Source organism: Dromaius novaehollandiae, unplaced genomic scaffold (assembly GCF_036370855.1).
Source record: "Dromaius novaehollandiae isolate bDroNov1 unplaced genomic scaffold, bDroNov1.hap1 HAP1_SCAFFOLD_156, whole genome shotgun sequence".
Lineage (NCBI taxonomy): Eukaryota > Metazoa > Chordata > Aves > Casuariiformes > Dromaiidae > Dromaius > Dromaius novaehollandiae.
The window spans coordinates 1-66,027 of record NW_026991487.1 but is presented as its reverse complement, the minus strand read 5'-3'; the positions used below and the strand labels follow the sequence as shown (position 1 = coordinate 66,027).

The 66,027-nt window shown below is 71.6% G+C and overlaps 4 protein-coding genes and 1 non-coding gene across 7 annotated transcripts; 4 read left to right on the top strand and 1 right to left on the bottom strand.

The window, feature by feature from the left end:
- The first annotated feature begins 260 nt into the window (after positions 1-260).
- LOC135326777 (cytohesin-2) lies at positions 261-7,450 on the top strand. Its single transcript, XM_064504543.1, has 7 exons — positions 261-376; positions 672-820; positions 1,883-1,994; positions 4,210-4,286; positions 4,877-4,948; positions 6,339-6,493; positions 7,028-7,450. Exons 1-7 carry the CDS (start codon positions 316-318, stop codon positions 7,113-7,115), a joined length of 714 nt encoding a protein of 237 aa, XP_064360613.1. The 5' UTR covers positions 261-315; the 3' UTR covers positions 7,116-7,450.
- Positions 7,451-17,789: 10,339 nt separating this feature from the next.
- LOC135326778 (serine/threonine-protein kinase LMTK3-like) lies at positions 17,790-36,910 on the bottom strand. The gene is made up of 17 exons (XM_064504544.1): positions 36,808-36,910; positions 34,925-35,058; positions 33,918-34,068; positions 32,270-32,346; positions 32,068-32,186; positions 31,859-31,946; positions 30,609-30,757; positions 29,813-29,897; positions 28,976-29,097; positions 27,626-27,775; positions 23,966-26,850; positions 22,378-23,387; positions 21,800-21,974; positions 20,345-20,766; positions 19,291-19,378; positions 18,701-18,847; positions 17,790-18,151 (listed from the first exon to the last, which is right to left on the bottom strand). Exons 1-17 carry the CDS (start codon positions 36,908-36,910, stop codon positions 18,135-18,137), a joined length of 5,922 nt encoding a protein of 1,973 aa, XP_064360614.1. The 3' UTR covers positions 17,790-18,134.
- Positions 36,911-38,731: 1,821 nt separating this feature from the next.
- RPS9 (ribosomal protein S9) lies at positions 38,732-43,932 on the top strand. Of its 3 annotated transcripts, XM_064504541.1 has the most exons (6): positions 38,732-38,827; positions 39,859-39,972; positions 40,056-40,178; positions 40,254-40,440; positions 42,459-42,662; positions 43,871-43,932. In XM_064504541.1, exons 2-5 carry the CDS (start codon positions 39,876-39,878, stop codon positions 42,634-42,636), a joined length of 585 nt encoding a protein of 194 aa, XP_064360611.1. In that variant the 5' UTR covers positions 38,732-38,827; positions 39,859-39,875; the 3' UTR covers positions 42,637-42,662; positions 43,871-43,932. The 3 variants fall into 3 exon arrangements, with proteins under 3 accessions (XP_064360611.1, XP_064360610.1, XP_064360609.1); XM_064504540.1 differs by lacking the exon at positions 43,871-43,932 and having other exon boundaries at positions 42,223-42,533; XM_064504539.1 differs by lacking the exons at positions 42,459-42,662; positions 43,871-43,932 and adding an exon at positions 41,987-42,297.
- On the top strand, positions 43,691-43,785 carry LOC135326779 (small nucleolar RNA SNORD88). The gene has a single exon (XR_010387030.1). It is a non-coding gene; the product is annotated as a small nucleolar RNA SNORD88 (small nucleolar RNA).
- A 482-nt stretch (positions 43,933-44,414) lies between the features above and the next one.
- Positions 44,415-65,414, top strand: POLD1 (DNA polymerase delta 1, catalytic subunit; the record flags this gene model as incomplete). Its single annotated transcript, XM_064504542.1, has 20 exons — positions 44,415-44,480; positions 45,349-45,524; positions 46,142-46,255; positions 47,503-47,574; positions 47,654-47,872; positions 48,607-48,732; positions 49,330-49,498; positions 50,200-50,462; positions 51,490-51,656; positions 52,258-52,362; positions 53,527-53,667; positions 55,748-55,858; positions 57,819-58,010; positions 58,978-59,066; positions 59,155-59,271; positions 59,671-59,784; positions 60,912-61,059; positions 62,174-62,269; positions 63,244-63,381; positions 65,239-65,414. Coding segments are annotated over exons 2-20 (2,732 nt in total), but the record flags the coding sequence as incomplete, so codon positions are not given.
- Between the last annotated feature and the right edge of the window lie 613 nt (positions 65,415-66,027).

The following is a 66,027-nucleotide window of genomic DNA, read 5'->3' as shown; positions in this document are numbered from 1 at the left end:
GCCCTGGGGGGCCTTGGAGGGGTGATTTAGGGGTGTGGGGGGGTCCTGGGGGTGCAGGGCGTCCTTGGGGGGGTCCTGGGGGGTCACTTAGGGGTCTGGGGGACCCTTGGAGACACTTGGGGGGTCGCGGGGGGGGCAATTTGGTGGGACTCAGAGGAGCTTTAGGGGTTTGGGGGGTGAGAACGCTTTGGGGGGTGCTGGGGGGGTTCCAGGGGGTCTGGGGGGGTTTTGGGGTTCCCCGTGACCCCCCCGTCCCCCCCCAGGCAGTTCCTGTGGAGCTTCCGGCTGCCGGGGGAGGCGCAGAAGATCGACCGCATGATGGAGGCCTTCGCCCAGCGCTACTGCCTGTGCAACCCGGGCGTCTTCCAGTGCACCGGTGCGCCCGGACGCCGGGGCCCCTCGGGGGGGGGGGGGGCTGGGGGGAGCCCCGGACGCCTGGGCCCTGGGTGGGGGCAGCCCCGGACGCCTGGGCCCCTCGCGGGGGGGGGGGCTGGGGGGAGCCCCGGACGCCTGGGCCCTGGGTGGGGGCAGCCCCGGACGCCTGGGCCCCCGGGGAGCAGGGCTGGGGGGGAGCCCCGGACGCCTGGGCCCCTCGCGGGGGGTGTTTGGGGGAGGCCGCCGGGTGACGGGGTGACGGTGACGGTGCCGTGGCGGTGTGCGTGCCCCGGCAGACACCTGCTACGTGCTGTCCTTCGCCGTCATCATGCTCAACACCAGCCTGCACAACCCCAACGTGCGCGACAAGCCCTCGGCCGAGCGCTTCGTCGCCATGAACCGCGGCATCAACGACGGCGGCGACCTGCCCGAGGAGCTGCTGCGCGTGAGGGCGGGGCTTCCGGGGGGCGGGGCTTCCGGGGGCGGGGCTTCCGGGGGGCGGGGCTATGGGGGGGAAGGGGCAGAGCGGCGGCATCAACGACGGCGGCGACCTGCCCGAGGAGCTGCTGCGCGTGAGGGCGGGGCCTAAGGGGGCGGGGCTTCCGGGGGCGGGGCCTAAGGGGGCGGGGCTATGGGGGGGAGGGGGCAGAGCAGCGGCATCAACGACGGCGGCGACCTGCCCGAGGAGCTGCTGCGCGTGAGGGCGGGGCTTCCGGGGGGCGGGGCCTAAGGGGGCGGGGCTTCCGGGGGCGGGGCATCGAGGGGCGGGGCTATGGGGGGGAGGGGGGCAGAGCGGCGGCATCAATGACTGCAGCGACCTGCCTGAGGAGCTGCTGCGTGTGAGGGCGGGGCCTAAGGGGGCGGGGCTTCCGGGGGCGGGGCCTCGAGGGGGTGGGGCTTTGGGGGCGGGGCCTAGAGAGGAGGCGGGGCACAGCCTTCCCCTTGGGGCTGCAGCGGGAGGGGTGTTGGGGGCGGAGCCTGGCAGGGAGTGTGGGCGGGGCCTGGGCTTGTGGGCGGGGCCTGGGCGAGCAGGGGGCGTGGCTATGGTAAGAGCATGGTTTGGGCAGTGGGTGGAGCTAATGCACTGTGTGGGTGGGGCTAATGCACAGTGTGGGCGGGGCTTGGGCAAAGGCCCAGGGTGGGCTGCACCAATGGGCGCCTGCGGGCGTGGCCAGGCGTTGTGGGCGTGGCCAGGCGCTGTGGGCAGGGCTAATGGCTCTGCAAGGGAAGGGGGGGGCGTGTGTGTGGGTCCCCCCCACTGTGGGCCGGCCCGATGGCTTGGCAGTGGGCGGGGCTTGTCCCCCCCTCTGTGGGCGTGGCCAGATGCCGGGGGCGTGGCCAAGTGTGGTGGGCGTGGCCAGGCGCGGTGGGCGGGGCTAATGGCTCAGCACAGCCGGGGGATGCAGGAGTGGCGGCAGCCCCGTGTGGGCGGTGCCGGGGGGCGGAGAGGGGGCGTGGCCTGGCCGGAAGGGGCGTGGCCTGCGCTGACCCCGCCCCCTCGGCGCAGAACCTGTACGAGAGCATCCGCAGCGAGCCCTTCAAGATCCCCGAGGACGACGGCAACGACCTGACGCACACCTTCTTCAACCCCGACCGCGAGGGCTGGCTGCTCAAGCTGGGTGAGCCACGCCCCCCCATGGGGCCACGCCCCCCCGGGTGGCCACGCCCCCCCCCCGGGTGGCCACACCCCCCAACCCCAGGCCTGAACATGCCCCCTCCCCAACCACTGTGCTGCCCCTGCCCTACTGTGCTGGCCACGCCCCCATTTGGCCACGCCCCCAGGAGGCCACGCCCCCAGGAGGCCACGCCCCCAGGAGGCCACGCCCCCCTGGGATGGCCCCACCTAGCCCCAGGCCTAAACATCCCCCACCGACCATTGCGCTGCCCCTGCCCTAGTGGGTTGGCCCCGCCCCCTAAGATCAGGCCACACCCCCTAAAGATCAGGCCACGCCCCCTGGCTCAGACCCCGCCCTCCCCACTGGCCTGGCCCCGCCCCTCCCGGGCTGACCCCACCCCCCCGTCCGGCCCCCCCCACACCCCCCAGACTGGCCCCGCCCCCCTGCTCAGCTTGGCCCCGCCCTCCCCAGGCTGGCCCCGCCCCCTGCTCAGCTTGGCCCCGCCCCCTGGCTGGCCCCGCCCCCCTGCTCTGCCCCCCCCCCCGCCCCTTTCAGGCTGCTCTTTTCCTGCTTTTCTCTGTGTCCTTCTGCGGCCCGGACGCCTGGGCCCCTTGTCTGTCCCCCTCCCCCTGGGCGTCCCGGACGCCTGGGCCCCTTCCCGGACGCCTGGGCCCCCTCTTTGCCCCCCCCAGGGTGGCCGTGAGGCTCGAGGGGGGGTCGGGAGAGCCGGGCTTTAGCCCCCAGTGCCCCCCCGGGCTTCCCAGTGCCTCCTCCAGGGCTCCCAGTGGCTCCCCTGGGCCTCCCAGTTCCCCCCAGGGACTCCCAGTCTCTCCCAGTGCCTCCCAGTGCCCCCCAGTGCCTCCCAGTGCCTCCTTGGGCCTTCCCAGTGCTTCCCAGTGCCCCCCAGTGCCCCTAAAGTCCCCCCAGGTGCTGCCCGTGTCCCCCTGGGCCTTCCCAGTGCCTCCCAGTGCTCTCCCAATGCTTCCCAGTGTGGCCCTGGACCTTCCCAGTACCTCCCAGTGCCCCCCTGGGCCTTCCCAGTGCCCCCCTAGGTGCTCCCAGTGCCACCCCAGTCTACTCCAGCCCCTCCCAGTGCCCCCCAGCCCCTCCCAGTGTCCCCCCAGGCACTCCCAGTTCTTCCCAGTGCCCCCCAGTGCCCCCGGGACGCCCCCCCCCCGCCATGTCGCGACTGACGTTTCCTCTCTCTTTTCCTCCTTCTCTCTCCGTCTCTCTCTGTCCCCGTGTCCCCCCCCCCGTGTCCCCCCCCGTGTCCCCCCCCCGTGTCCCCCCCGTGTCCCCCCCTCGCTGCCGACGCGCCCGGCCCGGCCCCAGGAGGTAGGTACCGGGGGGGGGGCAGCGCCGGACCCCCCCTCCCCGCCCGGGACCCCCCGGGGACCCCCCAAACCGGGGCCGGGGGGGGGCCGCCAGCCGCCCTTGTGTCCCCCCCACCCCCAAAACGCCAGCCTGCTCTGGGGTGCCCCCCCCCAGGCCCCCAAAGACCCCCAGGACCCCCCAGGATGGACCTGGGACCCCCCCAAGAGCCCCCAGGACCCCCGCAGCCCCCCCAGGACCCCCCAGGATGTCTCTAGACCCCCCCAGGACCCCCCTGGATCCCCCCAGGACCCCCAGGATGCCTCTAGACCCCCCCAGGCCCCCCCAGGACCCACCGAGGTCCCCTTAGGAGCCCCCCAAGGATGCTTCAGCACCCCCCACCATGCCCCAGGACCCCCCCGGCCCATCCTGGAGCCCCCCAGGACCCCCCAGGCCCATCTTGGAGCCCCCCGGGATGCCCCATAACCCCCCAGACCCATCCTAGAGCCCCCCAGGACCCCCCCCGGACCCGCTGAGATCCTCGTAGGACCCCCCAGGATGCCCCCAGGACCCCCCAGGCCCATCCTGGAGCCCCCCAGGATGCTCTAGGACCCCCCCAGGATACTCCAGGACCCCCCAGGCCCATCCTGGAGCCCCCCAGGAACCCCCAGGCCCATCCCAGAGCCCCCCAGGATGCTCTAGGACCCCCCCAGGATACTCCAGGACCCCCCAGGCCCATCCTGGAGCCCCCCAGGACCCCCAGGCCCATCCCGGAGCCCCCCAGGATGCTCTAGGACCCCCCCAGGATGCCCCAGGACCCCCCAAGATCCCCCTAGGACCCCCCCAGGATGCCCCAGACCCCCCCAGGACCCCCGGGCCCCACCTGAGCGGCGGCGCCTCTCCCCAGGCGGGCGGGTGAAGACGTGGAAGCGGCGCTGGTTCATCCTCACCGACAACTGTCTCTACTACTTCGAGTACACCACGGTGAGCCCCCCCGGCCCCCCCGGCCCCCAAAATGCCCCCGGGGACCCCAAAATACCCACTGGGGGCCCCGATATACCCCTTGGGGACCCCAAAATACCCTCTGGGGACCCCAAAATGCCCCTGGGGGACCCTAGAATATCTCCTGGGACCCCAAAATATGCACTGGGGGCCCCAAAACAGCTCCTGGGGACTCCAAAAGGCCCCCCGGGACCCCAAAATACCCGCTGGGGGCCCCGAAATACCCCTTGGGGACCCCAAAATACCCCCCAGGAACCCCAAAATGCCCTTGGGACCCCAAAATGCCCCCGGGGGACCCCAAAACACCTTCTGGGGACCCCAAAATGCCCCTGGGGACCCCAAAATACTCCCCAGTGACCCCAAAATACCCCCTGGGACCCCAAAATACCCCCTGGGGGCCCCCAAATACCCCCTGGACACCGCTGAAACCCCCCCAGGGACCCCGTCTTGTCCCCTGGGACCCCCCTGACCCCCTGTGTCCCCCCCCTTGGGGATCCCCCTGGGACCCCCCGATGCCACTTTCCCCCCCCGGCACCCCCCCTGACCCGTGTCCCCCCCCCCGGCGGTGGCAGGACAAGGAGCCGCGGGGCATCATCCCGCTGGAGAACCTGAGCATCCGCGAGGTGGAGGATCCCCGCAAGCCGGTGAGACCCCCCGGCCCCCCCGTGGCCCCCCCGTGTCCCCCCTGTGTCCCCCGTGTCCCCAATGTCCCCCCATGTCCCTCCATGTCCCTCCATGTCCCTCCATGTCCCTCCATGTCCCCCATGTCCCCCCATGTCCCTCCATGTCCCCCCATGTCCCTCATGTCCCCCATGTCCCCCATGTCCCCCCATGTCCCCCCATGTCCCCCCATGTCCCTCCATGTCCCTCCATGTCCCCCCATGTCCCTCATGTCCCCCATGTCCCCCATGTCCCCCCATGTCCCCCCATGTCCCTCCATGTCCCTCCATGTCCCCCCATGTCCCCCCATGTCCCCCCATGTCCCTCCATGTCCCCCCATGTCCCCCATGTCCCCCATGTCCCCCCATGTCCCTCCATGTCCCCCCATGTCCCCCCATGTCCCTCCATGTCCCCCCATGTCCCCCATGTCCCTCCATGTCCCCCATGTCCCCCCATGTCCCCCATGTCCCTCCATGTCCCCCATGTCCCCCATGTCCCTCCATGTCCCTCCATGTCCCCCATGTCCCCCCATGTCCCCCATGTCCCTCCATGTCCCCCCATGTCCCTCCATGTCCCTCATGTCCCCCATGTCCCCCATGTCCCCCCATGTCCCCCCATGTCCTCCATGTCCTCCATGTCCCCCATGTCCCCCCATGTCCCCCCATGTCCCCCCATGTCCCCCCCATGTCCCCCATGTCCCTCCATGTCCCTCCATGTCCCCCATGTCCCTCCATGTCCCCCATGTCCCCCCATGTCCCTCCATGTCCCCCCATGTCCCCCATGTCCCCCATGTCCCTCCATGTCCCCCATGTCCCCCATGTCCCCCATGTCCCTCCATGTCCCTCCATGTCCCCCATGTCCCCCATGTCCCCCCATGTCCCTCCATGTCCCTCCATGTCCCCCATGTCCCCCATGTCCCCCATGTCCCTCCATGTCCCCCATGTCCCCCCATGTCCCTCCATGTCCCTCCATGTCCCCCATGTCCCCCATGTCCCCCCATGTCCCCCATGTCCCTCCATGTCCCTCCATGTCCCCCATGTCCCCCATGTCCCTCCATGTCCCTCCATGTCCCCCATGTCCCTCCATTTCCCTCCATGTCCCTCCATGTCCCTCCATGTCCCTCCATGTCCCCCCATGTCCCCCCATGTCCCTCCATGTCCCTCCATGTCCCTCCATGTCCCTCCATGTCCCCCATGTCCCCCATGTCCCTCCATGTCCCTCCATGTCCCCCATGTCCCTCCATGTCCCCCATGTCCCCCCCGTCCCCCCATGTCCCCCCATGTCCCCCCATGTCCCTCCATGTCCCTCCATGTCCCCCATGTCCCCCCCGTCCCCGTGCCCCCCCCGGGGCTGACGCCGCCGCCGCCGCCGCAGCACTGCTTCGAGCTCTACATCCCCAACAACAAGGGGCAGCTCATCAAGGCCTGCAAGACCGAGGCCGACGGGCGGGTGGTGGAGGGCAACCACGCCGTGTACCGCATCTCCGCGCCCACCCGCGACGAGAAGGACGAGTGGATCAAGTCCATCGAGTGAGCCAAGGGGCCCAGGCGTCCGGGAGAGGGCCCAGGCGTCCGGGAGGGGCCCAGGCATCCGGGAGGGGGCCCAGGCGTCCGGGAGAGGGCCCAGGCATCCGGGAGGGGGGCCCAGGCATCCGGGAGGGGGGCCCAGGCGTCTGGGAGGGGGGCCCAGGCGTCCGGGAGAGGGCCCAGGCGTCCAGGTAGGGGCCCAGGCGTCCAGGTTCAGGCATCCAGGTACCCCAAAACACCCCCCCCCCGATATAGCCCAGGGGGCCCAGGCGTCCGGGCACATCTAGCTGGGGAGGGGGCCCAGGTGTCCAGGGGGCCCAGGACACCCCTGTTTCAGGCACAGCTGGGGCCCAGGCGTCCGGGGCGTGTGGCGTGGCTGGGGCCCAGGCGTCCGGGGCTGCCCCCGCACGTGGCTCAAGAGGGGCCCAGGCGTCCGGGGCTGCCCCCACGCGCGGCACAGCCGGGGCCCAGGCGTCCGGGGCGTGTGGCGTGGCCGGGGCCCAGGCGTCCGGGCTGACGGCCGCCCCCCCCCCGCAGGGCGGCGGTGAGCGTCGACCCCTTCTACGAGATGTTGGCCGCCCGCAAGAAGCGCATTTCCGTCAAGAAGAAACAGGAGCAGCCGTGAGGGGGGGGGCCGGGCCCCCCCGGGCCCCCCCGCGCGCGCACGGACACGCCCGGCACACGCGTGTGCGCGCACGGACACGCCCGGCGCACGGACCCGGCACACGCGTGTGCGGCCGCCGCGCTGCTCTGCTGGGCAGAAGCAGGCGGGGGGGGCGCACACGCGTGTTGCACGCGTGTCACACGCGTGTGCCCCCCACACACACACACACACACTACCGGGGTCCCCCCCAGTTTGCCCCAGTCCGGCCCAGTCTGGGGCGGCTCCGGGGGGCCCCCCCGTCCTCCCCCCCCCCCGTTATTTATGGCTCCGGCCCCCATTAAAGGTGTTGAATCCGGGGGGGCCCTGGACGCTCTGTGGGGGGGCGCCCGGACGCCTGGGCCCCTCCCGGGGTGGGGGAGGGGGGCGCGGAGGCGGGGCTGTGGCTCGGCAGGTTTTTATTGCGCGTTTTGGGGTGAAAACAGCATCTAAAGGGGGCTGGGGGGGGGGCCCAGGCGTCCGGGGTGGACTCTGCATGATGGGCCCAGGCGTCCGGGCGGGCCCAGGCGTCCGGGCAGGCAGGGCACTGACGGCACCGCACAGCTCCAGTGTGTCCGGGGCCCAGGCGTCCGGGGCGGCTCCATGTGGCGGGGCCCAGGCGTCCGGGCACCATTGCGTAGGCGGGGCCCAGGCGTCCGGGGGGGCCCAGGCGTCCGGGCACCCTTGCGTAGGCGGTCCCAAGTGTCCGGGAGGGCCCAGGCGTCCGGGCGGGCCCAGGCGTCCGGGGGGGCCCAGGCGTCCGGGGCTCAGGGGCAGGCGCCGGAGGGCAGGAGGGTGGCGGCGCCGCGCAGCTCCAGGGCGGCGGGGGCCCAGGGCAGCAGGTCCCCGGACGCCTGGGCCCCGCAGGCGGCCATCGCCCGGACCTCGGCCGGCTCCAGCGCCCGGCTCCAGAGCTGCAGGTCGGCGACGTCGCCCACGAAGGGCGGCGCGTCCTGCGCGGGGACACGGGGACGCTGGCACCAGGGACGCGGGGACGCGGGACCCCCCCGGGCACTGGGACACGGGGACGTGGGGCCAGGACGCCCCAGGTGGCACCAGGACACGGGGACACGGGACCTCCGTGGGGCCAGGACACGGGGACGTGGGGCCAGGACGCCCCAGGTGGCACCGGGACACGGGGACACGGGACCTCTGTGACGCCAGGACACGGGGACGTGGGGCCAGGACGCCCCAGGTGGCACCAGGACACGGGGACACGGGACCTCTGTGACACCAGGACACGGGGACGTGGGGCCAGGACGCCCCAGGTGGCACCAGGACATGGGGACACGGGACCTCTGTGACACCAGGACACGGGGACGTGGGGCCAGGACACCATGGGTGGCACCAGGACACGGGGACACGGGACCTCTGTGACACCAGGACATGGGGACGTGGGGCCAGGACGCCCCAGGTGGCACCGGGACACGGGGACACAGGACCTCTGTGACACCAGGACACGGGGACGTGGGGCCAGGACGCCCCAGGTGGCACCGGGACACGGGGACACAGGACCTCTGTGACGCCAGGACACGGGGACGTGGGGCCAGGACGCCCCAGGTGGCACCAGGACATGGGGACACGGGACCTCTGTGACACCAGGACACGGGGACGTGGGGCCAGGACGCCCCAGGTGGCACCAGGACACGGGGACACGGGACCTCTGTGACACCAGGACACGGGGACGTGGGGCCAGGACGCCCCAGGTGGCACCAGGACACGGGGACACGGGACCTCTGTGACACCAGGACACGGGGACGTGGGGCCAGGACACCATGGGTGGCACCAGGACACGGGGACACGGGACCTCTGTGACACCAGGACACGGGGACGTGGGGCCAGGACGCCCCAGGTGGCACCAGGACATGGGGACACGGGACCTCTGTGACACCAGGACACGGGGACGTGGGGCCAGGACGCCCCAGGTGGCACCAGGACATGGGGACACGGGACCTCTGTGACACCAGGACACGGGGACGTGGGGCCAGGACACCATGGGTGGCACCAGGACACGGGGACACGGGACCTCTGTGACACCAGGACACGGGGACGTGGGGCCAGGACACCATGGGTGGCACCAGGACACGGGGACACGGGACCTCTGTGACACCAGGACACGGGGACGTGGGGCCAGGACGCCCCAGGTGGCACCGGGACACGGGGACACAGGACCTCTGTGACACCAGGACACGGGGACGTGGGGCCAGGACGCCCCAGGTGGCACCGGGACACGGGGACACAGGACCTCTGTGACGCCAGGACACGGGGACGTGGGGCCAGGACGCCCCAGGTGGCACCAGGACACGGGGACACGGGACCTCTGTGACACCAGGACATGGGGACGTGGGGCCAGGACGGCCCAGGTGGCACCAGGACACAGGGACACGGGACCTCTGTGACACCAGGACATGGGGACGTGGGGCCAGGACGCCCCAGGTGGCACCAGGACACGGGGACACGGCCCCAGGACCCCCCCCCGCGCGTCCCCTACCTGGGGGTGGCCGAGGACGAGGACGCCGGTGGGCGGCAGCGGGTGGCCGGGCGCCAGCCCCTGTCCCCGTCCCCGCGGGGCCCCGTCCTGGAAGCTCTGCCAGGCCCCGCCGGCGGCCGCCCAGGTGACGCAGACGTGGTGCCACCGCCCGGGGGGCAGCGACAGCCCCAGCGGCACCGTCTGGGGACACCGGGACGTCACCGGGGGCCCCCCTGCCCCATAGACCCCCATTGAGCCCCATGGACCCGCCCCAGTGCCATTACCTGCCACGGGTGGCGTCAGGGACGTCAACAGGGACGTCACCATGGGGACCCACCATAGACCCTCCTGCCCCATTGACCCCCATAGACCCCCGTTGACCCCCATAGACCCCCGTTGACCCCTATTGACCCCCGTTGACCTCCATAGACCTCCGTTGACCCCCACAGACCTCCATTGACCTCCCTTGACCCCCGTTGACCTCCATTGACCTCCATTGACCCCCATTGACCTCCATGACCGCCATTGACCCCCGTTGACCTCCACTGATCCCCATTGATCCCCATTGACCCCCATAGACCTCCATTGACCCCCATTGACCTCCATTGACCCCATTGACCTCCATTGACCCCCATTGACCTCCATTGACCCCCGTTGACCACCATTGATCCCCGTTGACCTCCATTGACCCCCATATCCCCCCCCACGTCCCGTACCTCCCCATACCGCCCTGCCCCACAGCCCCCCGTGGCCCTCACCTGGCCGTGGAGCAGCAGCTCGGCGCGGTGGCCGCCCCGTCCCCGCAGGGCCAGCGCCGGGGGTCGCCCCGGGGGGCCGTAGGCGAAGGGGGTGCCCAGGGCGGGGGCCAGGGCCGGGCGCAGGCGGAGGCAGGCTGAGAGCGCCCGCAGCGCCCGCCGCCCCGGGGGCCCGGCCCGGCCGCTCGCCTGCCCCCCGGCCGCCCCGAACCGCAGCCGCTGCCCGCCCAGGGGGGCCCCCGGGCCTGCGGCACCGTTAGCGCGGGGGGGTCCCAGCTGCTGGGACGCCCCGGCCGCCCGGAGTCCCCTCCCTGGGTGGCTCCACCCCTCCGTCCCTGGGTGTCCCCGTCCCTCCATCCTTGTGTGTCCCCGTCCCTCCGTCCTTGGGTGTCTCCATCCCTCCATCCATGGACACCACCACCCCTCCGTCCCTGGGTGTCCCCATCTCTCCATCCTTGGGTGTCTCCATCCCTCCGTCCTTGGGTACCACCATCCCTCCATCCTCGGGTACCACCATCCCTCCATCCCTGGGTATCTCCATCTCTGGGTGTCTCCATCCCTCCGTCCTTGGGTGTCCCCATCCCTCCATCCTTGGACACCACCATCCCTCCATCCCTGTGTGTCCCCATCCCTCTGTCCTTGGGTACCACCATCCCTCCATCCTCGGGTGTCTCCATCCCTCCATCCCTGGGTATCTCCATCCCTGGGTGTCTCCCTCCCTCCATCCTTGGGTGTCTCCATCCCTCTGTCCTTGGGTACCACCATCCCTCCATCCCTGGGTGTCCCCATCCCTCCATCCCTGGGTGTCCCCATCCCTCCATTCTTGGGTACCACCATCCCGCCATCCCCGGGTGTCTGCATCCCTCCATCCTCGGGTGTCCCCACCCCTCCATCCCTGTCCCTCTCTGTCCCCCGGCTCCGCACCGTTGTCCCCACCTTCGTGGTGGCCGCCGTCCTCCTGGTCGCCCTGGCGACGGCTGCGGTCCCAGCGGTTGTCCTGGAGGTTGCTATGGAGGTCGCCGTGGTCGCCGTCCTTGCCGTGGTCACCGCGGTGACCGGGGAGGACGTGGAGGTTGCCGCGGTGGCTGTAGAGGTTGCTGTAGTCGCCATGCTTGCCGTGGTCGCCATGGTGACTGTAGAGGTTGTCATGGTCACCCTGCTTGCCGTGGTCGCCATGGTGACTGTAGATGCTCCCATGGTCACCGTGCTTGCCATGGTCGCCATGGTGACCGTAGAGGTTGTCATGGTCACCCTGCTTGCCATGGTCACCGTGGTGACCGTAGATGCTGCCATGGTCACTGTGCTTGTCATGGTTGCCATGGTGACCATGGGGGTTGCTGTGGTCACTGTGCTTGCCATGGTCACCATGGTGACTGTGGAGGTTGCCATGGTCACTGTGCTTGTCATGGTTGCCATGGTGACCATGGGGGTTGCCGTGGTCACCGTGGTGACCGTAGAGGCCGCCATGGTCACTGTGCTTGTCATGGTCACCATGGTGACTGTAGAGGTTGTCATGGTCACCCTGCTTGCCGTGGTCACCGTGGTGACCGTAGAGGCCGCCATGGTCACCGTGCTTGTCATGGTCGCCATGGTGGCCATGGTGGTCGCCGTGGTGACCGTGGAGCTTGTTGTGGTCGCTGTGCTTGCCGTGGTCACCGTGGTGGTCACCGTGGCCATCATGGTGGCTGCCATGGTGGTCATCGTGGTGGTTGCCATGGTTGCTGTGGTAGTTGTCATGGTGACCGTGGAGCTTGTTGTGGTCGCCGTGCTTGCCGTGGTCACCGTGACGGTCGCTGTGGTGGTCGCCATGGTGACCACGGAGCTTGCTGTGGTCACCGTGCTTGCGGTCACCGTGGTCGCCGTGGTCGCCATGGAGGTCGCCGTGGTCGTCGCCGGAGGGGTGACCGTAGTGGTGGCCGTGGTCACCGTGGGGGTGGCCGTGGTCCCCGTGGGGGTGGCCATAGTGGTGGCCGTGGTCCCCGCGGTGGTTGCCGTGGTGATGGCCGTGGTCGCCGTGATGGTCGCCGTGGTGATGGTCGCCGTGATGGTCGCCGTGGTGATGGCCGTGGCTGTCCCCGTGGTGGCCCTGGCTGTCCCCGTGGTGGCCGGGGCGCCGGGGGGGCATCTCTAGGGCGCCCAGCTGCTTCCCCAGGGCCTCGCGCAGCCCCACAGCCCCCGAGCCGTTGCCGCTGAGCTGGGGGGCAGCGTCACCGCCGGCCCCACGGCCCCCCGCCGGCCCCATAACCCCCCCGGCCTGCCCCATAGTCCCACTGTTCTGCCCCATAACCCCCCTGTCCTGCCCCATAGCCCCTCAGTGTGCTCCATAACCTCCCTATCCTGCCCCATAACCCCCCTGTCCTGCCCCATAACCATCCCATCCTGCCCCATAGCCCCTGAATGTGCCCCATAACCCCCATTCTGCCCCATAACCCCCTGTCCTGCCCCATAACCCCTCAATGTGCCCCATAACCCCCCATCCTGCCCCATAACCACCCCATTCTGCCCCATAACCCCTCAATGTGCCCCATAACCCCCTGTCCTGCCCCATAACCACCCCATTCTGCCCCATAGCCCCTCAATGTGCCCCATAACCCCCCTGTCCTGCCCCATAACCCCTCAATGTGCCCCATAACCCCCATCCTGCCCCATAACCACCCCATTCTGCCCCATAACCCCTCAGTGTGCCCCATAACCCCTCATCCTGCCCCATAACCCCCTGTTCTGCCCCATAGCCCCCCCCATCCTGCCCCCACCCTGCCCCATGGCCCCCCCCGCCCCCCCCCGGGTATTTATAGCCGCCGCCGGAGCTGCCCCCGTTAATCCCCCCCCCCCCGGGGCTAATTAGCGCCGCCGCTAACGAAGGCCTCGACCGGCCTCGCCGGGGGGGGGGCTCCGAGGGGCCCAGGCGTCCGGGCAACCCCCCCCCCCCACCCAGGGCCCAGGCATCCGAGGTGCCCCCCCCAAAGGGGCCCAGGCGTCCGGGATCCCCGCCCCCCGCCCCCCCCCCCAAGGGGCCCAGGCGTCCGCCCCCCCCACCCCCCCCCGGCTCAAGGGCACCAGCAGATGGTGCCCAAAGAGGATCATGGGGCTAAAGCTGCAGCCGGGGGGGGGCCGGACGCCTGGGCCCTCTCTGTGTGCAACCCCTCCCCCCCCCCCACCAGGGACCCAGGCGTCCGGGGCGCAGGGAGGGGGGAGCACGGGGGGGGCACAGAGGGGACATGAGGGATGCGGGGGGGGGGGGCGTTGCACGAGGGGGTGTTGCACGAGGGGGTGTTACACGAAGGGGTGTTGCACGAGGGGGTGTTGCACGAGGACACTGTGCACGACGGGGTGTTGCATGAGGGATTGGTGCACGAGGGACCGTTGCACGAGGGTGTTTTGCACAAGGGAGATCATTGCACGAGGGACCGTTGCACGAGGGATTGGTGCACGAGGGAGCCTTGCACTAGGGAGCCTTGCACGAGGGATTCTTGCACGAGGGATTGGTGCACGAGGGACTGTTGCACGAGGGCTTGGTGCACGAGGGGCCATTGCACAAGGGAGATCATTGCATGAGGAAGCTGTGCACGAGGGATTCTTGCACGAGGGAGGTCATTGCACGAGGGATTCTTGCACCAGGGAGATCCTTGCACGACGGATTGGTGCACGAGGGGCCATTGCACAAGGAAGCCTTGCACGAGGGACCGTTGCACGAGGGATTCTTGCACGAGGGGCCATTGCACAAGGGAGATCATTGCACGAGGAAGCTGTGCACAAGGGATTGGTGCACGAGGGAGCCTTGCACAAGGGATTGGTGCACGAGGGAGACCATTGCACGAGGGATTCTTGCACCAGGGAGATCCTTGCACGAGGGATTGGTGCATGAGGGAGACCATTGCACGAGGGATTCTTGCACGAGGGACCATTGCACGAGGGAGATCATTGCACAAGGGACCATTGCACGAGGGATTCTTGCACGAGGGAGACCATTGCACGAGGGATTCTTGCACGCGGGCCCCTCGCGCGCGGCCGGTCCTACCTGCAGCTGCTGCAGGCGCTGCTGGAAGGCGTCGAGGGCGCGCTGGGCCGGGCCGGGGGGGGCGGCGGGGGGGGTCCCGGCCTGGCAGCGGGCCAGCTTGGCGGCCAGCTCGCGGGCGGCCTGGCGTTGCCGGCCCAGGGCCTCGCGCAGCCGCCGCACGGCCTCGTGCGACGCGTCCTCGTGCGACGCGTCCTCGTGCGACGCGTCCTCGTGCAACACGGCGTCCTCGTGCGACGCCCCGCCGCAGCCCGGCCCCGGCGGCAGCGGGCTGCACACGAAGCGCGGCAGCCCCCGCTCGGCCCCCGCCGCCCCCAGCACCGCCCCCAGCACCGCCCAGGCCAGCCCCGCCGGCCCCATGGCCCCCCCCCGCCTTGCACACGCGCGTGCGACGCGCTCCTAACGCCCTCCCCTCGCACGCGGGCGGTGCGCGGAGCTCCCTCCCCTTGCACGCGGGCGATGCGCCTTTCTAGCCTTGCACGCACTCGTGCAATGCACTTAGCTTCCTATCCTTGCACACGCATGTGCAATGAACCCTCCCAGCCTTGCACACGTGCAATGCACCCCCCTGGCCTTGCACACGCTTGTGCAATGCAACTAAGTCCCTCCCCTTGCACGCGGGCGATGCGCGGAGCTCCCTCCCCTCGCACGTGTGCGATGCGCCTTTCTACCCTTGCACACGCTTGTGCAATGCACGTAGCTTCCTATCCTTGCACACGCATGTGCAATGCACCCCCCCGGCCTTGCACACGTGCAATGCACCCCCCTGGCCTTGCACACGCTTGTGCAATGCAACTAAGTCCCTCCCCTTGCACGCGGGCGATGCATGGAGCTCCCTCCCCTTGCACGCGGGCGATGCGCCTTTCTACCCTTGCACACGCTTGTGCAATGCACGTAGCTTCCTATCCTTGCACACGCATGTGCAATGAACCCTCCCAGCCTTGCACACGTGCAATGCACCCCCCTGGCCTTGCACACGTGCGTGTGATGCTCCTAACGCCCTCCCCTTGCACGCGGGCGATGCATGGAGCTCCCTCCCCTCGCACGCGGGCGATGCGCCTTTCTACCCTTGCACACGCTTGTGCAATGCACGTAGCTTCCTATCCTTGCATGCGCACGTGCAATGCACCTAATATTCTGCCCTTGCACGTGCAATGCGCCCTCCTGGCCTTGCACACGCGTGTGCAAGGCAGGGACCCCCCCTCCCGCGTGGGCTAACGCGGCCCCCGCTTCCCTCCCGCCTCGCACGCACTCGTGCGACGCACCGACACGCGTGTGCGATGCCGGCCCCGCGTGAGCCCTCCCGGTGCACACGCGTGTGCAACGCGGCCCGCCCCCCCCGCGCGCGCGTGTTCTCCCCCCCCCCGTACCTGCGCGGCCCCCCCCGCGCGTGCGGCACACGCGTGTGCGAGGCGCCGGCTCCCACTCCCGCCGCCGCCCCAGGCTGCTGCGCACTGGGAGGGCCCAGGCGTCCGGGCGCTGCTGCCGCTGCGGGGGGGGCGGGGGGGGGATTATGGCGGGGGGGCCCGGACGCCTGGGCCCCTCCCGGCGGCGGCAGCGGGGTCACGGCAACGGCGCATGGGGACGCGCCCCCCCCCCCCCAGCTGCCCCATGGGACCCCCAACTGCCCCCCCAGTGCCCTGGATCTGCCCCATGGCCCCCCCAGCTGCCCCACGGCCCCCCCAGCTGCCCCATGGACCCCCTAACTGCCCCCCAACCCCCCCGATCTGCCCCCCAGACCCCCTAACTGCCCCCCAGCCCACCCCAAACTGTCCCCTAGGGGCCCTGATCTGCCCCCCAACCCCCTGGTCAGCCCCCCAGGCCCCCCAATCTGCCCCACTGACCCCCTCTCTGCCCCATGGACCCTCCCAGTCGGCCCCTGACCCCCCCGATCTGACCCCCAACACCCCCAATCTGCCCCACTGATCCGCCAATCTGTCCCCCAGCCCCTAACCTGCCCCACTGACCCCCAACTGCCCCATGGACCCCCCCGATCTGCCCCCAACCCCCCGATCTGCCCCACTGACTCCCCAATTGCCCCCCAACCCCCCCAACTATCCCCTAGGGACCCCGATCTGCCCCCCAACCCCCCCGATCTGCCCCCAGGCCCCCCGATCTGCCCCCAACCCCCCCGATCTGCCCCCCCAACCCCCCGATCTGCCCCCTAACCCCCCCGATCTGACCCCCAACACCCCCAATCTGCCCCACTGATCCACCAATCTGCCCCCCCAGCCCCTAACCTGCCCCACTGACCCCCCAACTGCCCCATGGACCCCCCCATCTGCCCCCAACCCCCCCGATCTGACCCCCGACCCCCCCAATCTGCCCCACTGACCCCCCCCAACTGCCCCATGGACCCCCCGATCTGACCCCAACCCCCCAATCTGACCCCCAACCCCCCCAATCTGCCCCCAACCCCCCCATCTGACCCCCAACCCCCCCAATCTGCCCCACTGACCCCCCCAACTGCCCCATGGACCCCCCGATCTGCCCCCAACCCCCCAATCTGCCCCCCCGACCCCCCCACCTGCCCCCCAGCCCCCCCCACCGCCCCATAGAGCCCCCAAGCTGCCCCCCCCGCCCCCCCCAGCCCTATCGGGGGTCATTAACCCCCCCCGGATCGGTTAATTACCCGGGTGCCCCCCCATGGGCGGGGGGGGGGGGGGGGGCTGTAACGGCCGCTTTAAATATGGAAATGAGCCCGGCGAGGCCCCGCCCCCTTTATGCTAATGCCGCCGCCGCCGCCCGCGGATTGGCTGGAAGTCGGCGAATCCCCCCCATTTCCCCCCCCCATTTTTCTTTCCCGGTTTTGGGGGGTTTTGTCCCTTTTTCTGCATTTTTGCCCCCCCCCGGTCTCTCCCAGTCCAACCAGTGCAGCGGCGCCCCCCGCCCAGTATAAACCAGTAAGGGGGGGCGACCCCCTCCCCGGCCAGTCTGGCCAGGCCTCCCCCCCCCAACCAGTTGAGCCCCCCCAGTCCATACCAGTGCCCCCCAGTACAAACCAGTGTCCCCCAGTCTGCACCAGTGCCCCCCTAGTCCGCACCAGTGCCCCCCCAGTCTGCACCAGTGCCCCCCAGTACAAACCGGTGTGCCCCAGTCTACACCAGTGCCCCCCCCAGTCTGCACCAGTGCTCTCCAGTACAAACCAGTGCCCCCGCAGTCCATATCAGTGCCCCCCAGTACAAACCAGTGCCCCCCCACTCCACACCAGTGCCCCCCAGTACAAACCAGTGTCCCCCAGTCTGCACCAGTGCCCCCCCAGTCCACACCAGTGCCCCCCAGTCCGCACCAGTGCCCCCCAGTACAAACCGGTGTGCCCCAGTCTACACCAGTGCCCCCCCCCCAGTCTGCACCAGTGCCCCCCCAGCCCCCCCAGTACAAACCAGTGCTCTCCAGCTGCTCCCAGTAAAAGCCAGGTCTCCAGTTTCTTTTAATGCGACCCCCCCCAACCACCCCCTCCCCCCCCCAAATTTGGGCCCCCCCCATCGCCGGGGGGGGGCTGGGGTCGCCCCCGGGACCCCCCAGTGGGGCACTGGGGGGGCTACATGGGGGGCCGGGCCCCCCCTCGCTGGGTCGGGGTCGGGGGGGGCAGGTCCCCCCCCCCTTTTGGGGTGAAACCCCCCGGTTTTGGGGCTCCCCCCAAAGTCAGTGTAGAAAAGGTGCTGGGGGGGGCGCGGGGCCCCCCCGGTCCGGTCCTGCCCCCCCCTCGGGGGGGGGTCGCTGCCCCCCAAGTGGGGTCCCGGGGGGGGGGTCCGGCCCCCGTCTCAGTTCTCGATGGGGGCTGCAAGGGAAGGGGGGGGTCAGCGCCCCACGGAGCCCCCCCGCCCCATAGATCCCCCCCATGGGCCCCCCCAGCCCTACAGATCCCCCCCGCCCCATAGATCCCCTCCATGGCCCCCCCAGCCCCACAGATCCCCCCCAGACCCATAGACTCCCCCCCATGGCCCCCCCAGCCCCATAGATGCCCCCCAGACCCATGGACCCCCCCATGGTCCCCTCATGGCCCCCCCCAGCCCCATAGATCCCCCCATGGACCCCCCCAGCCCCATAGCCCCCCTCCATGGCCCCCCCAGCCCCATAGATCCCCCCCATGGAGCCCTCACAGCCCTATAGATCCCCCCATGGCCCCCCCAGCCCCATAGATCCCCCCCATGGTCCCCCCATGGCCCCCCCCAGCCCCATAGATTCCCCCCATGGAGCCCTAGTGCCCCGCCCAGCCCCATAGATCCCCTCCCATGGTCTCCTCATGGCCACCCCAGCCCCATAGATTCCCCCCATGGAGCCCTCACAGCCCCATAGCCCCCCCATGGCCCCCCCCAGCCCCACTCACGGGCCGTGGGGCGCTCGGGCTCGGGGGGGCCCCGGGGGGGCTCGAGGGCGGGCGACACGGTGAAGCGGGTGCCGCGCCGGGGCTCGCCGTGGGGCAGGGCGCCGTGGGGCTGGGTGCCGGGGGGGCCCAGCTCGGCCTCCCCCCCGCCTGCGGGCCGTGCCGGCATCAGTGGGGGCCCGCTGTGGGGCTGGGACCCCCCCGCCGTGGGGCAGGGACCCCCCTGCAATGGGGCAGGGGCCCTGCTGTGGGGCAGGGAGCCCCCCCATGGGCCCAGAGTCCTCCCGCTATGGGGCAGGGACCCCCAGCAATGGGGCAGGGACACCCCAATGGACCCAGGACCCCCTGCTATGGGGCAGAGACCTCCCCAATGGGCCCAGAGCCCCCCACTATGGGGCAGGGGCCCCCTCCAATGTGCCCAGGACCCTCTGCTATGGGGCAGAGACCCCCAGCAATGGGGCAGGGACACCCCTATGGACCCTGGACCCCCTGCTATGGGGCAGAGACCCCCCAATGAGCCCAGGACCCCCGCTATGGGGCAGCCCCCCCCCCAGGCTGGGACCTCCCCGCCGCCAGGGGGCGCCCGCACCCACCGGGGCCGTCGGCGGGCGGGAGGCCATCGGGGGCGGCGCCCTCGCCCTCGGCGCCGCTCTGGCAGCTCAGCTCGTTGGTGGGCGTCTCCTGGCGGGGGCGGGGCCGTCAGCGCCGGCCCCGCCCCCCGAGCCGCCAAACCCCGCCCACCTCCCCTTGGCCACGCCCCCCGCGAAGCTCCCACCCGCGCGCCGGCCCAGCCCCCCAGCCTCCAATCCCCGCCCACTTTCCCTTGGCCTCGCCCCCCACTGCAAAGCTTCCACCCCCACGCCCCGGCCCCGCCCCTGAGGCGCGAATCCCCGCCCACCTCCCCTTAGCCACGCCCCCTGCCGCGAACCCCGCCCCCTCTGCTTGGCCACGCCCCCCCGCCACAAAGCCTCCACCCCTGCTCTCCAGCCCCGCCCCCGCGGCACCGCCTTCCCGCCCTTGTGCTCCGGCCCCGCCCCCCAGCCTCGAATGCCCGCCCCCTCCCCTTGGCCACGCCCCCTGCCGCGAAGCTTCCACTCCCCGGCCCCGCCCCCGAGCCGCGAACCCCGCCCACTTCCCCTTGGCCCCGCCCCCCGCCGCGAAGCCTCCACCCCCGTGCTCCAGCCCCGCCCCCGCGGCACCGCCTTCCCGCCCTTGCGCGCCGGCCCCGCCCCCCAGCCGCGAATCCCCGCCCCCTCCGCTTGGCCACGCCCCCTGCCGCGAAGCTTCCACTCCCCGGCCCCGCCCCCGAGCCGCGAACCCCGCCCACTTCCCCTTGGCCACGCCCCCCGCGGCGAAGCCCCCACCCCCGCGCTCCAGCCCCCGCCCCCGCGGCACCGCCTTCCCGCCCTTGCGCGCCGGCCCCGCCCCCGAGCCGCGAATCCCCGCCCCCCTCCGCTTGGCCACGCCCCCTGCCGCGAACCCCGCCCCCTCCCGTTGGCCACGCCCCCGCCGCGAAGCCTCCACCCCCGCGCTCCAGCCCCGCCCCCGCGGCGCCGCCTTCCCGCCCTTGCGCGCCGGCCCCGCCCCCGCGCGGCGGCTCCGCCAATGGGCGCGCCGCCCCCTCCCCCGCGCCCGCCCCCCCCGCACCTGGTCGAAGAGGTAGACGGTGACGTCATCGAAGAAGGAGACCATCTTGCGCTTGCGCGCCAGCTCCGCCGCCGCCTCGGCCGCGGCGCGCGGCGACTTGAGGAGCCCCCGCAGGCCGCGCCCGTCCCAGCGGCTCACGACGACGGGCACCGCCGCGGCCCCGGCCCCGGCCCCGGCCCCGGCCCCGGCCCCCGCCCCCGCCCCCGCCCCGCCCGGGCGGCCCCAGCGCGCCGCCGCCTCCGCCGCCTCCTCCTCCGCCTCCTCTTCCTCCTCCTCCTCCTCCTCCTCCTCCTGCTGCTGCTGCTGCTGCTCCGGGGCCGCCGGCGCCTCCGCCGCCTCCCACCGCGCCTTCCGCGGGCCCCGGCTGGGGAAGGGCCGCAGCGCCAGCGGGGGCAGCGCCAGCGACAGCCGCGACGCCTTGGCTGCGGGCGCAGGGGGCGGCGGGGGCCAGGGAGGGGCAGTGGGGCGGGGGGGGGGGGCAGAGAGGGGCAGTGGGGCGGGGGGGGGGCAGAGAGGGGCAGTGGGGCGGGGGGGGGTCAGAGAGGGGCAATGGGGCGGGGGGGGGCGGCAACAGGGGCCAGGGAGGGGCAATAGGGGCAGGTTGGGGTCAGAGAGGGGCAATGGGGCAGTTTGGGGGCCAGAGAGGGGCAATAGGAGCCAATTGGGGGTCAGAGAGGGGCAATGGGGCCAGTTAGGGGTCAGAGAGGGGCAATAGGGGCCGGTTGGGGGGCAATGGGGCAGGTTGTGGGTCAGAGAGGGGCAATTTGGGGGCCAGAGAGGGGCAATAGGGGCAGTTTAGGGGTCAGAGAGGGGCAATAGGGGCCGGTTGGGGGGCAATAGGGGCAGTTTAGGGGTCAGAGAGGGGCAATGGGGCAGGAGGGGGGCCAGAGAGCAGCAATAGGGGCCAGATGGGGGTTGGAGAGGGGCAATAGGGGCAGTTTGGGGGTCAGAGAGGGGCAATGGGGCAATTTGGGGGCCAGAGAGGGGCAATAGGGGCAGTTTGGGGGTCAGAGAGGGGCAATGGGGCAATTTGGGGGCCAGAGAGGGGCAATAGGGGCAGGTTGTGGGTCAGAGAAGGGCAATGGGGCAGTTTGGGGGTCAGAGGGGGCGATAGGGGCCAGTTGGGGGGGGTCAGTGGGGCAGGTTGGGGGTCAGAGAAGGGCAATGGGGCAGTTTGGGGGGTCAGAGGGGGCAATAGGGGCCAGTTGGGGGGGTCAGTGGGGCAGGTTGGGGGTCAGAGAGGGGCAATGGGGCAGGTGGGGGCAATAGGGGCAGGTTGGGGGTCAGAGAGGGGCAATGGGGCAGGTCAGGGTGACACACAGGGGTGGGGGGGGCAGAGAGAAAAGGCGCAGAAAGGGTCAAAATGTGGCACCCGGGGGTGGGGGGGGGAGGCCGAGTGCCCCCCCCCGCCCCCCCCGTGTCCCCCCCCGCCACGTCCCCCCGTCCCTCACCCACCTCGGATGTCGGCGCTGCTGGGGGGGGCCGGGGGGGCCCCGGGGGCCGGGGGGGGGCCCTCGCCGCCGCCCCCCCCCGCCTCGGCGGCCCCCCCGTCCCCGGGCCGCTGGCGGGGGGCCAGCAGCTTGCGGGTGACGTCCTCCCGCAGCGTCACCTGCAGCCGCTCCTGGCACACCTGCACCACGAACCCCCCCTCGCCGGCGGCCCCCCCGGCCCCGCGCCGGGGCCCCGGGGGGGCCGCCCCCCCCCCGCCGGTGACGGTGACGGCGGCGGTGGCGGCGGCCCCCCCCCCCCGCCGCAGGGACGCCTCCGGCCCCCCCCCCCCACCGCTGCCGCTGCCGCCGCCGGGCCGGGGGGGGGCGGCGGCCGGGGCCCCCCCGGGGGGGCAGGCGGCGGCGGCGGGGGGGGCCGGGGGGCCCCTCTTTGGGGACCTCTCGGGGGACCCTTTTGGGGACGGCGCCAGGGAACCGCCCAGGAACCTGGCCGGGGACCTCGGCGGGGGGGGCACCGCCGGGCCCCTCCCTGGGGACCCCTTGGGGGACGTCTGGTGGCACCTCCCTGGGGACGTCTGGTGGCACCTCCCTGGGGACCCCTTGGGGGACGTTTCTGAGCATCTCCTTGGGGACATCTCCAGACATCTCCTTGGGGACCCTTTCGGGGACATCTGGTGGCATTTCCTTGGGGACCCTTTTGGGGACATCTCCGGGCACCTCCTTGGGGACCCCTTGGGGGACATCTGGTGGCATTTCCTTGGGGACCCTTTTGGGGACATCTCCGGGCACCTCCTTGGGGACCCCTTTGGGGACATCTCCAGGTGTTTCTTTGGGGACCCCTTTGGGGACATCTCTGAGCATCTCCTTGGAGACCCCTTTGGGGACATCTGGTGGCACCTCCTTGGGGACATCTCCGGGGAACTTTTTGGGGACATCTCCAGGTGTTTCCTTGGGGACCCTTTTGGGGACATCTGTTGGCACCTCCTTGGTGACCCCTTCGGGGACTTGGCCGGGGATCCCTTCGGGGACATCTCTGGGCACCTCCTTGGGGACCCCTTTGGGGACATCTCCGAGCATCTCCTTGGTGACCCCTTCGGGGACTTGGCCGGGGACCCCTTTGGGGACATCTGGTGACATTTCCTTGGTGACCCCTTTGGGGACATCTGTTGGCACCTCCTTGGGGACCCCTTTGGGGACATCTCCGACCATCTCCTTGGTGACCCCTTCGGGGACTTGGCCGGGGACCCTTTTGGGGACATCTGGTGACATTTCCTTGGTGACCCCTTTGGGGACATCTGTTGGCACCTCCTTGGGGACCCCTTTGGGGACATCTCCGACCATCTCCTTGGGGACCCCTTGGGGGACATCTCCAGGCGTTTCCTTGGTGACCCCTTTGGGGACCTGGCCGGGGACCCCTTTGGGGACATCTGTTGGCACCTCCTCGGAGCCCCTTTCGGGGTCCCCTTGGGTGACCTCTCTGGGGACCTCTGGGGACACCTTTCGGGGTCCCCTCCTGGGCACCTCGCCGGTGTCCCCTCTGGGGACGTCTCTTGGCACCTCGCTGGTGTCCCCTCTGGGGACGTCTCTTGGCAGCTCTGCGGGGACCCCTGCGGACACGTCTTCGGGGACACGTGCGGGGACACCTCTGGGGACACCTCCGGGGACACCTCTTGGCACCTCTCCTGGGACCCCTTGGGGGACATGGGTAAGAGCCCCTTTGGGGACATCTCTGGGGACGCCCCCGGGGACCCCTTTGGGGACGTCTGTTGGCACCTCTTTGGGGACCCCTTCGGGGACATCACTTGGCACCTCTCTGGGGACATCTCTGGGGAGCCCTTTGGGGACACTTGGCATCTCTCTCGGGTCCCCTTTGGGGACGTCCCTTGGCACCTCCCTGGGGACCCCTTTGGGGACATCTCTGGGGACCTCCCCGGGGACCCCGTTGGGGACATCACTTGGCACTTCTTTGGGGACATCCCATGGCATCTCTGGTGCCACCTCTCTGGGGACATCTCCGGGGAGCCCCTCGGGGACACTTGGCATCTCTCCTGGGTCCCCTTTGGGGACCTTTCCCGCGACCCCTTTGGGGACCTTTCCCGGGGCCCCTTTGGGGACGTCCCTTGGCACCTCTCCGGGCCCCCCCCCGGCGAGCAGCCCCCGGTGGCCTCGGCACTGTCCCCGAGGTCCCCGGCCACCAGGGCCACCCTCTGCCCCTCCTCGGGGCCCTCGGCCGGCGGTGGCACGGCCACGGCCGCGGGGACGCCGGCGCCCACCACCGAGGGGGACCCCGGCGGGTGCCCCCCGCCCCGGGGGGGTCCCCGCCGGTCCCCGGTCCCCGCCGCGGTCCCTGGGGGCGGGACGGGGGCGGGCGGAGCCAGGGGGGAGGCCCCGCCCCCTCCGGCCCCGCCCGCCCCGGGAAAACCCTCCCGCGGTGGCCCCGGCGCTGTCACTCGTGTCCGAGGGGACGTCCCTTGCGGCGGGGGTGGCACCTGGCGCGCCCCGGGCCCTGTCCCTTCCGTCCAAGGGGACGTCCCCGCTGCCAAAGGGGACGTCCCACGTGCCGTCGGTGACATCGGCGCCCGCGGGGACGTCCCGGCCGTCCAAGATGACGTCTCCGGTGCCAAAGGGGACGTCTGCGGTGCCGACGGTGACATCGGCGCCCACGGGGACGTCCCTTGTGTCCTGGGCGCCGCCGTGTCCGTCCAAGGGGACGTCCCTGCTGCCGACGGTGACGTCCGCGCCCACGGGGACGTCTCTGGTGCCGGAGGGGACGTCTCCGGTGCTGAAGGTGACGTCTGCGCCCACGGGGATGTCGCCGGTGCCAAAGAGGACATCCGTGCCCACGGGGACGTCTCTGGTGCCGGAGGGGACGTCTCCGGTGCTGAAGGTGACGTCTGCGCCCACGGGGACGTCGCCGGTGCCAAAGAGGACATCCGTGCCCACGGGGACGTCTCTGGTGCCGGAGGGGACGTCTCCGGTGCTGAAGGTGACGTCTGCGCCCACGGGGACGTCGCCGGTGCCAAAGAGGACATCCGTGCCCACGGGGACGTCTCTGGTGCCGGAGGGGACGTCTCCGGTGCGGAAGGGGACGTCACCTGAGCCCGTGGGGACGTCTCTGGTGCCAAAGGGGCCATCTTGGGTGCTGAAGGTGACGTGTTCTTCTCCCACGGGGACGTGTCTGGTGCCAAAGGGGCCATCTTGGGTGCCGAAGGTGACATCTCTGCCCATGAGGTCGTCTCTCGTGCCGAAAGGGACGTCTCTGGTGCTGAAGGTGACATCTCTGCCCATGGGGCCGTCTCTGGTGCCAAAGGGGACATCTTGGGTGCCGAAGGTGACATCTCTGCCCATGAGGACGTGTCTGGTGCCAAAGGGGACATCTCCGGCGTTGAAGATGACACCTGCGCCCATGGGGCTGTTTCTCGTGCGGAAGGGGCCATCTTGGGTGCCGAAGGCGATGTGTTCTTCTCCCATGGGGACGTGTCTGGCGACAAAGCGGCCATCTTGGGTGCCGAAGGTGACACCTGCGCCCATGAGGACGCCTCTCGTGCTGAAGGGACCATCTCCGGCGTTGAAGATGACACTTGCGCCCATGGGGACGTCTCTCGTGCCAAAGGGGCCGTCTTGGGTGCTGAAGGTGACATGTCCTCCCATGGGGACGCGTTTGGTGCCAACGGGGCCATCTCCAGCGCCGCAGGTGACACCTGCACCCATGGGGCCGTCTCTCGTGCCAAAGGGGCCATCTTGGGGGCCGAAGGTGACATCTCTGCCCATGAGGACGTGTCTGGGGCCAGAGGGGACATCTCCAGCGCTGAGGATGACACGTGCGCCCATGAAGACGTCTCTTGCGCCAAAGGGGCCATCTTGGGTGCCGAAGGCAATGTGTCCTCCCATGGGGACGTGTCTGGTGCCAGAGGGGACATCTTGGGTGCCGAAGGTGACATCTCTGCCCATGGGGACGTCTCTGGTGCCAGAGGGGACATCTCCAGCGCCGAAGGTGACACTTGCGCCCATGAAGACGTCTCTTGCGCCGAAGGGGCCATCTTGGGTGCCGAAGGCGACGTGTCCTCCCATGGGGACGTGTCTGGTGCCAACGGGGACATCTTGGGTGCCGAAGGTGACATCTGTGTCCATGAGGACGTGTCTGGTGCCAGAGGGGACATCTCCAGCGCCGAAGGTGACACGTGCGCCCATGAGGACGTCTCTCGTGCGGAAGGGGCCATCTTGGGTGCCGAAGGCGATGTGTCCTCCCATGGGGACGTCTCTGGTGCCAACGGGGACATCTCCAGCGCCGAAGGTGACACCTGCTCCCATGGGGCCATCTCAGGCGCCAGAGGGGACATCTCCAGCGCCGAAGGTGACACCTGCGCCCATGAAGACGTCTCTCGTGCCAAAGGGGCTGTCACCGGTGCCGAAGGCGACGTGTCCTCCCACGGGGACGCGTCCGGTGCCAGAGGGGACATCTCCAGCGCCGCGTGGCTCTCCCAGGGGGACGCGGGTGGCCCGTCGGCTCCGTCGGCCAGCGAGCCCGGCCGCCCGCGTCCCCGCTGTCCCCATCGTCCCCGCGGCTCCGTCGTCGTCGTCGTCGTCACCGTCACCGTCGGCGCCCCGTGCTGCTCCAGGCGGATGTAGTACTCGCTCCCCCCCGAGGGGCTGCGGGCCCCGAGGACGGGCAGCAGCCCGGGCGTCCCCGGCGGGGGGGGAACGGGGGGGGCCTTGCCGTGTCCCCCCCCGCCGCCGCCGCCGCGTTCCCAGAGGCACTCGAAGCCCAGGCCGCGGCTGCTGGCGGTGACGGTCAGCACGTCGTCGGGGTCGGGGTCCCGCTGGGGGCCCGGGCGGGGGCCGGCGACGCCGTCGAGCAGCGGGAAGGCGGAGGGGGGGGGCGGCGGGGGGGGCGGCGGCGGCGGCGGCGGCGGGGGGGAGCGGTGGGTCGAGCCCGGGCGCCGGGGGCCCGGCCGGGGCGGCGGACGCTGCCGCGACAGTCGGCTCAGCCGCCGGTGCAGCTCCTCCAGCGACGGTCGCTGCGGCGCCGGGCGCCAGCACGACTGTAGCACCTCGAACCTGCCGGCGGAGGACGGCCGGGGGGGCTACAGCCGGCGGGGCTACAGCTGGGGGGCTACAGCCGCGGCGACGGGGTGAGGACAGCCAGGGGACTACAGCCGGGGAGCTACAGCCGCGGTGACAGGGTGAGGACGGCTGGGAGGCTGCGGCTGGGGGGCTACAGCCGGAGGGGCTACAGCTGCAGCAACGGGGTGAGGACAGCCAGAAGACTACAGCCAGCGGGGCTACAGCCGGGGGGCTACAGCTGCGGCGATGGGGTGAGGACAGCTGGGAGACTACAGCCGGCGGGGCTACAGCCATGGCGATGGGGTGAGGATGGCCGGGAGACTACAGCCAGGGGGCTACAGTCGGGAGACTACAGCCGTGGTGATGGGGTTAGGATGGCCAGGAGGTGGCGGCTGGGGGGCTACAGCCGGGGGGCTACAGCCACGGCAACAGGGTGAGGACGGCTGGGAGACTACAGCCGTGGGAGACTCCAGCCACAGGAAAGGGGTGAGGATGGCCAGGAGACTGCAACCAGGGGACTACAGCCAGCGAGACAGGGTGAGGATGGCCGGGAGACTACAGCTGGACACAGGGAGGGACACCCGGGAGACTACAGCCGGAGGGATGGGACCAGGACGGCTGGGAGGCTACAGCCGGAGGGGGAGATGGCGAAAGCTCGCTCGGGAGCCTACAGCCGGAGGGCCGGGCCGAGGCCGCCCGGGAGCCGACGGCCGTCGCGGGGACAGCCGGCAGGGGTACAGGCGGCGGGGTACAGGCGGCGGGGTCTCACCAGCAGTCGGAGTGGGGCAGCTTGAGGCGGGGCTTGGCCAGCGTCATCTGCTGCTCGCGCAGGACGAAGGCCAGGACCTCGTCGTCGGAGAGGTGCCGGTAGGGCTGGCTGCCGAACTCGAACAGCTCCCACAGCGTCACCCCCAGCGACCTGCCGGGCGCCGCACCCCCCTCGCACCGCGTCCCCGGGCGTCACCGCGCCGGCGCGCCCGGACACCCCCAGCACCGGGACACCGCGGCACCGGGGCGTGGCAACACCGTGACGCTGGGGCACCATTGCACTGGGACACCGTCACACCGGGACACCGTGGGACCAGGGCATGGCAACACCGTGACACTGGGGCACCATCGCACTGGGACACCATCACACCGGGACACCGTGGGACCGGGGCATGGCAACACCGTGACGCTGGGGCACTGTCGCATTGGGACACCGTGGGACCAGGGCATGGCAACACCGGGACACCATTGCACTGGGACACCATGGGATCAGGGCATGGCAACACCGTGACGCCGGGGCACCGCCACTTTGGGACACCATCACACCAGGACACCGGGACACCATGACACCGGGACACTGCGGCATGGCAACACCGTGACGCTGGGACACCGTCACACCAGGACACCATGGCACCAGGGCATGACAAACACCGTGACGCTGGGACACCATGGGACCAGGGCACCATGGCACCAGGACACCGTGACACCAGGGCATGGTTACACCGTGACACCATCACACTGTGACACCACGGGACCAGGGCACCGTGACAACAGGACACCATGACACCAGGGCATGGCTACACCGTGACACCATCGCACCATGACACCGTGACACCAGGGCATGGTTACACCGTGACACCATCACACTGTGACACCACGGGACCAGGGCACCGTGACAACAGGACACCATGACACCAGGGCATGGCTACACCGTGACACCATCGCACCATGACACCGTGACACCAGGGCGTGGTTACACCGTGACACCATCACACTGTGACACCACGGGACCAGGGCACCGTGACAACAGGACACCATGACACCAGGGCATGGCTACACCGTGACACCATCGCACCATGACACCGTGACACCAGGGCATGGTTACACCGTGACACCATCACACTGTGACACCACGGGACCAGGGCACCGTGACAACAGGACACCATGACACCAGGGCATGGCTACACCGTGACACCATCGCACCATGACACCGTGACACCAGGGCATGGTTACACCGTGACACCATCACACTGTGACACCACGGGACCAGGGCACCGTGACACCAGGACACCGCGACACCGCGACACGGCTACACCGCGACAGGGCGGTGCGGTCCCCGCGCCGGGCTCACCAGACGTTGCTCTCCCTGCTCTGGTCGCCCACGGAGAGGGTCCCGCGCGTCTCCCGCAGCAGCTCCGGGGCCACCCAGCGCAGCGGCACCCACAGCCGCTCCGCCGTCACGTAGTAGTCCTCCTGGGGGGGGCGTCACCCCGCGGGAACCCCCGGCCTGTCCGCGTCCCCTCCATCCCCTCCGGTCCCCGTCCCCATCCCCGTGTCCCTCCATCCCCTCTGGTCCCCCGTCCCCGTCCCCATGTCCCGCCATCTCTTCTGGTCCCTGTCCTTGTTCCCTCCGTCCTGTCCATGTCCGCATGTCCCTCCCTCCTGTCCTGTCCCCGTGTCCCTCCGTCCCGTCCCATCCCCATGTCCCTCCATCTTTTCTGGTCCCTGTCCCCGTCCCCATGTCCCTCCATCCCATCTTGTCCCCGTGTCCCTCCATGTCTTCTGGTCCTTGTCCCCATCCCCGTGTCCCCTCCATCCCCTCCTGTCCGTGTCCCCATGTCCCTCCATCACGTCCTGTCCGTGTCCCTGTGACCCTCCATCCTGTCCCCATGTCCCCGTGTCCCTCCAACCCCTCTGGTCCCCGTCCCCATCCCCGTGTCCCCTCCATCGCACCCATGTCCCAATGTCCCCTCCATCCTGCCCCGTCCCCGTGTCCCCCGTGTCCCCCGTGTCCCCATCCCTGTCCCCATGTCCCCTGTCCCCTCCCCATGTCCCCCCGGTCCCTGTGTCCCCCCTGTCCCTGTGTCCCCATCCCAGTCCCCATGTCCCCCCGTTCCCCGCGTCCCCCCCGTCCCCATGTCCCTGTCCCTGTCCCCATGTCCCCCCGGTCCCCCCGTCCCCCCCTCACCCGGTAGTGGCTGTGCGACAGCCCGTAGTCCCCCACCCGCACCGTCAGCTCCGACGTCAGCAGGCAGTTGCGGAGCGCCAGGTCGCTGCGGGGACCCCGCCACCCCCCCGTGAGGGGCCCAGGTGTCCGGGGGCCCTTAACCCCCCCCCAGCACCCCCCCGTGAGGGGCCCAGGCGTCCGGGGGCCCTTAACCCCCCCCCGGCACCCCCCCGTGAGGGGCCCAGGCGTCCGGGGGCCCTTAACCCCCCCATTAACCCCTCCAGCCCCCCCCAGTGATGGGCCCAGGCATCCGGGCTCCTTTTAACCCCCCCCATTAACCCCCCCAGCCCCCTCCAGAATAGGGGCCCAGGCGTCCGGGGTCCCCTTAGCCCCCTCTCCCACCCCCTGACAATGGGCCCAGGCGTCCGGGGACCCTTTAACCCCCCCATTAACCCCCCAGCCCCCTCCAGGTGATGGGCCCAGGCGTCCGGGGACCCTTTTACCCCCCCCCATTAACCCCCCCAGCCCCCCCCGGTGATGGGCCCAGGCGTCCGGGGTCCCCTTAGCCCCCTCCCTCACCCCCTGATGATGGGCCCAGGCGTCCGGGGTCCCTTTCACCCCCCCATTAACCCCCCCAGCCCCCCCCGGTGATGGGCCCAGGCGTCCGGGGTCCCCTTAGCCCCCTCTCTCACCCCCTGATGATGGGCCCAGGCGTCCGGGGTCCCTTTCACCCCCCCATTAACCCCCCCCAGCCCCCCCAGCAATGGGCCCAGGCGTCCAGCCCCCCCCGGCGAGGGGCCCCGGCGTCCGGGCGCACCTGTGCACGTAGCCGTGGCGGTGCAGGTGGCGCAGGGCCAGCGTCACCTCGAGCGCCAGGCGCTGCAGCGTGGCCAGGCCGCGGGGGGGCAGCTCGGGGGGGCGCCCCCCCGCCCCCCGCTGCGCCCGCAGGTACCGCTTCAGGTCGCCCTGCGCGAGGCCCCCCCCCCGGTCGGCGCCGGGCCCGGCCCCCCCCTGCCCTGTGCACGCGCGTGTGCAAAACCCCCCGTGCACACGTGTGTGCGACCCCCCCCATGTGTGACCCCCCCCCCCGAGCCGCTTGGCAGCTGCCTGCTGGGGATCGCTGCCCCCCCCCGTGCGAGACCCCCCCCCGTGTGAATCCCCCCCTCGTGCAAACCCTCGTGCAAACCCTCGTGTGAGCACTTGTGCAAGGCCCCCCCGGTCATGTGACCACCCTGTCATGTGACCTGTCCCATCGTGTGACCCGTCCCATCTGGCCCTCGTGTGAGCCCTCGTGTGAGCCCCTCGTGCGAGCCTCGTGCAAACCCCTCGTGCAAACCACTTGTGCAAGCCCCTGTGCAAACCCCCTTGTGCAAATCCCCTCGTGTGACCCCCCAAGTGAGCCCATCATGCAAACCCCTCGTGCAAACCCCTCGTGCAAACCACCTCGTGCAACCCCCCTCGTGTGACCCCCCCCTTGTGCGAGCCCCTCGTGCCAGCCCTGTGCAAACCCCCTCGTGCAAACCCCTCGTGTGAGCCCCCATGCAAATCCCTCGTGCAAACCCCTCCTGCAGACCCCCTCGTGCAACCCCCCTCGTGCAAACCCCTCGTGCGGACCCCCCCTCGTGTGACCCCCCCCTCGTGTGACCCCCTCTCGTGTGAGCCCCCTCGTGTGACCCCCCTCGTGCAAACACCTCGTGCAAACCCCTCGTGCAAACCCTCGTGCAAACCCCCTCGTGTGACCCCCTTGTGTGAGCCCCTCGTGCAAACCCCTCGTGCAAGCCCTCGTGCAAAGCCCCTCGTGTGACCCCCCCTCGTGTGACCCCTCGTGCAAACCCCTCGTGTGACCCCCTCGTGTGACCCCCCCCTCGTGTGACCCCCCCTCATGCAAACCCCTTGTGCAAACCCCTCGTGTGACCCCTCGTGCAAACCCCCTCGTGTGACCCCCCCTTGTGTGAGCCCCTCGTGTGACCCCTCGTGCAAACCCCCTCGTGTGACCCCCCTCGTGCAAACCCCTCGTGCACCCCCCCGTGCACCCCCCCGTGCCCCCCCCCCGCGCGCGGCGCCTACCAGCTGGCAGTACTCCATGACGAGCAGCAGCGGGGCCCCGTCGCCGCACAGCCCCAGGCACTGCAGCAGGTTGGGGTGCCGCAGGCTCCTGCGAGCGACCCGCCGTCAGCCCCGGACGCCGGGGCCCCCCTTTTCCCGGGGGGACGCCTGGGCCCCTCCCGGGGACGCCTGGGCCCTTCCGGGGCCGCCTGGGCCCCTCGGGCGCTCACCGGTAGGGCTGCGCCTCGGCCAGGAAGCGTCTCCGCTCCGGGGGGCCGGCGCCCGCCCGCAGCTCCTTCACCACCACGGGCGCCGGGCTGGCGGCCGCCAGCAGCTCCCCGAGGATCACCTGGGGGGGGGGGACACGATGGGGGGGTGTGGGGGGGGCCGGACCCCCCCCCCCGGGGTCGGACCCCCCCCCCCGGCGCTCACCTTGCCGAACCAGCCGCTGCCGATCTCCTGCAGGTAGCTGAGGTGGCGGCGGCTCAGCCCCGGGGGGGCGGCGGGGTCTGGAACCGGGACGGCGGCGGGGACAAGGGTGGGGTCGACGTGGCCCCCCCCCCCCGGTTCTGCCCCCCCTCCCCCCTGGGTCCCCTGCCCCGGGGGAGCTGCCCCTGCGGCGTTGGGGCACCTAGAACTGCCCCCGTGCCGGGGTGACGGAGCCGGGGCTGTTGGGTGACCTAGAACCGCCTGTGCCGGGGTGACGGAGCCGGGGCTGTTGGGTGACCTAGAACCACCTGTGCTGGGGTGATGGAGCTGGGGCTGTTGGGTGACCTAGAACCACCTGTGCTGGGGTGATGGAGCCGGGGCTGTTGGGGGACCTAGAACCGACTGTGCCGGAGTGATGGAGCCGGGGCCCGTTGGGGGACCTAGAACCGACTGTGCTGGGGTGACGGAGCCGGGGCTGTTGGGGGACCTAGAACCGACTGTGCCGGGGTGACGGAGCCGGGGCCCGTTGGGGGACCTAGAACCGACTGTGGTGGGGTGATGGAGCCGGGGCCCATTGGGGGACCTAGAACCCCCCCCCCGTGCTGGAGCGATGGTGCCTGACTCAATGGGTGACCTAGAACCCCCCACCCAGGCTGGGGTGATGGAGCTGGGGCCTGTTGGGGGACCTAGAACCTGCTGCTGCTGCGGGGTGGTGGGGCTGGGCCCATTGGGGGACCTAGAGCCCCCCCATGCTGGGGTGATGGCGCCCGACTCAATGGATGACCTAGAACCCCCCCCCAGGCTGGGGTGATGGGGCTGGGCCTGTTGGGTGACCTAGAGCCCCCCACCCATGACAGGATGATGGACCCAGCCCCATTGGGTGACCTAGAGCCCCCCACCCACCCCAGGGTGACGGACCCGGGCCCAGTGGGTGATCTAGAGCCCCCACCCACGCCGGTGTGACAGACCCGAGCCCATTGGGTGACCTAGAGCCCCCCCAGCGTGTCACCCACCCCCCCAACACGTCATCCGCCCGCATCGCCGCCTCGTCGCGGCGCCCCTTTGATCTGTGACGTTTCTGGGCCGCGTCGGCCTCGGCCTAGTTTCGCGTCGCCCCGAGGTGGGGGGGAACGGTGGGTGCCCCCCCCAGCCCCGCCCCACTTGGGGGTCCCAGCACCCCCCCGGTCGCCGCTGACACCCGGAGAACGACCCGGGGCAGCGGATGCTCCATCCCGGCTGACGCGAGGGACCCACGAGCACCGCTGAGGCACCTGGAACCTCCTTGGGTCACCTAGAACACGCCCGCGGCCGCCTCCCTCACCCGAGAGCACCCATGGGACCCCGCGAGCACCGTTGGGCCACCGAGGAGACCCGTGGGGTGAGTGCAGGCACCCAGTGGGGTGTGTGGGCCGTGCGGAGGACCCATGGGTGGTAAAGATCTCCTACAGGATCCCCCAGCAGCATTGGGTGACCTAGAACCCCACCCCGAGCACCCGTTGGCTGGCTGAGAGGGCTTATAGGGTCCCCTTGAGCTGTTGAGTGACCTAGAACCCCCCCTTGGACCACCCCAAGAGCCTATTGGGTGATCTAGAGTGCTCATGCCCGCCCCCCGGGCCCTGATTGGGTGCCCCCCCCACCGGGTGCCCCTTACCAGCCGGGGGGGGTGGCGGGCCGGGGGGCGGGGGCCCCACCTCGGCCAGGGGCAGGACGTAGACCTCGGGCAGCGACTGGGAGGACGAGGTCTCCTCGGCGGGCGGCGTGAACTCGCCCGAGTCCTCCTCGCCGTCCGGGTTCTCGAACTCCTGTGTGTCCCCCCCGGCCCGGAGACCCGGTGAGCGCCCCCCCCCCCCGCCGTCCCAGCATCCCCCTGAGCTGTTGGGGGACCTAGAACCCGCCCTTGAACCATCCCAGCTCCCCTTGGGTGGCCTGGAATGCCCATAGGACTCTCCCTCAAGCCCATTGGGTGCCCACAAGCACCCATAGGGTCCCCCAAAACTGTTGGGTGACCTAGAACCCTGCTTGAACCGTCCCAAGCCCTCATTGAGTGACTGAGAACGCCCATAGCCCCCCTCCCCAGCCCCTATTGGGTGCCCTTGAAGGCCCACAAGGTCCCACTGAGCTGTTGGGTGACCTAGAACCGCCCCTTGAACCTTCCCAGCCCCTCATTGAGGGACCTAGAGCGCCCATAGGACCCCCTCGACCCCCTGTTGGGTGCCCTTGAGCACCCATAGGGTCCCCCCAAACCGTTGGGTGACCTAGAACCCTGCTTGAACCATCCCAGGCCCTTGTTTAGTGACCTAGAGTGCCCATAGGACTCCCCCGACCCCCCGTTGGGTGCCCTTGAGCACCCATAGGGTCCCCCCAAACTGTTGGGTGACGTAGAACCCCCCCTTGAACCATCCCGGGCCCCCTTGGGTGACCTAGAACCCCCACTTGAACCATCCCAAGTCCTCATTGAGGGACCTAGAGCACCCGTAGGACCCCCCTGAAGCCCCCATTGGGCCCCCCCAAACCGTTGGGTGACCTAGAACCCCCCCTTGAAGCATCCCAAGCCCCCTTGGGTGACCTAGAACCCCCCCTCGAAGCATCCCAGGCCCTCGCCGAGCGACCTCGAGCGCCCCCGGGCCCCCCCCGGCCCCCGCCGGGTGCCCCCCCCACCTTGAAGCCGACGTCGCCCCGCTTGCAGCAGAGGCAGGTGAGGAGGAGGAGGACGAAGGCCAGGAGGCCGGAGCAGGAGATGAGCACCACGGCGTAGGGGGGGGCCAGGGGCACCCGGCCCGGCGGCAGGCTCCCTGCGGGCACCGGGGCCGGTTGGGGGGGGGGACACGCCGGGGGGGTCCCATGGGGTTGAATGGGGGGGTTGGGGGGGTCTATGGGGCTGGTTTGGGGGGGCTTGGGCAGGGGAGGGGTTGGGGTTCCCATAGGGTTGAGTGTGGGGGGGGCCATGGCTGGGGGGGTCCCGTGGGGCTGATCGGGGGGGTTGGGGGGCTCCGTGGGGCTCATGGGGGGGCCCTGGAGGGGCTGATTTGGGGGGGGCTTTGGGGGGGTCCCATGGGGCTGACGGGGGGGCTGGGGGGGTCTATGGGGCTGATTTGGGGGGGGCCCATGGGGCGGATCGGGGGGGTTGGGGGGCTCCATGGGGCTGATTTGGGGGGGCTCTGGGGGGGTCCCGGGGGGCGGATCGGGGGGGGCCGGGGGGGTCCCATGGGGCTGATGGGGGGGTTGGGGGGGTCCATGGCTGGGGGGTCTCGGTGGGGGGCTCAGCCCCACATCGCCCCCCCCAGCGCCCCGAAGGGCCCATCCTGCCCCCCCAGCGGGGGGGGGGCCCGGACGCCTGGGTCCTTCCCCAGCTGCCCCCCCCGCCGGCAAGGCCGTGGGGATGGAGGGATGGGGACAGCGGGGGGACGGAGGGATGGAGGGATGGGGGGAGGGAGGAACGGGGGGATGGAGGGATGGGGACAACAGAGGGATGGAGGGATGGTGACAGTGGAGGGACGGACGGATGGAGGGATGGTGACAACAGGGATGGGGGGATGGAGGGATGGTGACAACAGGGATGGGGGGATGGAGGGATGGGGGGATGGAGGGACGGTGACAACGATGGGGGGGATGGAGAGATGGTGACAACGGAGGGCTGTGGGGACCAGGGGATGGAGGGATGGGGACAGCAGAGGGATGGAGGGACGGGGGGGATGGGGGGACCGGGGGATGGAGGGATGGGGACAGCAGAGGGATGGAGGGACGGGGGGGATGGGGGGACCAGGGGATGGAGGGATGGGCACAATGGAGGGATGGCAACAACAGAGAGATGCAGGGAAGGAGGGACAGGGAGACTGGAGGGATGTGGGGATGGAGGGACGGTGACAACGGAGGGATGGTGACAACGGAGGGATGGTGACAACGGAGGGCTGCAGGGACCAGGGGATGGAGGGATGGTGACAACGGAGGGATGGGGGGGATGGAGGGACGGTGACAACAGAGGGATGGTGACAACAGAGGGCTGTGGGGACCGGAGGGATGGAGGGACGGTGACAACAGAGGGCTGCAGGGACGGGGGGATGGAGGGATGGGCACAATGGAGGGCTGCAGGGAGCAGGCGATGGAGGGACGATGACAACGGAGGGATGGAGAGATGGGGGGATGGAGGGACGGTGACAACGGAGAGCTGGTGCCAGCAGAGGGATGGAGGGATGGGGACAACAGAGGGATGGAGGGATGTGGACAACGGAGGGATGGAGGGATGGGGACGACGGAGGGATGGAGGGATGGGGACAACGGAGGGCTGCGGGGACGGGGGGATGGAGGGACGATGACAACAGAGGGATGGAGAGACTGGGGGATGGAGGGATGGGGACAACGGAGGGATGGAGGGATGGGGACGACGGAGGGATGGAGGGATGGGGACGACGGAGGGCTGCAGAGCTGGCGCGGCGGAGGGGTGTGGGGCCGGGGGGGGATGGAAGGATGGGGGGATGGGGGGATGGATGGAGGGATGGATGGGGGGATGGATGGAGGGGTGGCGGCGGGGGGGGGTCACTCACCGCGGGGGGCGGGGGCCCCCAGGGCGCCGGGGGGGCCGAGCGAGGCCATGGCGGCGGCAGCGGCGGCGGCGGCCAGCAGCGGGGGGGGGCCCGGGCGGCGCATCCCGGCGCCCCCCTCGGCATCGGCGGCCCTAGCGCAGGGGGGGCCGCGGCGGGGCCGGCGGGGGCCCGGGGGGGGCCGCGGCCGCCGCCCGCATCCCGCGCCGGGGGGGGCCGGCGGCGACGAGGGGGCCGGGGGGGGCGACGAGGGGGCCGGGGGGGGGCAATAAAGGGGTCGGGCGGGCCGATAAAGGGGCTGGGGGGGGCGATAAACGGGCCGGGGGGGCGATAAAGGGGTCGGGGGGGCGATAAAGGGGGCAATAAAGGGGATGGGGGGGGCAATAGAGGGTTTGGGGGGGCAGATAGCAGCCGGGGGGGGCAGATAGCAGGGCGGGGGGGCAGCTGGCGGGGCCGGGGGGGGCAATCGCGGAGGCGCCGAGGAGCCGCCGGCGCGGCCGGGCGGGAGGATGCTGCTGCCGCCCCCCCCCGCGCCCCGCCCTCGCCGGGCGCCGCCTCCCATTGGCCGCCGCGGCTGCCCGTCAGGGGCGGGGGCGGGGCGAGGCGGGGATGCGGGTCGCCATGGCGACGGGGCTGGGTACCGCGGGGAGGGAGGCGCGGGGGGGGGGGGACACGCGTGGGGGGGGACACGCGGGGACACGGACACGGGGACACACGGACACACGGACACGTGTGCGGGGGACACGCGGGGACACGTGGGACACGAACACGGGGGGACACGGACACAGGGGGACATGGAGGGACACGTGTGGCGGGGACACGCAGGGACACGGGGACACAAGGACACGCAGGGACATGGATGGACACGCGTGGGACGCGCATGGGGATGCATGGACACGTGGGGACACGGGGACATGGGGGACAGGGACACAGAAGGACACAGGGACACAGGGGACATGAGGACACACGGACATGGGGGGACACACGGACACGGGGGACACGGATGGACACGCGTGAGGGGGGCACGCAGGGACACGGGGACACGGACACGTGTGCGGGTGACACGCGGGGACACGGGGGACACGAACACAGGGGGACACATGGACACGGAGGGGACACGGACATGGGGGGACAGAGAGGGACACGCGTGGGGGGACACACAGGGATACGTGGGGACAGACGGACACAGGGGACAGGGACACAGATGGACACACATGCGGGGACACACGGACACGGGGACATGTGGACACGTGTGTGGGTGACACGCGGGGACACGGACATGCAGGGACATATGGACACAGGGACAGGGACACAGAAGGACACACGTGCAGGGGACACGGACACGGGGACACACTGACACGGGGGACACGGATGGACACGCGTGGGGGGGACACGCAGGGACACGGGCACGGGGGACACATGGACACACGGGGTGACATGCAGGGACATGGATGGACACGCGTGGGGGGACATGCATATGGGGACACGTGGACACGTGTGGGTGACAGGGACACACACATGTGGGGACATGGATGGACACGCGTGCAGGTGACACGCAGGGACACGCACACGGGACACGGACACGCGTGGGGGGACACGCAGGGACGCAGACGGGGACACGAGCGTGGAGGGACACGTGTGGGGCACACGCGTGGACACACATGGACACGCGTGCGGGAGACACGCAGGGACACGCGCACGGGGACACACGGACACGGGGGACACGCGTGGGGCGGACGCGCACAGCTGCGCATGCGCGGACACGCCAGCACCCGCCTCCCCGCTCCGCGCACCCCCACGCCCGCGCCCCTCCCTCCGGGAACAATGGCGCCGCCCTCCGCGGGGCCGCTCTGCTCTACCCGCTCGATGCTCCCCGGGCGCCCCGCTCCCATTGGCCGCGGCGCGGGGCGGGCGGCGCCGCCGTTGGCTGCGCCCGCGGTGGGCGGGGCCCTGCCGGGCGCCCCTATATAAAGCGCCGCTGGCGGCCGCCCTCCTCCTTTCGCGGCGCCGCCGGGGCAGCGAGGTGAGGCGCGGCCGGGCGCGGCGGGGCTGGGGGCGGCCCGGAGACCCCCCCCCCCCGCTTCCCCCCTCCCCGGAGCCCCGAGGCAGCGGCTCGGGCCAGGCCGTGAGGGGAGGGGGGGGTCGCGGGGGGGGAAATAGTGTCCCGCCTCCGCTCTGCGCATGCGCTGCTGTGTGGCGCGGCGCGGCCGGGCATGCGCAGAGCCGCTGGGGGCGCTCCGCGCCTGCGCAGAAGGCGGTGGGCGCCATGTGGTGCCTCTGCTTTTGGGGGGGGCTCGATTTGAGGGCGACCAGGACCCCCCCGTTGTTGGGGGGGGCGTAGAGCCCCTAACGTTGACTTGGGGTCGCTTTTGGGGGCCCCCCCGGTGGACTGAGCCCCTGGCGTTGCCCTCGGGCTCGATTTGGGGGTGCCCGGACCCCCCCGGGGGGGGCTCGGAGCCCCTGTGGCTCAATTTGGGGGTGCCCGGACCCCCCCCGGGGGGGGCTCGGAGCCCCTGGGGCTCAATTTGGGGGTGCCCGGACCCCCCCGGGGGGGGCTCGGAGCCCCTGTGGCTCAATTTGGGGGTGCCCGGACCCCCCCCGGGGGGGGCTCGGAGCCCCTGTGGCTCAATTTGGGGGTGCCTGGACCCCCCTCAGGGGGGTTCATAGCCCCCTTAGGCCCCATTTGGGGGTGCCCGGACCCCCCCGGGGGGGCTCGGAGCCCCTTTGGCTCATTTTGGGGGTGCCTGGACCCCCCCGGGGGGGATAGGAGCCCCCTTAGGTCCCATTTGGGGGGTGCCCGGCCCCCCCGGCGTGGGTTCATGACCCCTGGGGCTCATTTTGGGGGTGCCTGGACCCCCCCGGGGGGGTTCATAGCCCCTTTAGGCCCCATTTGGGGGTGCCTGGACCCCCCCGGGGGGGGTTCATAGCCCCCTTGGGCCCCATTTGGGGGTTATCTGGGAAACGTGGGGTAGACGCTGAGGCTGGGGGGGGGTCCCAGCCCCCTTTTTTGGGGGGGGTTTCTCCCTCACGACCCCCCCCCCCCGAATTCGGCAGCCCCCCCCTCGGCCGCCATGCCGGTCGCCCGGAGCTGGGTCTGCCGCAAGACCTACGTCACCCCCCGGCGCCCCTTCGAGAAGTCCCGCCTCGACCAGGAGCTGAAGCTCATCGGTGAGTCCGAGACCCCCCCAAACCCCCCCAAACGGCTCAGGGGAGGGGGGGGGGCCCTCGCTGACCCCCCCCCGGCCCCGCAGGCGAGTACGGGCTGCGGAACAAGCGGGAGGTGTGGCGGGTGAAGTTCACCCTGGCCAAGATCCGCAAAGCGGCCCGGGAGCTGCTGACGCTGGACGAGAAGGACCCGCGGCGGCTCTTCGAGGGTGAGCGACCCCCCAACCGGGGTCTGGGGGGGGGTTTTAGGGGGGTGGCCCCCCCCGTGACCCCCCCCGTTGCAGGCAACGCGCTGCTGCGGCGGCTGGTGCGCATCGGGGTGCTGGACGAGGGCAAGATGAAGCTCGACTACATCCTGGGGCTGAAGATCGAGGACTTTCTGGAGCGGCGGCTGCAGACGCAGGTCTTCAAGCTGGGCCTGGCCAAGTCCATCCACCACGCGCGGGTGCTCATCCGCCAGCGGCACATCCGGTGGGTGCCGCCTTCCTCCTCCTCCTCCTCTTCCTCCTCCCGCCGGGCCCCCGCGTAGGGGGGGGGGCCGCTCGGCAAGGCTCACTGCGGCGGTGCCGTACACCTTGCGAAGGGGCCGGGCCGCAGGTAACGCCCGGGGTCGCGGGGCGGGGGGGGTTTGGGGGGCTCCTTGGTCCTTCGGAGGGTTCTTCCACCCGGTTTTGGGGTGGTTTTGGGGTGGTTGGTCTTTCAAAGGGTCCTTTATCCTGTTTTGGGGGTTGTTTTGGGTCTTCTTGGTCCTTCAAAGGTCCCTTTGTCCGTTTTTGGGGCTGTTTTGGGCTCCTTGGTCCTTCACAGGCTGCTTCATCCCATTTTGGGGGTTGTTTTGGGTTCCTTTGTCCTTCAAAGGTCCCTTCGTTCTGGTTTTGGGGTGGTTGGTTCTTCAAAGGTCCCTTCATCCTGTTTTGGGGGTTGTTTTGGGCTCATTGGTGCCTCAGAAGCTCCTTCATCCTGTTTAGGGGCGGTTTTGGGGTGGTTGGGCCTTCAAAAGTCTCTTCATCCTGTTTTTTGGGTTGTTTTGGGGCTGTTGGTCCTTCAGAAGTTCCCTCATCCCGTTTTGGGGTGGTTTGGGGCTCCTTAGTCCTTCAAAGGTCCCTTCATGCATTTTTGGGGCTGTTTTGGGCTCATTGGTGCCTCAGAGGTGGTTTCATCTTGTTTTGGGGGCTGTTCTGGGGTAGTTGGTCCCTTAGGAGTGGTTTCATGCTCTTTTGAGGGTGGTTGGGGCTTCCTGGTCCTTCACAGGTTCCTTCATCCTGTTTTGGGGGTTGTTTTGCAGTGGTTGGTTCCTCAGAGGTGATTTCATCCTATTTTTGGGGTGGTTTTGGGGCTCTTTGGTCCTTCAGAGGCTCCTTCGTCCCGTTTTGGGGCTGTCTTGGGGTCGTTTCTCCTCGCAGCCTCCTTGGAGGCCTCTTTGTCCCGTTTTTGGGGCTGTTTTGGGTTCTTTGGTGGTGGTTTGAGCCCCGTGGGCTCCTTGGGGCTGTTTCCCCCTGTTTTTGGGGCAGTTTGGGGTTCTTTGGTGGCAGTTCAGGCCCTGGGGCTGTTTGACCATGTTTTTGAGGCGGTTTTGGGTTCTTTGGTGGAGGTTTGGGCCCTGGGGGTGGTTTCCCCCCATTTTTGGGGGCTGTTGGAGGCTCCATGGTGGTGCTTGGGCCTCTGGGGGCCATTTTGGGGCCGTTTCTCCCTGTTCTGGGGCGGTTGGGGCCCTAGGAGCCATTTTGCCCCCATTTTGGGGCTGTTTCCCCCCGTTTTGGGGCTGTTGGGGTCTCCATGGTGGATGTTGTTCCCCCCAGGGTGGGTTTGGGGTGTTTTTGGGGCCGTTTTTGGCCATTTTGGGGTGTTTTGGGCTGTTACAGGGCACTTCGAGGCCGTTTTGGGGTGGTTTTGGGGCCGTTCTGGCCATTTTGGGGTGGGTTTGGGGCGTTTTTGGTCATTTTGGGGCTCTTTGAGGCCGTTTTGGGGTGGGTTTGGGGCGTTTTTGGCTGTTTTGGTGACTTTTGAGGCCCCGCAGGGTGCGGAAGCAGGTGGTGAACATCCCGTCATTCATCGTGCGCCTCGACTCGCAGAAGCACATCGACTTCTCGCTGCGCTCGCCCCGTTTTGGGGCCGTTTTGGCCATTTTGGGGCGTTTGGGGAGCGTTTTTGGCCATTTTGGGGCGGTTTTGGGGCGTTTTTGGCCATTTTGGGGTGCTTCGAGGCTGTTTTGGGGCGTTTTTGGCCGTTTTGGTGACTTTTGAGGCCCCGCAGGGTGCGGAAGCAGGTGGTGAACATCCCGTCGTTCATCGTGCGCCTCGACTCGCAGAAGCACATCGACTTCTCGCTGCGCTCGCCCCGTTTTGGGGCCGTTTTTGGCCATTTTGGGGCGTTTTGGGAGCGTTTTTGGCCATTTTGGGGCGGTTTTGGGCGTTTTTGGCCATTTTGGGGTGCTTCGAGGCTGTTTTGGGGCGTTTTTGGCCGTTTTGGTGACTTTTGAGGCCCCGCAGGGTGCGGAAGCAGGTGGTGAACATCCCGTCGTTCATCGTGCGCCTCGACTCGCAGAAGCACATCGACTTCTCGCTGCGCTCGCCCTACGGCGGCGGCCGCCCCGGCCGCGTCAAGCGCAAGAACGCCAAGAAGGGGCAGGGCGGCGGCGGCGGCGGCGAGGACGAGGAGGAGGACTGAGCCTGCCTCCCCCCGCGCCCCCCCCGGTGAGGGCCCGCGCTGGGGGGCACTGGGAACAGCTGGGGGGACCTGGAGGGGCACTGGGGGGGAACTGGGGGGCACTGGGAACAGCTGGGGGGACCTGGAGGGGCACTGGGGGGGAACTGGGGGGCACTGGGAACAGCTGGGGGGACCTGGATGGGCACTGGGGGGGAACTGGGAATAGCTAGGAGGGCCTGGGGGGGGGCACTGGGTAGGAACTGGGGGGGCCTGGGGGGTGCACTGGGGACCTGGAGGAGCACTGGGAAGAACTGGGAGGACCTGGAGGGGCACTGGGAGCACCTGGGGGGGGACTGGGAGCACCTGGGAGGACCTGGGGGGTGCACTGAGAACAGCTGGGAGGACCTGGGGGGTGCACTGGGAACAGCTGGGAGGACCTGGAGGGGAACTGGGAAAACTGGGAGGACCTGGAGGGCACTGGGGGGGAACTGGGGGGCACTGGGAACAGCTGGGAGGAGCTGGAGGAGCACTGGGGGGGAACTGGGAGGACCTGGGAACAACTAGGAGGACCTGGAGGGATGTGGGGGGGCACTGGGGGAACTGGAGGGAACTGGGAGGCACTGGGAAGAGCAAGGGGGACCTGGGGGGTGCTAGGAGGGCCTGGGGGACACTGGGGGACATTGGGAACAACTGGGAAGACCTGGAGTGGCACTGAGAAGAACTAGGAGGACCTGGGGGGGAACTGGGAGGGACCTGGAGGAGCACTGGGAAGAACTGGGAGGACCTGAGGGGGCACCGGGAGGACCTGGAGGGGCACCGGGGGGGTCCGGAAGGAACTGGGAGGACCTGGAGGGACGGGGGGGGAACTGGGAGGAGCTGGAGGGAACTGGGAGGACTTGGGGGGGGCACTGGGAAGAACTGGGGGGAGCTGGAGAGGCACTGGGGGGACCTGGAGGGAACTGGGAGGACTTGAGGGGAACTGGGAGGACCTGGGGTGCACTGGGGGGCATTGGGAGGGCCAGGGGGGGCACTGGGAGGCACTGGAGGGAACTGGGAGGATTGGAGGGGGGGGCCGGGCCCCCTGTGATGGCAGCACTGGGCGCTGACCCCCCCTGACGACACTGGTGCCCCCCCCGGGGCCTTGACACCCCGGGGGGGTCTGAGGGGGCCCGGGGGGGGTCTGGGGGGGGGGTCTGAGGGTTCTGGGGGGCTTCCTGCGCTCACCCCCCCCCCCCCCCCCCGGGGTTTCTTGCAGGAGGCTCCCGGACGCCTGGGCCCCCGCGGGGGGGTTCAATAAACTCGTGTTTCTCTCTCAAATCTTGTGTGCTCTGTCGGGGGGGGGGGGGGGGGGGCAGTGTGGGGCCCAGGTGTCGGGGGGGGGGGGGGGGCTGTAGGCACCTGGGTCCTGCTGGGGACAAGGATCTTAATTTGGGGGTGGGGGGGGGACCCGGATGCCTTGGCCCTTTTTTGGGGGGGGGGGGGGGAATGATTTGGGGGGGGGGGCAGATGCCTGGGCCCCTGGGGGGGGGGGGGAAGATTCCCGAGCCCTTTTGGGGGGGGGGGGGGGGGGAATGAATTGGGGGGGGGGAAAACCCGGATGCCTGGGCCCCGGGGGGGGGGCCTGGATGCCGACTTCCCCCCTCCCGCCCCGCCCAACGCGGGCCCTTGGGAGGGGGCGGGTCTGGCCCTGCCCCTCCCTCCGCCCACACTCAACATGGCGGCCCCTGCGCCGGAAGCGGCGCCGCACGTGACCCCCGCCGTCTCCGCCGGCCGGCCAATGGGCGCGCGCCCGCGGGGCGGGCCAGGCCGGAAGCGCCGCCCCCTCGCGCCGTTGGCGGGAGAAGCGCGCGCGGCCGCCGAGCGAGGTGAGCGGGGGGCTCTGAGGCGGCGGGGGGGGGGGGCCGCCCGGTGCGGGGGGGTCTCGGGGCCTGAGGGGCGGGGGGGGGCCGAGCGGTTCCCCCTCCCCCGCTGGGGATTTGGGGGGGTCCCTGAGGGGCTGGGGGGGCACCTGGGCGGCTGGGGGAGGCCCTGAGGGGTTCTCTGAGGGGATGTGGGGGTCGCTGAGCCTCCGGGGGGGCTCTGGGGGGCTGGGGGGGCCCTTGGGGGGGACTCTGAGGGGCTGGGGGGGTCCCTGAGGGGATGTGGGGGTCACTGAGGGGCTGGGGGGTCGCTGAGCCTCGGGGGGGGCTCTGGGGGGCTGGGGGGGCCCTGGGGGGGGACTCTGAGGGGCTGGGGGGTCCCTGAGGGGATGTGGGGGTCGCTGAGGGGCTGGGGGGGGTCGCTGAGCCTCGGGGGGCCCTGGGGGGGACTCTGAAGGGCTGGGGGGGGTCTCTGAGGGGATGTGGGGGTCGCTGAGCCTCGGGGGGTGCCCCTGGGGGGCCCGAGGGGTTCCTGAGGGGGTGTGGGGTCTTTGGGGGCTTCTCAGGGTTTGGGGGGGGTCGTTGAGGGGATGTGGGGGGCTGGGGGGGTCCTTGAGGGGTTATAGGGGTCCCTGTGGGGCTGGGGGGGTCTCCGGGGGGGTCCCTGGGGGTCTGGGGGGGGTCTGGGGTCCCCGCTTGGGTCCCTGGGGGGCTCCAAGGGGTCACGGGGGGGCCCTGGGGGGATCCCCATTTTGGGGGGGTCCCTGCTTTTAGGGGGTCCCCGTTTTGGGGGGGTTGGGGGGGGCCCTGGTCTCAGGGGGCCGGGGGGGTCCCCATTTTGGGGGTCCCTGCCCCACAGCGCCTGGTCCCGCAGGATGTCGGGGGCACTGGAGCGGCCCGGGGGGCCCCCCCCTGCCAAGCGGGGCCGGGGGGGCGCGGGGGGGGCCCCGGCCCCCTCCCACTTCGAGGAGGAGCTGGCGCAGCTGGAGGAGCTGGAGGCCGAGCTGGGGGCCCCGGAGTCCCCGCCGCCCCCCGACCTGCTGGGCCCGGGTGAGCCGGGGGGGCAGGATGGGGGGGCTGGGGGCAGGTGGGGGGCCAGGGGGCAGGATGGGGGGCAAGACGGGGCCATGGGGCAGGTGGGGGGGGCTGGGGGGCAGGTAGGGGGCCAGGGGGCAGGATGGGGGGCAAGATGGGGCCATGGGGCAGGATGGGGGGCTGGGGGGCAGGTGGGGGGGCTGGGGGGCAGGATGGGGGCAAGACGGGGCCATGGGGCAGGATGGGGGGGCTGGGGGGCAGGTGGGGGGGCTGGGGGGCAGGATGGGGGCAAGACGGGGCCATGGGGCAGGTGGGGGGGCTGGGGGGCAGGATGGGGGGCAAGACGGGGCCATGGGGCAGGATGGGGGGGCCGTGGGGCAGGTAAGGGGGGGCTGGGGGGTGCTGTGGGCAGATGGGGGGCCGTGGGGCAGGATGGGGGGCTGTGGGGTGCTGTGGGGCAGACGGGGGGCTGTGGGGCGCCGTGGGGCAGGGTGGGGGCAGCCCCAGACCGCCTGGGCCCCCGGCAGCCCCCGCGCCGTGGGGCAGGGCGGGGGTTCGTGGGGCGCCGTGGGGCAGGCTGGGGGGTTCGTGGGGCGCCGTGGGGCAGCCCCGGACGCCTGGGCCCCCCGCAGGCCCGGCGCCGTGGGGCGAGCCCCCCCCGCGATGGCGACGCCCCCCGCCCCCCCCGCTGGACCCGGCCACCGAGACGCTCTGCTTCCAGCAGCTGGAGCTCGACCACTACGTGGGTGAGGGACCCCCCCCCCGCGACCCCCCCGCGACCCCCCCGGGACCCCCCCAGACCCCCCGGGACACCTGGGCTCTCCAGGAACCCCCGGGACCCCCCCAGGACCCTCTGGGACCCCCCCCAGACCCCCCCAGATGCCTGGGACCCCACTGGACCCCCCCAGGACGCCTGTGGGCCCCCCCGGGACACCTGGTCCCCCCCCCCGGGATGCTTGGGACCCCCCCGGGACCCCCCAACCCCCCTGGGACGCCTGGGACCCCCTGGACCCCACCGGGACCCCCCTGCACCCCCCCCCAGCCCCCTGACCCCCCCCCGGGGCGCCTGGGACCCCCCTGACCCCCCCGGGACTCTCCCGGACCCCCCAGGACCCCCCTGGGACCCCCTGGATGCCCCCAATCCCCCCTGAGATGGCTTTGAGCCCCCCAGGACCCCCCCTGGGACCCCCCCGGGACGCCTGGGCCCCCCCCACCCCCCCTGGGACCCCCCCGGGACACCTGGGACCCCCCCAGGCCCCCCTGGGACACCTGGGAGCTCCCCGGGACCCCCCCCAGACCCCCCAGGGTGCTGGGCCCCCCCCGGGACACCTGGGACCCCCCTGGCCCCCCCGGCCCCAGGGTCCCCGCTGCCTGTCCCCGTGTCCCCCTGTGTCCCCAGGGTCCCCGCTGCGTGGGGGGGGCCTGTCCCCATGTCCCCGTGTCCCCATGTCCCCTGTCCCCATGTCACCAGGGTTCCTGCTGCCCGGCATGCCAGGTGCCACCGAGGGCCCCGTCCCCATGTCCCCTGTCCCCCCCGTGTCACACGTCCCTGTGTCCCCAGGGTCCCCGCTGCCTGTCCCCATGTCCCCCCATGTCACACGTCCCCTGTCCCCAGGGTCCCCGCTGCCCGGCATGCCGGGGGCCACCGAGGGCCCCGTCCCCGTGTCCCCTGTCCCCAAGTCTCCAGGGTCCCCGCTGCCCATCCCCATGTCCCCCTGTGTCCCCATGTCCCCTGTCCCCCCGTGTCACACGTCCCCGTGTCCCCAGGGTCCCCGCTGCCCGGCATGCCGGGGGCCACCGAGGGCCCCGTCCCCGTGTCCCCTGTCCCCAAGTCCCCAGGGTCCCCGCTGCCATCCCTATGTCCCCTGTCCCCGTGTCCCCATGTCCCCTGTCCCCCCGTGTCACACGTCCCCGTGTCCCCAGGGTCCCCGCTGCCCATCCCCGTGTCCCCATGTCCCCTGTCCCCCCGTGTCACACGTCCCCGTGTCCCCAGGGTTCCCGCTGCCCGGCATGCCAGATGCCACCGAGGGCCCCGTCCCCGTGTCCCCATGTCCCCTGTCCCCCCGTGTCACACGTCCCCGTGTCCCCAGGGTCCCCGCTGCCTGTCCCCTGTCCCCCCGTGTCACACGTCCCCGTGTCCCCAGGGTTCCCGCTGCCCGGCATGCCAGATGCCACCGAGGGCCCCGTCCCCGTGTCCCCATGTCCCCTGTCCCCGTGTCCCCAGGGTCCCGCTGCCCGGCATGCCAGGTGCCACCGAGGGCCCGTCCCCATCATCCGCATGTTCGGTGTCACCGACGGTGGCCACAGCGTCTGCTGCCACGTCCACGGCTTCGTCCCCTACTTCTACGTCCCCGCCCCCCCCGGTGAGTGTCCCCATTGTCCCCCTGTGGCCCCCAATGTCCCCTTGTGTCCTCACCCCCTCGGTGAGTGTCCCCAACGTCCCCCCCGTGTCCCTGCACCCCCGGTGAGTGTCACCGTGTCCCCGCCGTGTCCCCACCCACCCCGGTGAGTGTCCCCAACGTCCCCCTGTGTCCCCCCCGTGTCCCCTGGTGAGTGTCCCCGTGTCCCCAATGTCCCCCCGTGTCCTCAGAGTCCCCCTCCGTCTCCCCATGTCCCCCTGTGTCCCCCAATGTCCCCTCGTGTCCCCCCATGTGCTCAGAGTCCCCCCGTGCTCCCCAATGTCCCCCCATGTCCCCCATGTCCCTTTGTGTCCCCTTGTTGTCAGAGTCCCCTTGTATCCCTCCATGTCCCCCCGTGTCCCCCCATGTCCCTGTGTCCCCCCACGTCCCCCCCGTGTCCCCCCATACCCCCTGCCCCCTGTGCCCCCCCATGTCCCCTTGTGTCCCCCCATGTCCCCCCTGTGTCCCCCCCATGTCCCCCCCGCCCCCCGTGTCCCCCCCGTGTCCCCCCCGTCCCCCCAAGGTGCCCCACAGGCCCCGGGGCTTCTCCGGTGGCTCATAGCAGGGTTGGGGCGGGGGGGGGGCCCAGGCCCCTCCGCCTCCCCCCCCCCCAAACCGGGCTGTGGGGGGGGGGTCGGGGGGGCCCAGGACGCCCCCGTGACCCCCCCCCGCGTGTGTCCCCCCCCCCCCCCCGCCAGGCTTCGAGGCGAAGGACCTGGGGGAGCTGCAGCGGGAGCTGGACGAGGCGCTGCTGCGGGAGCGGGGGGGGCCGCGGGGGGGGCTGCGGCGGGCGGTGCTGGGCCTGGAGCTGTGCCACAAGCAGAGTGAGTGACCCCGGGGGGGGGACACGGGGGGGGGACACCGCGGGGGGGGGGCTGGGCCTGGAGCTGTGCCACAAGCAGAGTGAGTGGCCCCGGGGGGGGGACACGGGGGGGGGACACTGTGGGGGGGGGGGGCTGGGCCTGGAGCTGTGCCACAGCAGAGTGAGTGACCCTGGGGGGGGGGGGGGACACTGGGGGGGGAGCCATGTCCCCCTGGGGGGGGCAGAGGTGGCTGTGGCCCCCCCCAGCCCTTTTTTTGCCCCCCCCGGCATTCTGGGCTACCGGGGGGGGTGGCGGGGTGGCCTTGGTGGCCCTGGGGGGGGGCCGTGTCCCCCCGGGGGGGGGCTGGGGCCGTGTCGGGGGGGCTGTGTGGCCCCGGGGGGGGTCACCGTGCCCCCCCCAGCCCCTTGCCCCCCCCCCCAGGCATGCTGGGCTCCCGGGGGGGCCGGCGGGGGCCCTTGGTGCGGGTGCTGCTGGCGCTGCCCCGGGGGGGGGGGGATGGCCGTGTCCCCTCGTGGGGTGGCTGTGTCCCCTCGGGGGGGGCCGGGGCCAGGTCGGGGGGGCCGTGTGCCCCCCCCCAGCCCCGTGTGCCCCCCCCAGGCATGCTGGGCTACCGGGGGGGCCAGCGGGGGCCCTTCGTGCGGGTGCTGCTGGCGCTGCCCCGGCTGGTGGCCCCGGCGCGGCGGCTGCTGGAGCAGGGGCTGCGCTGGGGGGGGCTGGGGGTGCAGCCCGCCCCCCCCTTCGAGGCCAACATCGACTTCGAGATCAGGTGAGAGACACCCCCCCCCCCCCGCGTGACCCCCCCCCGGGCCAAAACTGCCCCCCCCGGGGTCCAAACTGCCCCCCCGGGGTCCAAACTGCCCCTCTGGGGCCCCCAAACTGCCCCTTTGGGGTCCTCAAACTGCCCCCCCCAGGGCCAGACTGCCCCCCCCGGGTCCAAACCGCCCCCCCCAGGGTCCAAACTGCCCCCCCCGTGGATCCCAAGTGCCCCTCTGGGGCCCCCAAACTGCCCCCCCCAGGGCCAAACTGCCCCCCCCGGACCCAAGCTGCCCCCCCAGGGTCCAAACTCCCCCCGGGTCCAAACCTGCCCCCCATGGGGTCCAAACCTGCCCCCCCCGAGGTCCCAAACTGCCCCCCCGAGGTCCCAAACTGCCCCCCATGGGGTCCAAACTGCCCCCCCCAGGTCCAAACCTGCCCCCCCCAGGGTCCAAACTCCCCCCCGGGTCCAAACCTGCCCCCCCAGCCCAAACTGCCCCCCCCAGGTCCCAGCTGCCCCCCCGAGGTCCCAAACTGCCCCCCCGTCTCCCAAACTGCCCCCCATGGGGTCCAAACTGCCCCCACCAGGTCCCAGCTGCCCCCCCGTCTCCCAACTGCCCCTCTGGGGCCCCCAAACTGCCCCCCCCAGTCCAAACTGCCCCCCCCAGGGTCCAAAATGTCCTCCCGTGCTGCCCCCCCGTGTCCCCCCCCCAGGTTCATGGTGGACTGCGACGTGGTCGGCTGCAGCTGGATCGAGCTGCCGCCGGGGCAGTACCGGCTGCGGGGGGGGGCGGCGACAGCGGCGGGGGGGGGCAGCGGCAGCAGCCCCCCCCCGGGCCCCCCCCCGGCCTCCCTGTGCCAGCTGGAGGCCGACGTGGCCTGGACGGCCGTGCGGAGCCCCCCCCCCGAGGGGCCCTGGCAGCGCCTGGCCCCCCTGCGCCTGCTCAGCCTGGACATCGAGTGCGCCGGGCGCAAGGGTGAGCCGGGGGGGGGCCCGGGGGGGGGCACAGGGGGGTCCACGGAGCCGCCCCCCCCTCCTCTGAGGGACCCCGGCAGCGCCTGGCCCCCCCCTGCGCCTGCTCAGCCTGGACATCGAGTGCGCCGGGCGCAAGGGTGAGCCGGGGGGGGGCCCGGGGGGGGGGCCTGGGGGGGCTCATGGGGCTGGGGGGGGCGCGGGGGGGGCACAGGGGGGTCCACGGAGCCGCCCCCCCCTCCTCCGAGGGACCCCGGCAGCGCCTGGCCCCCCCCTGCGCCTGCTCAGCCTGGACATCGAGTGCGCCGGGCGCAAGGGTGAGCCGGGGGGGGGCCCGGGGGGGGGGCCTGGGGGGGCTCATGGGGCTGGGGGGGGCGCGGGGGGGGCACAGGGGGGTCCACGGAGCCGCCCCCCCCTCCTCCGAGGGACCCCGGCAGCGCCTGGCCCCCCCCTGCGCCTGCTCAGCCTGGACATCGAGTGCGCCGGGCGCAAGGGTGAGCAGGGGGGCGGCCCGGGGGGGGGGCCTGGGGCTGGGGGGGGGAAGGGGGGGCCCAGGGGGGTCCACGGAGCCGTCCCCCCCCCTCCGAGGGACCCCGGCAGCGCCTGGCCCCCCCCTGCGCCTGCTCAGCCTGGACATCGAGTGCGCCGGGCGCAAGGGTGAGCCGGGGGGGGGTCCTGGGGCTGGGGGGGACACGGGGGGGGCACAGGGGGGTCCATGGAGCCGCCCCCCCCCCCCCAGGGGCCCTGGCAGCGCCTGGCCCCCCCCGCGCCTGCTCAGCGTGGACATCGAGTGCGCCGGGCGCAAGGGTGAGCCGGGGGGGGCCCGGGGGGGGTCCGGGGGGGGTCCAGCGGCTCCGGGGGGGTCTGTTCTGATCCCGCCCCCCCCAGGGGTGTTCCCGGAGCCCGAGCACGACCCCGTGATCCAGGTGGCCGGCGTGGGGCTGCGGCCGGGGGGGTCCCGCGGCTCCGGGGGGGCTCCAGCGGCTCCGAGGGGGTCCGGGGGGGTCTGTTCTGATCCCGCCCCCCCCCAGGGGTGTTCCCGGAGCCCGAGCACGACCCCGTGATCCAGGTGGCCGGCGTGGGGCTGCGGCAGGGCGAGCGGGAGCCCTTCGTCCGCGCCGTCTTCGCCCTGGGCTCCTGCGCTCCCATCCTGGGCTGCCAGGTGCTCTGCTTCCAGCGCGAGGAGGAGCTGCTCCAGGTGCCCGGGGGGGCCCCAGGGGGGCTCTGAGGGGCTTCGGGGGGGCTGGGGGGCTCCGGGGGGGCTCTGAGGGGCTTCGGGGGGGCTGGGGGGCTCCAGGGGCGCCTGGAGGGGCTCTGGAGGGTGCTCAGGGGTCCCTGGGGGGCTCTAGGTGGGCTGGGGGGGCTCCAGGGGGTCTCTGGGGGGGCCCGGGGGGCCTCTGGGTGACCTGGGGGGCCCTGGGAGGCTCCAGATGGGCTGGGGGGTCCTGGAGGGGCTCTGGGGGGGTGCTCAGGGGTCCCTGGGGGGGCTCTGGGGGGGCTCTGGGGGGCTCCAGGTGGGGCAGGGGGGCTCTGGGGGGGCCATGGAGATCCCTGGGGGGCTCCGGGGGGGCTTGGGGGGGTCCCTGGGGGGGGCAGGGGGCTCTTGGGGGTCCCGGGGGGGTCCACAGGAGCCCTGGGGGGGCCCCGGGGGTCTTTGGGTGCCCGGCGGGGCCCCTGGGGTGTCAGGGGGTCCCTGGGGGTGTTGGGGGGGCTCTGGGGGTGTCAGGGGGTCCCTGGGGGTGTTGGGGGGGTCCCTGGGGGTCTCCAGTCCCCCCTGACCCCCCCCGTCCCCCCCCCAGGCCTGGGCCGAGTTCGTGCGCGTCGTTGACCCCGACATCGTCACGGGCTACAACATCCAGAACTTCGACCTGCCCTACCTGCTGCAGCGCGCCCAGGTCCTCAAGGTACCCTGCCCCACGGCTGCCCCACGGCGCCCCATGGCTGCCCCATAGCGCCCCACGGCTGCCCCACGGCCTCCCCATAGCGTCTGCGCCCACCTCGGGGCGCCCCGCCATTGCCGCCTGGCTCTACCTGCTGCAGCGCGCCCAGGTCCTCAAGGTACCCTGCCCCACGGCCGCCCCACGGCGCCCCACAGCGCCCCATGGCTGCCCCACGGCCGCCCCATAGCGCCTGCGCCCGCCCCGGGGCGCCCCGCCATCGCCGCCCGGCTCTACCTGCTGCAGCGCGCCCAGGTCCTCAAGGTACCCTGCCCCACGGCTGCCCCACGGCCGCCCCACGGCCGCCCCATAGCGCCTGTGTCCGCCCCACGGCGCCCCACGGCTGCCCCACGGCCGCCCCATAGCGCCCGCGCCCGCCCCGGGGCACCCCGCCATCACTACCCGGCTCTACCTGCTGCAGCGCGCCCAGGTCCTCAAGGTACCCTGCCCCACGGCGCCCCACGGCTGCCCCACGGCCGCCCCATAGTGCCCCACGGCTGCCCCATGGCTGCCCCATAGCGTCTGCGCCCACCTCGGGGCGCCCCGCCATCGCCGCCCGGCCCTGCCTGCTGCAGCGCGCCCAGGTCCTCAAGGTACCCTGCCCCACGGCGCCCCACGGCTGCCCCATAGCACCCCATGGCTGCCCCATGGCCGCCCCACGGCCGCCCCATAGCGCCTGTGTCCGCCCCAGGGCACCCCATGGCTGCCCCACGGCCGCCCCCTGGCTCTCCCAGCCCCACAGCTGCCCCACAGCACCCCACAGTGCCCCATGACTGCCCCATGGCTGCCCCACGGCTGCCCCATAGCGCCCCGCGGCGCCCCACGGCCACCCCACAGCCCCCGCGCCTGCCCCACAGCCACCATGTGACCCCTGCGCCTGCCCCACAGCCGCCCCATAGCCCCCACGCCTGCCCCACGCCTGCCCCACAGCAGGGCAGTTCCTGCCCCCCCCAGGGGGGACCTGGTGCCCCCCCCCATTTTGTGTCCCTCCCCCAGGTGACGTCGTTCCCCCTCCTGGGGCGGGTGCGGGGGGGGATTCCTGCCCCCCCCCAAGGTCCCTGCCCCCCCCCCAGGGGGTCCCTGCCCCCCCCCAGGAAGTGATGCCCCCCCCCACTCTGTGTCCCCCCCCAGGTGACGTCGTTCCCCCTGCTGGGGCGGGTGCGGGGGGGGCGCTCGGTGCTGCGCGACGCCTCCTTCCAGTCGCGGCAGCTGGGCCGGCGCGAGAACCGCGTCGTCTCCATGGCGGGGCGGGTGCAGTTCGACCTGCTGCAGGTGAGGGGGGGGCACGACACCCCGGGGGGGGGGCACGACACGGGGGGGGCACGACACGGGGGGGGTCCCAGGGACACGGGGGGGGGACACGCGGGGACACGGGGGGGTGGGAGAACCGCGTCGTCTCCATGGCGGGGCGGGTGCAGTTCGACCTGCTGCAGGTGAGGGGGGGGCACGGGGGGGGGGACACCGTGGGGACGGTGACGGTGACAGTCGGTGGTGCAGGTGTTGCTGCGGGACTACAAGCTGCGCTCCTGGGGGACGCAGGGTGACAGGCTGTGCCGGGGGTGTGGGTGGGCCGTGGGGACGGTGACAGTACCAGTCACAGTGACAGTGACGGTGACAACCCCGGTGCAGGTGTTGCTGCGGGACTACAAGCTGCGCTCCTGGGGGACGTGGGGTGACAGGCTGTGCTGGGGGGTGCGGGGGGGCCGTGGGGACGGTGCGGGTGACGGTGACAGTCGGTGGTGCAGGTGTTGCTGCGGGACTACAAGCTGCGCTCCTGGGGGACGCGGGGTGACAGGCTGTGCCGGGGGGGTGCGGGGGGGCCGTGAGGACGGTGAGGGTGACAGTCACGGTGACGGTGACAACCCCGGTGCAGGTGTTGCTGCGGGACTACAAGCTGCGCTCCTGGGGGACGCGGGGTGACAGGCTGTGCCGGGGGTGTGTGGGGGGGCCGTGGGGACGGTGAGGGTGACGGTGACAACCCTGGTGCAGGTGTTGCTGCGGGACTACAAGCTGCGCTCCTGGGGGACGCGGGGTGACAGGCTGTGCTGGGGGGGTGCAGGGGGGCCGTGGGGACGGTGAGGGTGACGGTGACAACCCTGGTGCAGGTGTTGCTGCGGGACTACAAGCTGCGCTCCTGGGGGACGCAGGGTGACAGGCTGTGCCGGGGGGGTGCGGGGGGGCCGTGGGGACGGTGAGGGTGACGGTGAGGGTGACGGTGACAGTCGGTGGCGCAGGTGTTGCTGCGGGACTACAAGCTGCGCTCCTGGGGGACGCGGGGTGACAGGCTGTGCCGGGGGGGTGTGGGGGGGCCGTGGGGACGGTGAGGGTGACAGTACCAGTCACGGTGACAGTGACGGTGACAGTCGGTGGCGCAGGTGTTGCTGCGGGACTACAAGCTGCGCTCCTGGGGGACGCGGGGTGACAGGCTGTGCCGGGGGTGTGTGGGGGGGCCGTGGGGACGGTGAGGGTGACAGTACCAGTCACGGTGACAGTGACAGTGACAGTCGGTGGCGCAGGTGTTGCTGCGGGACTACAAGCTGCGCTCCTGGGGGACGCGGGGTGACAGGCTGTGCCGGGGGTGTGTGGGGGGGCCGTGGGGACGGTGAGGGTGACAGTACCAGTCACGGTGACAGTGACAGTGACAGTCGGTGGCGCAGGTGTTGCTGCGGGACTACAAGCTGCGCTCCTGGGGGACGCGGGGTGACAGGCTGTGCCGGGGGTGTGTGGGGGGGCCGTGGGGACGGTGAGGGTGACAGTACCAGTCACGGTGACAGTGACAGTGACAGTCGGTGGCGCAGGTGTTGCTGCGGGACTACAAGCTGCGCTCCTGGGGGACGCGGGGTGACAGGCTGTGCCGGGGGTGTGTGGGGGGCCGTGGGGACGGTGAGGGTGACAGTACCAGTCACGGTGACAGTGACAGTGACAGTCGGTGGCGCAGGTGTTGCTGCGGGACTACAAGCTGCGCTCCTGGGGGACGCGGGGTGACAGGCTGTGCCGGGGGTGTGTGGGGGGCCGTGGGGACGGTGAGGGTGACAGTACCAGTCACGGTGACAGTGACAGTGACAGTCGGTGGCGCAGGTGTTGCTGCGGGACTACAAGCTGCGCTCCTGGGGGACGCGGGGTGACAGGCTGTGCCGGGGGTGTGTGGGGGGGCCGTGGGGACGGTGAGGGTGACAGTACCAGTCACGGTGAGGGTGACGGTGACAACCCCGGTGGCGCAGGTGTTGCTGCGGGACTACAAGCTGCGCTCCTGGGGGACGCGGGGTGACAGGCTGTGCCGGGGGGGTGCAGGGGGGCCGTGGGGACGGTGACAGTCACGGTGACGGTGACGGTGACAACCCCGGTGGCGCAGGTGTTGCTGCGGGACTACAAGCTGCGCTCCTACACCCTCAACGCCGTCAGCTTCCACTTCCTGCAGGAGCAGAAGGAGGACGTGCAGCACTCCATCATCACCGACCTCCAGGTGCCACCCCAGCGCGGCCCCAACGTGTCCCCAACGCGTCCCCGTGTCCCCAACGTGTCCCTGACATGTCCCCAGCGCGGCCCCATGTCCCCAACACGTCCCCAACGCGTCCCACATGTCCCCAACGTGTCCCTGACATGTCCCCAACGCATCCCCACCGCGTCCCCATGTCCCCAATGCGTCCCACATGTCCCCAACGTGTCCCCAACGCGTCCCCACGTCCCCAGAACGGCTCAGAGCAGACGCGGCGGCGCCTGGCCGTGTACTGCCACCGCGTCCCCATGTCCCCAACGCGTCCCCAACGCGTCCCACATGTCCCCAACGTGTCCCACATGTCCCCAACGTGTCCCCACCGTGTCCCCGCGTCCCCAGAACGGCTCGGAGCAGACGCGGCGGCGCCTGGCCATGTACTGCCACCGCATCCCCATGTCCCCAACGCGTCCCACATGTCCCCAACGTGTCCCCAACGCGTCCCCACGTCCCCAGAACGGCTCGGAGCAGACGCGGCGGCGCCTGGCCGTGTACTGCCACCGCGTCCCCATGTCCCCAACGCGTCCCCAACACGTCCCACATGTCCCCAATGTGTCCCCAACGTGTCCCCAATGCGTCCCCAATGCGTCCCACATGTCCCCAACGCATCCCACATGTCCCCAACGTGTCCCCAACGCGTCCCCACGTCCCCAGAACCGCTCGGAGCAGACGCGGCGGCGCCTGGCCGTGTACTGCCACCGCGTCCCCATGTCCCCAACGCGTCCCCAACGCGTCCCACATGTCCCCAACGCGTCCCACATGTCCCCAACGTGTCCCCAACACGTCCCCACGTCCCCAGAACCGCTCGGAGCAGACGCGGCGGCGCCTGGCCGTGTACTGCCACCGCGTCCCCATGTCCCCAACGCGTCCCCAACGTGTCCCACATGTCCCCAACGCGTCCCACATGTCCCCAACGTGTCCCCAACGTGTCCCCACTTCCCCAGAACAGCTCGGAGCAGACGCGGCGGCGCCTGGCCGTGTACTGCCACCGCGTCCCCATGTCCCCAACGCGTCCCCAGCACGTCCCACATGTCCCCAACGTGTCCCTAATGCATCCCCATGTCCCCAGAACGGCTCGGAGCAGACGCGGCGGCGCCTGGCCGTGTACTGCCACCGCGTCCCCATGTCCCCACCGTGTCCCCAACGCGTCCCCATGTCCCCAACGCGTCCCACATGTCCCCAACGTGTCCCCAACGCGTCCCCATGTCCCCAACGCGTCCCCATGTCCCCACCGTGTCCCCAACGCGTCCCCATGTCCCCAACGCGTCCCACATGTCCCCACCGCGTCCCACATGTCCCCAACGCGTCCCCAGAACGGCTCGGAGCAGACGCGGCGGCGCCTGGCCGTGTACTGCCACCGCGTCCCCATGTCCCCAACGCGTCCCCAACGCGTCCCCATGTCCCCAACGTGTCCCACATGTCCCCAACGCGTCCCCAACGCGTCCCCATGTCCCCAATGCGTCCCACATGTCCCCAACGCGTCCCCAACGCGTCCCCAGCATGTCCCACATGTCCCCAATGTGTCCCCCACTGTGTCCCCATGTCCCCAACGCGTCCCACATGTCCCCAACGTGTCCCCAACGCGTCCCCATGTCCCCAGAACAGCTCGGAGCAGACGTGGCGGCGCCTGGCCGTGTACTGCCACCACGTCCCCATGTCCCCAACGCGTCCCACATGTCCCCAACGTGTCCCCAATGCATCCACACGTCCCCAGAACGGCTCGGAGCAGACGCGGCGGCGCCTGGCCGTGTACTGCCACCGCGTCCCCATGTCCCCAACGCGTCCCCAGCGCGTCCCACATGTCCCCAACGCGTCCCACATGTCCCCACCGCGTCCCACATGTCCCCAACGCGTCCCCAGCGCGTCCCACATGTCCCCAACGTGTCCCACATGTCCCCAACGTGTCCCCAACGCGTCCCCGCGTCCCCAGAACGGCTCGGAGCAGACGCGGCGGCGCCTGGCCGTGTACTGCCTCAAGGACGCCTTCCTGCCGCTGCGGCTGCTGGAGAAGCTCATGTGCGTCGTCAGCTACGTGGAGATGGCCCGCGTCACCGGCGTCCCCCTCGGCTACCTGCTGGCCCGCGGGCAGCAGGTCAAGGTGGTCTCCCAGCTCCTGCGGCAGGTCAGGGGGGACGGGGACGCGGGGGGGGGACGGGGACATGGGGACACCAGGAGGGACGTGGGAACAGGGATGTGGGGACACCAGGAGGGACAGGGACGTGGGGACATGGGGACACCAGAAGGAACAGGAACGTGGGGATGGGGACATGGGGACACCAGGAGGGACCTGGAGGAACAGGGACATGGTGACATGGGGACACCAGGAGGGGCGTGGGAACAGGGATGTGGGGACATGGGGACACCAGGAGGGACAGGGACGTGGAGATGGGCACATGGGGACACCAGAAGGAACAGGAACGTGGGGATGGGGACATGGGGACACCAGGAGGGACCTGGAGGAACAGGGACATGGTGACATGGGGACACCAGGAGGAACAGGGACCTGGGGGGACGGGGACATGGGGACACCAGGAGGGACAGGGACGTGGGGATGGGGACATGGGGACACCAGGAGGGACGTGGGAACAGGGACATGGGGACGTGGGGACACCAGGAGGGATCTGGGAACAGGGACATGGAGGAACAGGGACGTGGGGATGGGGACGTGGGGACACCAGGGGGGACCTGGGAACAGGGACATGGGGATGGGGACATAGGGACACCAGGAGGGACGTGGGAACAGGGACATGGTGACATGGGGACACCAGGAGGGACCTGGAGGAACAGGGATGTGGGGACATGGGGACACCAGGAGGGACCTGGGAACAGGGACATGGAGGAACAGGGACATGGGGCCACCAGGAGGAACAGGGACACGGAGACATGGGGACATGGGGACACCAGAAGGGGCCTGGAAACAGGGACATGGTGACACGGGGTCACCAGGAGGAACAGGGACACGGAGGTGGGGACACGGGGCCATCGCAAGGGCCCTGGTGGCCGTGGGCGTCAGGACGTCCCCAGGGGAGGCCGGGGGCACCTCGGGGACGTCCCCCGCTGTCCCCCCCACCCCGTCCCCCCCCCCCCAGGCCATGAAGCAGGACCTGGTGATGCCGGTGGTGAAGCCGGAGAGCGGCGAGGACTACGAGGGGGCCACGGTCATCGAGCCACTCAAGGGGTGAGCGGGGGCCCCCGGGACGTCCCGGTGACGGCCCCACGCCCCACGGCGACGTCCCCACGCCCCGGTGACGTCCCCGCGTCCCCAGGTACTACGACACGCCCATCGTGACGCTGGACTTCTCCTCGCTGTACCCCTCCATCATGATGGCCCACAACCTCTGCTACACCACCCTGCTGCCGCCCGGCGGCCCCGAGCGCTACGGGTGGGCGCTGGGGGGGACTGGGAGGCACTGGGAGGGACTGGGAGGGACCGGGGGGCACTGGGGTGGTGACTGGGAGGCACTGGGAGGGACCGGGGGGCACTGGGGTGGTGACTGGGGGGGACTGGGAGGCACTGGGGGGCACTGGGAGGCACTGGGAGGGACCGGGGAGCATGGGGGTGGTGATTGGGGGGCACTGGGAGGCACTGGGGGCAACTGGGAGGGACCAGGGGGTACTGGGGTGGTGACTGGGAGGCACTGGGGCAGGACTGGAAGCACTGGGGAGGGACTGGGCGAAGCCCTGGGGCACTTGGGGGGCTCGGGGGGTGCCGTGGGGCTGGCGGGGGGCACTTGGGGGTCGCCGTGGGTCGCCGCGGCCCCCCCTGACCCCCCCCGCCGCAGCCTGGGCCCCGACGACTTCATCCGCACGCCGACGGGCGACCTCTTCGTCAAGGCCTCGGTGCGCAAGGGGCTGCTGCCCGAGGTGCTCGAGGGGCTGCTGGCCGCCCGCAAGAGGTGGGGGGCTGCCCCACGGCGCCGTGGGGCTGGGATGGGGGTCCCGGTGGGTCCCGGGGCGCCGTGGGGCGGGTTTGGGGGTCCTGGAGGTCCCGGGGTGCCGTGGGGCTGCTGCTGCCCGAGGTGCTCAAGGGGCTGCTGGCCGCCCGCAAGAGGTGGGGGGCTGCCCCACGGCACCGTGGGGCCAGGCCGGGGGTCCCAGGGGGGCATCTGGGGGTCCTGGGGGGGATCTGGGGGTCCCGGGGGGTCCTGGGGTGCCGTGGGGCAGGTTTGGAGGTCCCATGGGGTGGATTTGGGGTGGGTTTGGGGTCCCTATGGGGCACTTGGGGGTCCCTATGGGGCAGTGGGGAGTTCCTATGGGGCAATTAGGGGTTCCTATGGGGCAGTGGGGGCTTCCTATGGGGCAGGGGGGTCTCTATGGGGCAATTAGGGGTCTCTATGGGGCACTTGGGGGTCCCTATGAGGCAGTGAGGGGTCCCTATGGGGCAGTGGGGGCTTCCTATGGGGCAGGGGGGTCTCTGTGGGGCAATTTGGGGTCCCATGGGGCAGCAGGGGTTCCTATGGGGCAATTAGGGGTCCCTATGGGGCAGTGAAGGATCCCTATGGGGCAGCAGGGGGTCCCTGTGGGGCAGCAGGGGGTCACTATGGGGCAGAGGGATCCCTATGGGGCAGCAGAGGGTCCCTATGGGGCAGCAGAGGGGCCCTATGGAGCAGTGAGGGGTCCCCATGGGGCAATTAGGGCTCCCTATGGGGCAGCAGGGAGTCTCTATGGGGCAGCAGAGGGTCCCTATGGGGCAGAGGGCTCCCTATGGGGCAGCAGAGGGGCCCTATGGGGCAGCAGAGGGGCCCTATGGGGCACTTGGGGGTCTCTATGGGGCAGCAGAGGGTCCCTATGGGGCAGAGGGCTCCCTATGGGGCAGCAGAGGGTCCCTATGGGGCAGCAGAGGGTCCCTATGGGGCACTTGGGGGTCTCTATGGGGCAGCAGAGGGTCCCCGGGGGGTCCCGCAATCCACACTGGGGCGCTGGCGGCCGGGCCCGGGGGCGGGGGGGCATCACCGTGGGTCGCCGTGGCTCCGCCGTGGGGCGGCCGTGGGTCGCCGTGGGGCAGCCGTGGGTCCGTCGGCAGGGCCAAGGCGGAGCTGGCGCAGGAGCGCGACCCCTTCCGGCGCCAGGTGCTGGACGGGCGGCAGCAGGCGCTGAAGGTCAGCGCCAACTCGGTGTACGGCTTCACCGGGGCCCAGGCCGGGCGCCTGCCCTGCCTCGCCATCTCCCAGGTGAGCCCCACGGCTGCCCCATAGCGCCCCACGGCGCCCCACGGCGCGGCCCTGCAGCCGGGCGGCCCCACGGCACGGCTGTGCGGCGCGGCGCGGCTTCCCCGGGGCCCAGGCCGGGCGCCTGCCCTGCCTCGCCAGCTCCTAGGTGAGCCCTATAGCGACCCACAGCTGCCCCATAGCGCCCCACGGTGACCCACGGCGTCGGGGTGGCCCCATGGTGCTGCCCCACGGCGCTGCGGCCCCACTGTGTGGCTGCCCCAGGGCCCAGGCCGGGCGCCTGCCCTGCCTCACCAGCTCCCAGGTGAGCCCTATAGCGACCCACAGCTGCCCCATAGCGCCCCACGGTGACCCACGGCGTCGGGGTGGCCCCACGGCGCTTCCCTGCAGCATGGGCCTGCCCCACAGCTGCCCCACAGCCGCCCCATAGTGTAGCTGCCCTGCGGTCCTGCCCCACAGTGCAGCCCCATGGTGTGGGTCTGCCCCACAGCTGCCCCATGGCACAGCCCTGCTTCCTGGTCCTGCCCCACGGCTGCCCCATGGCGTAGCTGCCTTGCAGTCCTGCCCCATGGTGCAGCCCCGTGGTGTGGGGCTGCCCCACGGTTGCCCCATGGCTGCCCCATAGCGCAGCCCTGCCCTGTGGTCCTGCCCCATGGCTGCCCCATGGTTTGTGGTCCTGCCCCACAGCTCAGCCCCATGGCATGGGGCTGCCCCATGGCTGCCCCATGGTGCAGCCCTGACCTGTGGTGCTGCCCCATAGCCCAGCCCCATGGCAGCCCCACGGCACAGTCCAGCCCCCTGGCTGTGCCCCCCGGCTGCCCCATGGCCGCCCCATTGCCCAGGCCCATGGTCACCCCATGGCCTGGCCCTGCCCCACGGCCTGGCCCAGCCCCACGGCCCTGCCCCACGGCCCTGCCCTGCCCCACAACCCAGCCCTGCCCCACGGCACCGCCGGGACTTTCCACCCCCCCCGCCCTGCCGGGACTTTCTGGGCCGGACCCTGGGGCTTCCCCAGGCCGGGGTGGGGGGGGCCCTGCCCCACGGCGGCCCCCCAGCCCCACAGCAGCCCCACGGCCCCCCCCAGCCCCACGGCAGCCCCCTTTCCCCCCCCCCCCAGAGCGTGACGGGCTTCGGGCGGCAGATGATCGAGCGCACGAAGCAGCTGGTGGAGAGTCAGTACTGCCTGGCCAACGGCTTCCCCGCCGATGCCAAGGTCCGGGGGGGTCCCCGGGGGGGGGGGACGGGGGTCCTGGGGGGGTCCTGGGGGTCTGGGGGGGTCTGGGGGTCCCTGGGGGGGTCCCGGGGGGGTCCTGGGGGTCCTGGTGCAGAGTCAGTGCTGCCTGGCCAACGGCTTCCCTGCGGATGCCAAGGTCCGGGGGGGTCCGGGGGGGGGTCCCGGGGGGTCCTGGGGGTCTGGGGGGGTCCCTGGGGGGGGGACGGGGGTCCTGGGGGGGTCTGGGGGTCTGGGGGGGTCCAGGGGGGTCCCTGGGGGGGGATGGGGGTCCTGGGGGGGTCCTGGGGGTCTGGAGGGGTCCCTGGGAGGGACATGGGGGGGTCTGGGGGTCCCTAGGGGGGTCCCTGGGGGGGGACAGGGGTCCTGGGGGGGGTCTGGGGGTCCCAGGGGGGTCCCTGGGGGGGGGATGGGGGTCCTGGGGGTGTCCTGGGGGTCTGGGGGGGTCCCTGGGGGGGAGAACGGGGGTCCTGGGGGGGTCTGGGGGTCCCTGGGGGGGACACAGGGGTCCTGGAGGTGTCCTGGGGGGCTGGGGGGGGTCTTGGGGGTCCCGGGGGGGTCCTGGGGCATTGGGGGGGTCCCTGGGGGTCCGGGGAGGTCCTGGGGGGGGGACAGGGGTCCCGGGGGGGTCCTGGGGGTCTGGGGGTTCCTGGGGGGGTTTCGGGGGTCCCCGGGGGGTTTCGGGGCACCGCTGACCCCCCCCTCACCACAGTGTCCCCCCCCCCGGTGTCCCAGGTGGTGTCCGGGGGGGTCCCAAGGTGCCACTGACCCCCCTGTGTCACCGTGCCCCCCCCCCCGGGTCCCAGATGGCATCTGGGGACACGGACTCGCTCGCGTGCCACCTCGGTGGTGGCCTCGCCGGTGGCCCCGGGGCGCCCGGGGGGGGGGTGGTGTACGGGGGGGTCCCGGGGTGCCGCCACCCCCCCGTCACCGTGTCCCCCCCCCCGGTGACGCAGGTGGTGTACGGGGACACGGACTCGGTGATGTGTCGCCTGGGGGTGGCCTCGGTGGCCGAGGCGATGGCCCTGGGGCGGCAGGCGGCCGCCTGGGTCTCCGGCCACTTCCCGCCCCCCATCAAGCTGGAGTTCGAGAAGGTGGGTGGCAGGTGTCCCCAGCGCGTCCCCAGCGTGTCCCCAACGTGTCCCCAACGTGTCCCCAGCGCGTCCCCAACGCGTCCCCAGCGCGTCCCCAACGTGTTCCCAACGCATCCCCAACGCGTCGCCAGCGTGTCCCCAACGCGTCGCCAGCGTGTTCCCAACGCGTCCCCAACGTGTCCCCAACGTGTCCCCAACGCGTCGCCAGCGTGTCCCCAGCGTGTCCCCAATGCGTCCCCAATGCGCCCCCAATGTGTCCTCAATGTGTCCCCAACACATCCCCAACGCGTCCCCAACGTCTCCCCAATGCGTCCCCAACGCGTCGCCAGCGTGTCCCCAACGCGTCCCCAACGCGTCCCCAACGTGTCCCCAACGTGTCCCCAACGCGTCGCCAGCATGTCCCCAGCGTGTCCCCAGCGTGTCCCCAATGCGTCCCCAATGCGTCCCCAATGTGTCCTCAATGTGTCCCCAACACATCCCCAACGTGTCCCCAACGCGTCCCCAACGCGTCCCCAATGCGTCCCCAACATGTCCCTGATGTGTCCCCAACGTGTCCCCAACGTCTCCCCAACGCGTCCCCAATGTGTCCCCAACGCATCCCCAACGCGTCCCCAACGCGTCGCCAGCGTGTCCCCAACGCGTCCCCAGCGTGTCCCCAAAGTGTCGCCAGCGTGTCGCCAGCGTGTCCCCAACATGTCCCTGATGTGTCCCTAAAGTGTCCCCAATGGCGCCCCCAACACGTCCCCAACATGTCACCAATGTGTCCCCAACGTGTCCCCAATGTGTCCCTAACGTGTCCCCAGTGTGTCCCCACCACGTCCCCATGTCCCCTACGGTGTCCCCATGGTGTCCCTGTGTCCCAGGGGTGCTGCGGGGTCCCCAGGGTGCTGGGGGGGTGCAGGGGGGGGTCCTGCGCATGCCAGGGGGGTCCTGGGGGTGCCAAGGAGGTCCCAGAGGTGCTGGGGGGTGCCAGGGGGGGTCCCGGGGTGCCAGGGGGGGTCCCGTGGGTGCTGGGGGGTACCGGGGGGGGTCCCAGGGGTGCAGGGGGGGGGTCCCGCGTGTACAGGGGGGTGCCGGGGGGGTCCCGTGGGTGCCGGGGGGTGCTGAGGGGTGCCGGGGGGGTCCCATGGGTGCGGGGGGGCGCCGGGGGGGTCCAACGGGTGCCCCCCCCCGCAGGTGTCCTGGCCTACCTGCTCATCAGCAAGAAGCGCTACGCGGGGCTGCACTTGCCTCACGGCGGGGGGGGGGGGTCCCGCATGTACAGGGGGGTGCCGGGGGGGTCCCGTGGGTGCTGGGGGGCGCCGGGGGGATCCAACGGGTGCCCCCCCCCGCAGGTGTCCTGGCCCTACCTGCTCATCAGCAAGAAGCGCTATGCGGGGCTGCACTTCGCCTCGCGGCCCCGGGGCCCCGGGTGGGGGGGGGGGGGCCCACATGTACAGGGGGGTGCCGGGGGGGTCCCGTGGGTGCTGGGGGGCGCCGGGGGGGTCCAACGGGTGCCCCCCCCCGCAGGTGTACTGGCCCTACCTGCTCATCAGCAAGAAGCGCTACGCGGGGCTGCACTTCGCCTCACGGCCCCGGGGCGCCGGGCGGGGGGGGGGGGTCCCACATGTACAGGGGGGTGCCGGGGGGGTCCCGTGCGTTCGGGGGGGCGCCGGGGGGGTCCAACGGGTGCCCCCCCCGCAGGTGTACTGGCCCTACCTGCTCATCAGCAAGAAGCGCTACGCGGGGCTGCACTTCGCCTCGCGGCCCCGGGGCGCCGGGCGGGGGGGGGGGTCCCGCATGTACAGGGGGGTGCCGGGGGGGTCCCGTGGGTGCTGGGGGGCGCCGGGGGGGTCCAACGGGTGCCCCCCCCCACAGGTGTACTGGCCCTACCTGCTCATCAGCAAGAAGCGCTACGCGGGGCTGCACTTCGCCTCGCGGCCCGACGCCCACGACAAGGTGGAGTGCAAGGGGCTGGAGGCCGTGCGCCGCGACAACTGCCCCCTCGTCGCCAACCTGCTCAGCACCTGCCTGCGCCGCCTCCTCGTCGACCGGTGAGGGCCCCCCCCCGCCGCCACCCCCCCCCGCCACCCCCCCCAGCACCCCCCGGGGGGCCCCGGCGTCCGGGAGGGGGATCGTGGTGTCCGGGAGAGGGCCCAGGCGTCCGGGAGAGGGGCCCTGGAGGCCGGGGGGGCCCTGGTGTCCGGGAGAGGGATCGTGGTGTCCGAGAGGGGCCCCGGTGTCCGGGAGGGGGGTCTGAGCATCTGGGAGAGGGCCCAGGCGTCCGGGAGGGAACCCCAGTGGCTGGGAGAGGGCCCAGGCGTCCGGGAAGGGCCCTGGTGTCCGGGAGGGGCCCCGGCGTCTGGGAGAGGGGCCCTGGAGGCCGGGGGGGGCCCTGGTGTCCGGGAGGAGGGTCTGAGCATCTGGGAGGGGGCCCAGGTGTCCGGGAGGGGGGCCCTGGAGGCCGGGAGGGGCCCTGGCGTCCGGGAGGGGGGCCCTGGTGTCCAGGAGGGGGCCCAGGCGTCCGGGAGAGGGGCCCTGGTGTCCAGGAGGGGCCCTGGTGTCCGGGAGGGGGGTCTCAGTGTCTGGGAGGGGGCCCTGGCGTCCGGGAGGGGGGTCTCAGCATCTGGGAGGGGGCCCAGGCGTCCGGGGGGGGCCTGGCGGCTG

Bases quoted from the DNA above. Each gene is read 5' to 3' on its own strand.
- LOC135326777 (XM_064504543.1), top strand. From the start codon at position 316: ATGATGGAGGCCTTCGCCCAGCGCTACTGCCTGTGCAACCCGGGCGTC. The intron at 4,949-6,338 runs GTGAGACCCCCC...CCGCCGCCGCAG, and splicing joins TGGAGGATCCCCGCAAGCCG to CACTGCTTCGAGCTCTACAT. The intron at 6,494-7,027 runs GTGAGCCAAGGG...CCCCCCCCGCAG, and splicing joins GAGTGGATCAAGTCCATCGA to GGCGGCGGTGAGCGTCGACC.
- LOC135326778 (XM_064504544.1), bottom strand. From the start codon at position 36,910: ATGCGCCGCCCGGGCCCCCCCCCGCTGCTGGCCGCCGCCGCCGCTGCC. The intron at 29,098-29,812 runs GTGAGGGGGGGA...CGCCCCCCCCAG, and splicing joins TGTCGCACAGCCACTACCGG to GAGGACTACTACGTGACGGC. The intron at 27,776-28,975 runs GTGAGCCCGGCG...GGCGCCCGGCAG, and splicing joins AGCAGGGAGAGCAACGTCTG to GTCGCTGGGGGTGACGCTGT.
- RPS9 (XM_064504540.1), top strand. From the start codon at position 39,876: ATGCCGGTCGCCCGGAGCTGGGTCTGCCGCAAGACCTACGTCACCCCC. The intron at 40,179-40,253 runs GTGAGCGACCCC...CCCCCGTTGCAG, and splicing joins CCCGCGGCGGCTCTTCGAGG to GCAACGCGCTGCTGCGGCGG. The intron at 40,441-42,222 runs GTGGGTGCCGCC...GAGGCCCCGCAG, and splicing joins ATCCGCCAGCGGCACATCCG to GGTGCGGAAGCAGGTGGTGA.